The sequence below is a fragment of the Euleptes europaea genome, chromosome 9 (assembly GCF_029931775.1).
Source record: "Euleptes europaea isolate rEulEur1 chromosome 9, rEulEur1.hap1, whole genome shotgun sequence".
Classification (NCBI taxonomy): domain Eukaryota; kingdom Metazoa; phylum Chordata; class Lepidosauria; order Squamata; family Sphaerodactylidae; genus Euleptes; species Euleptes europaea.
In genome coordinates, this window is record NC_079320.1 from 15,493,186 (window position 1) to 15,564,927 (window position 71,742).

At 44.0% G+C, this 71,742-nt stretch overlaps 3 protein-coding genes across 3 annotated transcripts in view; 2 read left to right on the top strand and 1 right to left on the bottom strand.

Annotated features, from left to right (window-relative positions):
* Nucleotides 1-5,303: 5,303 nt before the first annotated feature.
* On the bottom strand, nt 5,304-35,100 carry SPARCL1 (SPARC like 1). The gene is made up of 12 exons (XM_056855014.1): nt 35,051-35,100; nt 26,474-26,538; nt 24,859-24,912; nt 22,012-22,194; nt 19,998-21,239; nt 17,574-17,643; nt 16,771-16,883; nt 14,925-15,045; nt 13,272-13,408; nt 10,474-10,622; nt 6,526-6,674; nt 5,304-5,380 (listed from the first exon to the last, which is right to left on the bottom strand). Exons 2-12 carry the CDS (start codon nt 26,525-26,527, stop codon nt 5,352-5,354), a joined length of 2,301 nt encoding a protein of 766 aa, XP_056710992.1. The 5' UTR covers nt 26,528-26,538; nt 35,051-35,100; the 3' UTR covers nt 5,304-5,351.
* Nucleotides 35,101-50,573: 15,473 nt separating this feature from the next.
* Nucleotides 50,574-59,805, top strand: DSPP (dentin sialophosphoprotein). Its single transcript, XM_056855015.1, has 6 exons — nt 50,574-50,633; nt 52,307-52,345; nt 55,044-55,471; nt 55,502-55,836; nt 55,876-56,018; nt 58,525-59,805. The coding sequence occupies exons 1-6, from the start codon at nt 50,574-50,576 to the stop codon at nt 59,803-59,805; spliced, it is 2,286 nt and encodes a 761-aa protein (XP_056710993.1).
* A 10,467-nt stretch (nt 59,806-70,272) lies between these two features.
* DMP1 (dentin matrix acidic phosphoprotein 1) overlaps nt 70,273-71,742 on the top strand; it is a 5,903-nt gene continuing 4,433 nt past the window's right edge. The window contains exons 1-2 of the mRNA XM_056855016.1: nt 70,273-70,335; nt 71,025-71,072. Coding sequence (XP_056710994.1) covers nt 70,273-70,335; nt 71,025-71,072 — 111 coding nt within the window. The remainder of the gene's footprint in view (nt 70,336-71,024; nt 71,073-71,742) is intronic.

A 71,742-nucleotide genomic window follows, 5' to 3' on the forward strand; every position in this document is an offset into this window, starting at 1 on the left:
AACACATAACCCCAATAAGAATCCAGTTACTTTGGACACATACATTAAATTGTACCAGGATCCTTCACTTACCTCTGCTTTGCGCTGTGATGAGCTGAAAACGAACCAAGAAGTCAGCTTAACCCAGTAAGATTGGTGAAAACAACTGACCTTTAAATACTGTCCTGATAATGTGGGTAATAATCATGAAAAAAATCCACAGCCCCTTCCTTGAGTCACACCTGGTTAATACCCATCAGATTAAGGTTCATTTTGTGCGTGTTACTCGGCAGAAATCTCCCAGACCAATCCTGACTAGTGCAAGAAACTGACTTGCATCTAGGTTGTGATGATGATGCATGAACTTTTCAGCAAGGGTCAAGTTATAGTCAGCATGTGTTGTCTTACAAGGGCACCTGCCAAATAACTTATGGGAGCAGGGGACATGATGCATGGATTCTAATTACAGGGTACAGGCCTGACCATTTCCTCTACTATCGCTAACCTCCTGAATGGGGTCAACACAGAGAGAGAACAATGCTTGCTCAGCAGCCATTAGAGGACCACAGGGGCCTGGGCTGTGTCTACACAATGTGTGGTTTCAGAATTAACATGCAAAAATAGCTTTTAATTTGCACACTTAGCCACACTGTTAAACCGAGACAAAAATGGATTATTCCTTGAATGGTCATTGGCGTTTTAATCACTCATTTTATATGTTTGGTGCTGATCTTTCTCTTCTTTTGATAGACGGCTCAAGAGACACCAGCTGGGCAATCAATGATTCCTCATAGTTGAAAACTTAACTATATCTTCATCGAGGGTTGCCAACCTCCAGGTGGGGCCTGGAGATCTCCCAAAATGACAGTTGATGCCTAGACTACAGAGATATGTTTCCTTGGAGAAAATGGCTGCCTTGGAAGGTTAGGTGGGCTCTATGGCATTATACCCCACTGAAGTCCCTCCCCTCCTCAAACCCAGCCCTCCCCAGGCTCTACCCCAAATCTCAGGTAATTTCCCATCCCTGAGCTGACAACGCATCCTGCATAGGCTGCTAAACAATCACTCCGTTGTGCATGTTGTATCTGGAAAGTGGTATGACCGTTTTAGTAGCAGGGAAGAAGTTGCCGTGGTCGAACAGCTCAATGAAGCTAATCTTGTTTCTGTCACACAGTAAAGTGTATGCTTCTTTGCTACGTCCTCGAACTCACAACAGATTCGTCCTCAAACTTTTTGAATGTGTATTGCTATGTATGTAAGGCTCTGGTGAGCTTGCTATTCCCTCCAGACCCCTTCACCCTCACTTCTAATTGGACCATGATCTCTAGCCACCCAAGCACGGACTTGGGGGCATGGCTCCGGGTGGTTGGGATTGGCATATAAGCAGGTTGTTGAGCATTGCCCGTTCAGTTCAGTTCCAGAGTGTTAAATAAATGGTTGTTGTTGGAACTCTGTCTCCGGTCTCGTGTATCACCCACTCGTATATAACATGTATCATTCCTTGCTAACCTTTAGTATGGCCCGTATGAGATGTCTGTAGCTTCAGCAAACTGTGAGCAAGTTGGTGATTTTTATCACTGAATCAAGTTTGCATTAAGACCAGAAGGGAGTGAAGGAGATAGAGCAGGGGTATCAAACAGAAGGCCCGCGGGCTAGATCCGCCCCCTTGAGAGCTCTTATGTAGCCTGCGAGCCAGTCAAGGCAGCCCCCCACCAGCATGGTGTAGTGGTTAAGAGCGGTAGTTTGGAGCGGTGGACTCTAATCTGGAGAACTGGGTTTGATTCCCCACTCTTCCACATGAGCGGCGGAGGCTAATATGGTCAACCGGATTTGTTTCCCCACTCCTACACATGAAGCCAGCTGGGTGACCTTAGGCTAATCACATTCTCTCAGCCCCGCCTACCTGACAGGGTGTCTGTTGTGGGAAGGGAAGGTGATTTTAAGCCGGTTTGAGTCTTCCTTAAGTGGTAGAGAAAGTTGGCATATAAAAACCAACTGTTCTTCTTCTTCTTCTTGATCTGGGCTTGTGAGGCATGGCCCAGCCCGACCAAGTGACATTTATGAGATATCCAGCCCTTGAAACAATTGAGTTTGACACCCCTGAGATAGAGAATCAATGGATGGGCAGTGGAACTAGGGTTGCCAGGTCTCTCTTCGCCATTGGTGGGAAATTTCTGGGGCGGAGCCTGAGGAGGGTGGGGCTTGGGGAGGGACTTCAATGCCATAGAGTCCAATTGCCAAAGCGGCCATTTTCTCCAGATGAACTGATCTCTATCCGCTGGAGATCAGTTGTAATAGAGGGAGATCTGCAGCTAGTACCTGGAGGTTGGCAACCCTAGTTATAGAGGTGGACAGCACCTCTGACAGGCATTGGACATAAGCAGAGCAAGATTTATGAAACAATAGGGTTGCTAGCTCTGGGTTGGGGAATACCTGGAGATTTTGGGGGTGAAGCCCAGAGAGGGTGGTGTTTGGGTATAGGATGGACCACAGCAGGGTGCAATGCCATACAGTCCACCCTCCAAAGTAGCTGTTTTCTCCAAAGTAACTAACTTCTGGGGATCAGTTATAAAAGTGAGAGATCTCCAGGCCCCACTTATAGATTCCCAACTCTAGAAATAGAGTGTAGCTTGCTCAAAACTAGACCAGGCAGATTGGACGAGGCTCTTACAGGCTGTACTAAGTCAAAGAAGCATCGGGTTGCCAAGCTGGCTTCCATCTCTGCTGCCCCCATGTCCCCATCCTCATGTCTCCTGCTGGTTGCGGGGCTGTACCTGGCAACCCTAGAGGTACCATGCCTCAGTAGATGACCTACACGGATAAACTGAGAAGCACTAATTACTAGGTCAGAATGACAGCCTTTCCTGACCTGAATATTCCTTCAGAGAATATCATAAATAATAAAATGTTCCTTGTTTCTCAAAAGGAGTAGAGTTGTATAATTGTACTCACACAACACAATAATGGCCACCTTTCCCTTTCTCCTTCTAGTATTTACATGGTATCTAGGATCAGGTGTGGTGCTAAAATGGCTGCTTATCTTCCTCTCAGCTCTGCTTGGGGAAGGACGAATGACCAGGCTTTGGTAGTGCAGAAAATGGAGGAGGGAACAGAAGGTACGCTTGGCTGGATCCAGAACAGCTCAGTTTTAAGCAACACCATAAGGGCGGGGGGGAAGGAAGCTAAATTCAGGCTGCCAACCTCCAGGTAGGGCCTGAAGATCTCCCAGAATTACAGTTGATCTCCAGACTACAGAGATCAGTTCCTCTGGAGAAAATGGCTGCTTTGGAGGGTAGACTTTATACCCTGCTGAGGTCCTTTCTCTGCCCAAACCCTGCCCTCCCCAAGACTCCACCCCCAAATTTCCAGGAATTTCTTTAACTGGAGCTGGCAACCATAGGTGAAAGGATTTTACAGCTAGGATTGCCACAGTGAGGCTGGGAACCAGGAGAGGGAAGGGGCTCACCAGCAGCATGCTTACATAACTTCTGGTCATGCCAGAAATGACAAGAGCATGTTGAGACACTGAGAATCAGTTGTAATAGAAGGAGATCTCCAGCTACGACCTGGGGGTTGGCAACCCTACCTAAGTCCCACCCCTACAGTGCTCTAGGAATTTCACCAGTCTCTGAGACTGGGGACCATAGAGCCTCCCCTGGTGTGATGTCTCCTATACCCACCTCCCAGCAGCTTCCACTGGTTGCCAGGAGGGACCTGGCAACCCTAGTGAGAGAGGTGGTGTTTTCCAGATTTATACCAAGGTGGAATTAAATATTCACAATTTCTCCCTATCAACAGAATATTTTAAAGCTTCTTACTTTGTGTGTGTGTAAAGGACCTTCAAGTCACAGCCGACTTATAGCAACCCCACAGGGTTTTCAAGGCAAGAGACATTCAGAGGTGGCTTGCCATTGTCTGCCTCTGCATAGCGACCCTGAACTTCCATGGTGGTCTCCCATCCTAATACTAACCAGGACTGACCCTGCTTAGCTTCTCAGATCTGATGAGATTGGGCTAGCCTGGGCCTTCTTATTTTACTTTGAGATAAATGTTCACCAGTTGTTGTTGTTCTCTGTCAAGATCTGGGAGTAAAGGATTTTTTCATAATGAAGTGCAAATTGGATATCCAGCTCATTGGCATTTGTTGATCTTTAACCGAACATGTAATTTTTATTAAGAAACCCCCCAAATAGGAACACTTGTCCTACATCAAAACAAACACACACCATCTGCCTTTATGATTACTTTAAAATATACATTTATCTTCAAACAAGTTTGGAGAAATTATTTCAGGAAGTAGTTAGCCTAAATAACAATATATTTTAAAAACGTTTTAGATGACTTCAGAAACAGGAATGGAGCAAATAAGCAAAGATAGCAGCCCTGATTCAACATTTTCTGCAATATGTATTATGATAATATCTTATGTATCTACATGATGAACTGTATTCTGAAGAATTTTATTGCATCTATTTTGTGTGAAGAACAATACACACCTGGACTATAGAATTTAAGCTCCAAGGAATTTCACACACCAGGCATATTTGTGTGTGTGTAGACATGATGTATGCAGGAAAATTCACCAGAGTCTCCAAGGAATCTTCTGAACTCTTTCAATTTCTGCAGCCAACAAACCACACAGTCAGAATAAATAATTCACAGATGCTTAAGGAACATACTTGAAGTTGGTTCCAAAACCAGACATTTGGAACTGTTTGCCATAGAATGTGGGACTAGTAAGTACCGTTTTCCAGTGTTTTAAACCCATTATTGCAATATGTAGAAAAATGATCTCATAAAGGTTAGATGAAAATGGTTCTTCTTGGAGTGAACTCATTCATGGATAGCCACTGCTCCATGACTTGCCTGGGCGAATGATTCACTGGAGATCAAACACCACAGAGTGACATTTCATGTCATCCCTTATCATCACAAACATTATACTTGTTCAAGGGAAGCAGCTTGCACATTTAATGGTGAGACACTAAGCGCACAGTTAGCAAGTGATGCATGCAATGTGCATGCATTGTGAACGAAGCTTTAGAATTTGGAAGATGCCAAGATTCTGTCAAGTAGATTCCTGGACAAACATAAGGAGAAAACAGGAAAAAAACCTTTCTTTTTATAGATAACACTTCAGACATTTTCTGATTTTACTACTGTTACTCCCCATCCCCCACATTTAATATACTTGCAATACTGTCCTAAACAGGGTGACACCCTTTGAAGCCAGTGGATTTAGAAGGGTGTCACCCTGTTTAAGATGGTGCTGTTAATTCATGAACTAAAATAACATTTCAACTACTGCTATCCTGGTCAGGCGTTGCCTTCGCGGATGCTGCTGCTGGGTGCTGCTCTGTCATTCAGCTCATTCAGAACAGAAGATTCTCATCTGTGTCTTCTGGAAAAGAGAGGAGAAAGACGTGTTACAATCCTTGAAGTGAAAGGGAATCGCAAGGCTTGTTGTGCAACCCATTGTTGGATTTGCTAAGCCCTCACAGCCTGTATCATTAACCCAATGGAGGAAGTCATATTGCTGATAGATTGCCTAATGATTTTAGGTCTCAGCCCCAACGAAACAAGTTTTAGGCCCCATCCCAAAGTTCAGTGCGACTTAGGGTTGGACTACATGTTACATGGTTGTTTTGCCTGCGAACTTTCTTTTATCGTGAAAATCAGTGGCAGCGAGGCTAATTGGTAATCTGGGGGGAGGGAGAAGGGGTCCCAATCCCTTCTTTATCCCTCAAGGAGAAGAACCGGATTTTCAACAGTTATTTTTGATGTTTTTAAGATGTGATTTTATTAGGTGGGCTTTAAAAAGGGAAAAAGGTGACAGGTGACATCTGTATTGTTTTGTAAAGCCTCTACACGTTTTTTTCTACAAACTTTGGCAGGGGGATCAGAGTTCCTTTGTGCTGACCCACTCCCTCAGCACAAAGGAACTCTGATCCCCCTGCCGAAGCTTGTACAGCGAAACGTGTTGAGGCTAGCCGTCACCTGTCACCTGGCATCTTTTTTCTTTTTTGGTTTGCTGGCACATTGCTGGGTTAGCCCTATTTTTCTTTCACTTTTTAATTTGTTAGCCAACTTTACTGGCCCTTATGAAGGCAGAGAGGCAGGGTATAGGTAAAATAAAGAAACAGATGTGTGAATATTCGAGCTGTTTGCACTGGAAATCTGCAGATGCTCATAACCGTATTCGTCTGACAGCATTTCGCCACGTATGGCTTTCGAAATAGTCTCCATGGTTAGCACACTCTGCTGTTTTTAAAGGCCAGGTATCACTGTTGCATTGTATTTTGCCAGCCAGGAGTACAAGCAGCACACAAGAAACATTTATTACCAAAGCCTGTAATGAAGCTGTGAGAGTCAAAACTCTCCTGATCCTACTGGGCACATGGGACCGGTTGTGCAACTCTTTGGATCCTGGCCACAATGAAGATGCTCCTATATAACCATGAGTTCGTTCCTAAATATATACTCTCCCCTCCCACCCTCTGTTGAGTTAGTTTGTGAGAAATTCTCCTTCAATGTACAGAGATTTACCTTCTTTAATTCCAAAGCAATGGCACCACTCCTGCAAAGAGATATGCTTGTCTTTGTCATTGTCGCACCCTTGGAAGAAGCGAGTTACGCAGTGCTCCATGGGAACAAGAGAGGCACGCAAAGGAGCAAGCTCGGAGTGTGTTAGCTTTCTGAAATTTTAAAGGACAGAGCTACACGTTAATGAGAAATATGGGGCTCCTACCTCAAATGGCATCTCCGGTTGATTTTCCCCCTTCTCATCTGTAATGTGTGCCCTGATAACCTATCCCTTTCCGTCATTAAAATCAATGGTGCATAAAGGGGGGTGAGACATGGGCTTGACATGTTGTGCGAACAGGGCAACATGCATATTTTCCTGTTTCATTATGCGCAATCAGCAACTCTGGATTTGTGAGGGTTCCCGTTCGCATATACTGAAGCTAGAAAAGGCATGTGTCGATCAGTTTACACCAAAAGGTTACAGCACAAATCAAGAGGATCATGCTATGTGCAGTGTCCCCTTATACACAGTGGATCATAATGCCTGAAAAGGGCTCATCATGTTGCATGTCCCTCCATTGTCACACCAGTGGCTGTTGAGGCCAGGTTTTTCTACCTGGGGATGAGAAACTACACAGTGTAAGGACATGAAGGCATGAAGTAGGTGTTACTAAACATCCCAGTGGAAAGAACTAAACACAAGGCTGCAGGTTTTGGCAGCAGCCCGCGTTGCACATAATGCCTAGTTTCATCAAAGTGGCAACATAACATCTTCATTGTAAGGAAATTCTTAAGACATTTAGACACATGTATGAAGGCAGCAGTAAAAGAGGAAGACCCAACATGAGATGGGTTGACTTCATAAAGGAAGCCATGGCCATCAGTTTGCAAAACCTGAGCAAGGCTGTTAATGATAGGACATTTTGAAGGTCATTAATTCATAGAGTCGCCCTGACCTAGCTGGCCCAGGCTGGCCTGCTCTCCTCAGATCTCAGAAGCTAAATAGAGTTAGCCCTGGTTAGTAATTGGATGGGAAACCACCAACGAATGCTAGGCTTGTTGTGCAGAGGAAGGCAATGGCAACCCATCTCAAAGTTCAAAGTTCAAATTTATTAATACAGTCAACTGACCAATCATGTGACAACACATCAAAATTTCCAGACACAATAGTTTTGCACCGCAGAATCACAGACTGCCCATACAAATAAAGGTGCAAGGTCAATAAAAGCAACCCCTGGTTAAAATTATTATCTTAAAATTGATAAAATTGTAAAATATTCTAACAATCATTCTCTAATAAAGCTCTGCGTATTTTAATAGCACAGCGCAGAACTTGGCAGTTTGGAGCATAAGCTGAGGGTCTTCTCCTAATAGGAGCTTCTTTGCCAAAAGCTCAACTGACTCTTCAAGGAATTTACCAAGTAGGGGGAAAATAAGCTTTGATCTAACTTTGTGGTGAAATGGGCAATATATCAGTGCATGTTCGATGGTTTCAATGTCCCCTGTTCCACACGGACATAACCTCTCTGATCTAGGAATCTTCTTATACTTCCCTTCTAAAACAGCCAATGGTAGGGCCTGGCATCTGGAGAGGGTAATGACAACCCATCTCTGTTAGTTTCTTGCCTTGAAACCCCTACAGGGTTGCCATAAGTCGGCTGTGACTTGACAGCACTTTACATACACAAATAAAGCCATCCAGTTCCTTTCCTTATACCACCCCACTTAAACCATACGTACTCAAAACCATCAGCTACTTCTTCTGGCCAGTAGATACCAACTGAGAAATTATACAATGGTAGAGATTCAAGTTACTTTTTGGAGCAATCCACCTTTTACAGCCAAACCAGACATGTGCTAAAAGTGCCACATCTAGAGCCCCAGTGATTTTCATGCACGTGGGATCTTTGTGTACCTGAGAACTCAGTTAAAATAACTGCTGTCCACTCCAAATGGAGAACTTCCAGTATGCATCTAGTTTGGCCTTCATGGTGCACAAAACAGAAATGAGCTCAAATGCCTGTAATCTAGGAAGAATGCCACATAGGGCGAAAATGCATGGTCACTTTAGCCTCCTTTATTCCCTGTTTCAGCCAGAATTCAGCCAGGATTGAACGCATGTTTGGCAAAATGCATGCGTTCGATCCTGGCTGAATCCTGGCTGAAACAGGGAATAAAGGAGGCTAAAGCAACCATGCGTTTTCGCCCATAGTCTGCCTTTTTAGTCTCCCCTCCTCCTCTTAAAAAAAATTGTCATCGAATGTTAATAACAGTTCACATACAGGTCACCTGTGTTTCATCAGGATGGGTAAGAGGATAATAAGAGGCTTGGACCGAAACCACAAATACGATGTACTCCGAGGAGGGAAAGATTTAGAAACATACTCCTGTACTAGCAGCTTAATCCCACATAACTACTGTGAGTATTATACAATCTCTGGAGTTATAAAGTGTTATGACCGGAATTAGCAGAAGTGTCATTCACAAAAGTGCTGTAGTCCATCATGCAAGATCCTTGGCAGGCACAGAAGTTAAAAAGCCGCACAGGCAGAAAAATGTGTTATAATGATGTAGAATGCAGGAGAATTCTTCCCAGTTGTGGCTATTGAAGAGGTATGGTAGCTATCTTTGCCAGTGGGTGCATTGACTAGGATGGCTTGCCCACCAATCAAATCTATTTTGACCAGCATAAAACACTCTAATTAACTTGTGAACGGATGCCAAATCTATGCTAATTGAAATTAAATTCTGAAATTATAAATAGGACCGGTCCAGGGGTTTTTAACTCCCTAGGTGATCTGTGACTTTGCCCCCCGCCCCCACTGACCCAGGCATACGTGGAGCCAGGCAGGCAATGAGGCCCACTACTCTGGCTATCTGGGTGGCATGAAGCTGGCAGCTGCCTGCTCTTTTTTCCTTCCTGCCTCCTGCCACTGGGGGTGGTGGGGGGGAAAGGCTATCCACTCCCTACTGGCCTCCAATGTCTGCCCCCTCTTTTTCTCCTTTTGTCCATTTCCCTTACCACTTTCTCTCCCTTTTCTCTTTTGGAATCTTTCTACACGCATGTTTTTCCTCCCAGGTTTGCAGAAACATCTCTCCTATCTGTATCTGACCCCATTGTGCTGGTTTTTTGAGCTACAGTCTGGGGATCAGGTTGGCCCAAGGGCAGGGAAAGGCAGGCCAGGTGAGCATGCCCCGGCCTCCAGTGCCATCGCTGTTCATGTCGTGCACCCGGATGGTGGTGCTGGGGCCATGGTGCTGCCCAGGGCTACTACTAGCTATAGCTGATCAGGACCCGACTGGAAACTGCCCCACGCCTTTGTGGTGCTCTCTTGCCCCAGTGCCCTAGGTAATTGCTTAGGCCTGTCTAGTGGACAGCCTGGGTCTGATGAGGCAGCTTACAAAATAAAACATTAAAAAACCATAAAGCATAATGAAAGTTATTAAAACACACCATTCACAACAGAAAAGAGCATAAAACAACATAAAAACGGAAGCAGCTTAAAATGGGTCTCTGGCTAATGATGTTAAAAAGATCAGCCCCTGAGAGCCAGCGTGGTGTAGGGGTTAGGAGTGGTGGACTCTAATCTGGAGAACCGGGTTTGATTCCCCACTCCTTCACATGAGCGGCGGAGGCTAATCTGGTGAACCGGGTTTTCCCACTCCTACACATGAAGCCAGCTGGGTGACCTTGGGCTAGTCACAGTTCTCTTTGAACTCTCTCAGCCCTCCTCACAAGGTGACTGTTGTGGGGAGAGGAAGGGAAGGTGATTGTAAGCTGCTTTGAGAGAAAAGCAGGATATAAAAACCAACTCTTCTTCGGAGTTAAAAGCCTGGGTAAACAGAAAGGTTTTGGGCTGGTGCCAAAAAGATCTAATATCTATTTGTTTGGGCATCCTCCTGAGTAGGAGAAAACACACACGAAAACAAGTCAGAGATAACACTCACAAAAACAAGGCTTGCTTTTACCTGTCAGTGGGATGCTGGTCCAGCCGGTTAAAGTGCCAGTGAATGGGATATGTGTACGTGCGGTAGTTTTTCTCAAAGTCACGTAGCAGAATTTCAGTGGGATGATCACCGGCCGGCAGCCGCTTTTCATCTAAGTAAATTTTTTTCACCTAGACGTGTGCATGAGTGAAATCAGTATTAGTGGACAGTTTCTTTCATTTCAATTCCCTGAGAAACATCCCTGTTGTGTAGCACTGATATCATCAAGCCTGTTGTGAGTTGAATCCAATCAGCTGTTCTGCTGGTAAAAAGGTGAAGAGGGGGTCCCCTTTGGCCTCAAAAAGGCTACGCTGGGTATCATGGGACTGCATGGACAAAAGCCGTGTCCAACAGCTTGCAGAGAGGCTGTGGCTCAGTGGAAGACCCTCTGCTTGCCATGCAGAAGGTCCCAGGTTCAATCCCTGGCACTTGCAGTTAAAAAGGACCAGGTAGTAAATCATGTGAAAGACCTCTACTCAGGACCCTGGAGAGTGGCTGCCAGTCTAAGGTTGTTTATGCATGGGTACTTTCACTCATGTTCACCCCCCATCTGTCTCGGTTGTTCCTTGGAGTTATGCATTAGTTTTCTCTCCATTAGACATGACTTCGGTGCCAGCCCTCACAAATCCCGGACCTTCCCATTCCTCTGTTAACCCGATTCTTCCCTCTTCCCTGAGCTCAGCCTGGGTGAAATCCCCATGCATAAAGCAAAGTGCGGGACACGCAAGCTTAGTTTCACTCACAGCCAATTACAAAGCAACATGTCCAGAGGCGGGAATTCAAATACTTCCTGTTTCCTTGGAGCTCTTTCAGAGCAGAAGAAAAGCTTTTTAAAACCAAGGCTTGGATTTCTTCCCCCACTTCTTTTCAGATTGCTCTGTTTTTTGTTTTATGTTCTTAAAATGCTTTTTATGCGGCAATTGGGTTGGGGGAGAGAACTTTTCTTTTACTACAGCCAATTACAAAGCAGCATTTCAAGGGGCAGGGATTCAAATACTTCCTGATTTGAGCTTGGAGATTGCTGGTGCATAGATTCTCAACAGGAAAGTGTGGGTCCAGCGATCAACAACCTCAGGTAAAACTCTTATGCATAAACGACCTCAGAGGTCAATACCGGCCTTGATGTACTGATGGTCTGATTCAGTATAAAGCAGCTTTATGTGTGTGTACAACAGGGTCTGTCATAAGGAGGGACTTGGGTAAGACTGAGCAGAAATGCTGGCTGGATCCAACCCTTCAGCTGGCCTCAGACTTTCCCTGGGAATCTCTCCAGTGACTCCAAACATGCAAGTCCTATCACATCCTGTGGGAAGCCTCCAGGACATACTAGGTCTACATGTGTCAAGGTGATTTTGCTCAATTTCAGAGCCTGGCTACATTGCAGATTGGATTGTACCTTGTAAACTGGAAAACTGGACTGGATGGTGGTTACTTTTTTTTCCAGAGACCGTCACAACTTTTTGGAAGAGAATTCAAAGGTTTATACAAAGATACAAACCCTCCCTGTTCTGGCAAGCCATCATCTAGCCTAGAATGGGCTCAGCAAGCATTTTTCCTAGCCCTACTACCCAACATCCCTGGAGATGCCAGAGACTGAATGTGGGAACTTACATGTGCAAAGGTGGGGCTCTGCTTCTGAGCTATTACTTGACACTTAAGAGTTCACCCCTCACTATGTAGAAATAATAGCAATTTTGTCCGACATCTAAACAGAACCTTAAGCTTGATTCTGTGAAGCACCAACTCAACACAGAAACTCATATCACTGTGCAATTCAGAAGAACTAATACTGAATAACCACTGGGATAATGTGACCCATATTGTGATAAGGCTTTTCTAACGGTAAGGCGACCAATAAAATGTAGGCATGCTCAAGCACCTGCTGGTTTGGCTTACATTCTGCTTGCCAGTGGTGAGAAGGGAGTCAATTGTTCATCGAGCTATTCGGATGTATCCAAATAAATTTGGATGCGTGCATGATAATTATGTTGCTTTCTCACATGATTACAGGGTTTCTTTGCAGAACCCCCTCTCTACTACTTGCCTTCCTCTGTCTCCAATTTTAAAAGGCATATAGATAAAAAGAAAAAAAAAACAGTTAAAGATTTTTGAATTGAGATTTACCACTTGGGTCCCTCTGTGTTGTTGGTGTCTGCCCATGAACCCAGCTATCATTTCTTGAAGTGATGACCTTGATTGTGCTGGTAAGCAAAGGCGGAAATGCAGTCTAGCCAATATCTGTCATTTAAAGGATGTATTTGGTTGCACAGATGGAAAGAGGGGATGAACTGCAAGTGATTCTGCTGACCAAGGGGAGTTATGTGCCTCAACCGTCAATCTAGAAAATTTAGTTCTCAAACCTGGCAAAAGCAGCTTCACATTGAATAACTTGGCCCTGTAAGTCCAAGCAGTTACCGCATAGCTGCAAAGCAGGTCAATATGAACTTTGGAACAAGATCAAGATGATCCTATCAGGAGCACACTTTGCAAACAGCCAAAGGAATCTAGCAGGGTAAGGTTGCCTGGTGATCATGTTCTTGGTTCCCAGGATGCCTAATAAAAATGTAAGCTAACCAATAGCATTAGGAGCAGTGATTATAGCCCACATTTTTGATTTGGCACAATATTCTGCACAGGACAACTTTTGATTTATAAATAATTTATAAGAAATTATTATAAGCAAGTTGTCATTATAAGAAGTGGGGGATCCCTACTGACGGGGATCTGGCGTTTTCTATTCATAACAAGGATTATTATTTTTCTGGTTAACAATGGCTCACTTTCTTCCTCTGCTTGTCTGTGAGAAATCCACCTTTGTCCAGGTCCTGTTTGTAGAACTGCATGAGGACATTCTTCAGCCAGTCTCTCATCCGGACAGGAAACTGTTCCACTTCATAATCAGTACAAGGAGGAATGTCTGTTCCAAAGCACAAAATGATATTCTGCTAAGTCCTAGGATCTCCAGTTCCAAAATGAAGGGATAAAACTTATTTAGGGTCAAATTCTCAGCCCAGCAGGACATTTCTTGCTGGTAGAATCATGGAATCATAGAATCATAGAGTTGGAAGGGACCACCAGGGTCATCCAGTCCAACCCCCTGCACAATGCAGGAAACTCACAACTACCCTCCCCGCCAAGCCCCCAGTGCCCAGAAAATGGCCAAGATGCCCCCTCCCATGAACTGCCCAAGTTCATAGAATCAGCATTGCTGACAGATGGCCATCTAGCCTCTGCTTAAAAATCTCCAGGGAAGGAGAGCTTACCACCTCCCGAGGAAGCCTGTTCCACTGAGGAACTGCTCTAACTGTTAGAAAATTCTTCCTAATGTCTAGAGTAGACGGAAACTCTTTTGATTTAATTTCAACCGGTTGATTCTGGTCCGACCTTCTGGGGCAACAGAAAACCACTCGGCACCCTCCTTTATATGGCAGCCCTTCAAGTATTTGAAGACGGTTATCATATCCCCTCTCAGCAACAGACAGCAAGCTATAGGTTCATTGGAAGTTCAGACATGTATTGATTGCTGAATTTCTGACTACAAACGTTAAATATATTTTTAAAATCTTCCATATTTGATGTTTGCATAAATGCAGCTCCACTTGGTGAATTCATCAATATCAAGTCTTTAACTTACATAGTCATGCATAAGAACATAAGAGCCCTGATGCATCAGAGCAATGATTAGGGTTGCCAACCTACAGGAAATAGCTGGAGATCTCCTGCTATTACAACTGATCTCCAGCCGATAGAGATCAGTTCACCTGGAGAAAATGGCCGCTTTGGCAATTAGGCCAGCTGAAGGGGGGCGATTAATGTCACTTCTGGGGTAAACCGGGGTAAACTGAGGCAGGGATTGGTATGGTCCAATACCTAATAAGACCCAAGGCTATGGTTGCCAGGTTCCTTCTCGCCAACGGCGGGAGGTGGGGTGATCAGTGCAATAACGTCACTTCTGGGGTAAACCCAGAAGTGATGGGGACACTGCAGCACATTCCTCTATGGAAACCATAGTTTTTGGAGGAATGTACTAGAGTGTCCCTGTCACTTCCGGGTTTACCCCAGAAGTGACGTTATTGCACTGATCACCCCACCCCCGCGCCCCACCACAATGAAGCTCCCGCTGTTGGCGAGAAGGGACCTGGCAACCATAGCCCTGGGTCTTATTAGGTGTTGGACCATACCAATCCCTGCCTCAGTTTCTCTGTAAGTTAAGAGGAGATACAGGAAGCATGCACAGCAGACAGATGGAAGAGTTTGGGTTTCTCTGCTGTATGAACGGGTCTTTTAGGAAGCATTTGTGTTTGTATGAGGGAAATTGCAAACACTCCTGAATTTCTATTGGGAAAGAATACATTGGAACTGAAGTGATGCAAAAAATAAACAAATGTGCAAGCTTTGTTCTCTAAGAGAACTACATTAAAGTAGACCCTTACATTTGCAGGCTCCCATGTAATCCAGGTGCAGCTGGTGTCCCACTTTGGTCCCTTCGAGTTTACACTTTGTGCCGAACAGCTGACACGTGTCCTCATACGTCTTATTATCCGTACCACAAACCTTTTTTTAAAAAAAATAGAAGCAATCCATGAAAAAGCTCTTTTTGTAGCATAGTTTGCACAATGACAAACATGCAGAGTAAGAACAGTGCTCTCTGCCAAAACAAAAACACATCTTATTATTTGCAAGGCGCTTTTAAATGCTCTGCTGTTCCAAAGAATGGGAAAAGGCATGGCCTTTACGGTCATGGAGGAACTGAGTGTCCCCAAATATCAAGGGTTTTTCTTTTGGCTAGGCTATATGTTTTTCCCTTTGCTGTTTTGGTGGAAAGTTTCCAAGGAGTACCCTGCTTGGATAGATTATGTGCATGTCGATCTAGGGCAATCAAAACATTATCCTGTATTTTCTTTGACTGTGTGTTGACTGACCAATTGAGATGCAGCTGGTGATAGTTTCCAAGGTTCTCCTTGTTTCTATGCCTTTCCTGCTCACTGATACTGAGTCTGGTATTACTTTGGCTGTGGCTAAATTTCTGGAAGCAGTGGCTTCTGTGCAAGGATGGAAATAGAGGGTGGCATTTGTGAGGCCGGTTCTGTTAGGGTTGCCAACCTCCAGGTGGTAGCTGGAGATCTCCTGCTATTACAACTGATCTCCAGGCAACAGAGATCAGCTCCCCTGGCGAAAATGGCCTCTTTGGCAATTGGACTCTATGGCATTGAAGTCCCTCCCCTCTCCAAACCTCACCCTCCTCAGGCTCCACCCCCAAAATCTCCACATATTTCCCAACCCAGACCTGGCAACCCTAGGTTCTGTCCAAGAGTGCTGGCTCATTGGATTGTTAAAGAAAGAAAGAAACACTGTCATGTAGGGGTTTCACAAGGCACATTTGATTCTGAACTCTGTGCCTGGTTGCTGACTTTTCAACCATCCCGTTATATTTGTGCATGTAATGGCATCTTGAAGTACAGGTGATAGGGATGGTTCCAGGTTTGGGGAGAACCATGGGCTGAAAATGCCTGAGACTCCCTCTCTTCTGTGCTGCTGCACTCCTACTCTCACCCTTTTCTCTTCTAATCAGCATGCCCCTCTCCCAACACCTGCCCATGAGTCCTCCTACTGCCAGGGTTGCCAACCTCCAGGTACCAGCTGGAGTTTTCCTGCTGTTACAACTGATCTCCAGCCGATAGAGATGAGTTCCCTTGGAGAAAATGGCTGCTTTGGCAATTGGACTCTATGGCATTGAAGTCCCTCCCCTCCCCAAACCACGCCCTCCTCAGACTCCGCCCCAAAAACCTTCTGCCAGTGGCCAAGAGGGAACTGGCAACCCTATCTACTGCCCACCACATACCACATGCTCAGTATTCCCTGATCGTGCTGGGTGGTGTATACAGTAGAAGTTGCCACTGGTGACTTGCAGTTGTAGTATGGCTGCCAGTCCCCACTGGCAACTTGCGTAAAGTGGATCATGTACTGTTGCGGCAAAACGGAGGTTCGCGGAGGAGAGAGACCCTTGCTGTCTCAGTACAATCTTCTAGGGTTGTTGTGAGGATAAAATCAAGGGATGGGAGATTCATGCACCCTGCCATGAACTCCTGGGAGGAAGTCTGGGATGGAAATGCATTACTGAAATTGACTAATCCCTAATCGGAATACTAATGTCCTTTATAGAGTTCTTCTGTTAATAAATGTGAAGTGCTTTGGACATAGTAAATCACTGTTTAAATAATGCATATTATTGTTAAATCTGCTTAAAAGCTTGGCAGTTTTAATTCCCGAATTACTTACATAACTATTTGTGGAAGGACAGGTCTCAGGATCTTGGCAAACACAGCTGAGTTTTCCTTCTTCATCTGCCTGGCAGACCTTCCCAGTCTTACAATAGAAATCTCTACAAGGATCTAGGAGGGGAAATTTTTTAAAAAATTATCAAATGGAATGGGCAGTATTTGAGCCAAGGTTAGAACCAAGGAGATGATACTAGAACAAAGATGTCAATAAACATTTGTCAATGATAGTCTGCCTAGTAAACGTCGGGATTTGACGTCACCCCATGGGTCAGGAATGACCCGGTGCTTGCACAGGGGTTCACCTTTACCTTTAATGAGATAAATAGTACAATGTGAGATCAGTACCAAAGGAGGATAGGATCCTATAAATTTCCAACTCAATCTTATACATGTTTGCTCAAAGCTATTTCCTGTTGAATTTAGGTACAGGATAACAGCATAGGGTTGCCAACCTCCAGGTGGGACCTGGAGAGATCCTGGAATTACAATTGAAGTTCAGACTATAGAGATCAGTCCCCCTAGACAAAATGGCTCCTTTGGCGAGTGGACTCTGTAGCAATTTACCCTATTGAGACCCCTCCCCTCCCCAAACCTCACCTTCCCCAGGCTTCCAGGAAACTGGAGCTCACCCATGCCAGATGCCCCTGGCTCTCATGGGACAATCCCCCATTTCTTGCTAGGAAATGGAAGATCACCCCAGGCAGATGGAAAAAGCATAAGTACAAATCTCATTCTGTAAGGAAATATGCAATTTCAGATTAATAATCCCCAAATTTAGTTACACTTTTGTATTTGACTCACCTGGAACGGGGTCCTTTGTACTTCCTTCATATGAATTCCAATCACTGTAGGGCTTGTCTGTAGTTTTTATCTTCCAAAGTATAAGTAAAAAGAAGCAGGTAAACATACTATTAAAGAAGTAGCCAGTATAGTTCATCCCACTCAAAGTCATTTCAATAGTTCACTTGAAGGGCAGAAATTGACCCCTTCCCGACACAGCTGACAGAGTTCAATCTTAATCAGAGTTGTGTGTGCGTTAAGTGCCGTCAAGTCGCTTCCGACTCATGGCGACCCTATGAATGAAAGTCCTCCAAAATGTTCTATCTTTGACAGCCTTGCTCAGATCTTGCCAATTGAAGGCTGTGGCTTCCTTTATTGAGTCAATCCATCTCTTGTTGGGTCTTCCTCTTTTCCTGCTGCCCTCAACTTTTCCTAGCATGACTGTCTTTTCCAGTGACTCTTGTCGTCTCATGACGTGACCAAAATACAATAGCCTCAGTTTAGTCATTTTAGCTTCTAGGGCCAGTTCAGGCTTGGTTTGACCTATAACCCACTGATTTGTTTTTTGTTGGCGGTCCACGGAATCCGTAACACTCTCCTCCAGAAAGTCACACCCTCCTGAATCCATGGAAGTCGATGGACTAAGAAGGGTGTGATTTAGGGCTGTCAAACTTCAGGTGGAGCCTAGAGTTCTCCCAGAATTAAAATTGATCCCCAGGCTAAGGTTGCCAACACTGGTTTGGGAAACTCTTGGAGATTTGGAGGTGGAGCCTGGAGAGGGTGGAGTCTGGGGAGGAGAGGGATCTCATCAGGATATAATGCCATAGTGTCCACCTCCAAAGCACCCATTTTCTTCAGCAGAACTGACCTTTGTTCTCAGGAAATTGTAATTCCTAGAGATCTCCTGGCCCCATCTGGAGGTTGCCAACCCTAGTTCCCTCCTCGACCTCCACCCTCCCCAGGCTATGTCCCCAAATTTCCAGGAATTTCCCAATCCAGAGTTGACAACCCTGTGACTCCTTTTGGGATTGCACTATTAGGGTGGAGCCACATGTTTGCTCAGCAAGTTTACATTTGCCAGGTAAAGAAAGAGTGGAGAAGGAGGACATTTGGGGGGAGGGATCAGCAAGAACGGTGTGTGTAATCCTCTACCCCCACTAATTCTCCCTGCTTCTCTGAGTTTATTTCCACCATTGGAGCCTGGCTAGAGGAAAATACATGGCAAAGCCTGTCAGGGAAGGGGCAGCAGAGGAGAACTGACTCATGGGGAATGAGTTACTCCCAATTCTTTCCCGAGTTAGCTGGTAAACATGTTCGGGAACATGAGGTTCCACCTTTTTCTTATTCAGCCTATACTGCAGATCTGGAATAATGCATCAGTTTTTAGAACTTAATTTCCCCATATTGCTGCCTGCTTTCAGACTTATTCTCTTTAACCCTGATTAAAGTTTTTGCAGTCATGGTATTTCAACTTTTTTTAACCTAAAAAGCAATATAATTAGAATTTCGTTAAGAAATGTTTTGGTGGTGATTAGGTGTTTTTATGCATGGTGTTCCCCTCACCATCATCCCTCTGACAACTTTGGGTTTTTGTGTTGATTATGCATGCTGTTTCGGACCGACAAAGGTTGCTGTGCTCTCCCCCTGCCTTTCCCTACGTTTTGCCCATGTTTTCAGGGACCTGTTTTATCTTGAATTTGAAAACACAGGGAAAATGCAGGGAATCGCAGGGGGAGAGCGAGGCGACCTCTGACAGCATGCATAATCAACACAAAGACCCGAAGTTGTCAGAGGGGTGAGTGCGAGGGAAACAGCCATACATAAAAGACCCACATGTTACCTAATCACACAGTTAAACTTGGATACACATTTCTTGTAGCACATTGATTATACTTCTTGGTGGTGGAAAGTGCCGTCAAGTCGCAGCTGAGTTAAGGTGACCCCGTAGGGTTTTCAAGGCAAGAGATGAACAAAGGTGGTTTGCTATTGCCTGCCTCTGCATAGCAACTCATAACTAAGAACACTTGCACTGTGATTTTGGGTAAACACAGCGAAAGCCCAGAATTGAGTATTCATTGTGGATTTCAGTATTCAAAGAATCTCAGGTGTTTTTTTTTTAAAGCAGCTTTCTATTCCTTATAAATGCAAAGGTAGGATTGAAAATGATATAAATAAGGGTGGGGTAGGGAACCTTAGCAGGATTTCCAGTGGTCAGGAAGGGGGACTTTAGCCTCTGCATAACTCCCTTCTCCTCTGCATCATTGGCAGAGGCAGAATAAACTATGTACACACACACACACAAAAAGAATCATATGCAAGTGTACTGAATTTGCATAGTCTTGGCTTTTGCATATCTTTGGAAAATAATCCTAGGTCACGCTACAGTGACCACAATGCAAATCAATAGGGCTCTTTCACAATGCCTATGATCTTGGAAGCACTTACACTGTTTTCCAGTTCAGCCATCTTCTCAATGTTGGGCTTAAGGCTTGTTGATCTGTTGGGCTCTTTGTAGTCAGAACCATCCAGCTCACCATCATTAGAATTGGGCTCAATGTGGATCAGTGCTTCAATGTTGACTTTTGGGTCCACAGTCCCACTCGGGGCAACATTTCCACCTCTTTTAATCTCTTCTCCTTGTTGCTCCTCCTGGTTTATACTTCCTTGTCCATTACTTTGTATTCTTTCACCCTCTTGGTAGATCGCTTCCTGCCGACGTCTGTAGGAGTCATCGTGTTCCTCGCTGCCGCCCATCTGAAAACGATTTTTTGACTCATCCTGTGTGTGAATTTGGCTACCACCTTCAACGGCCATCAAATGAGTAGCTTCTTGTGGGCTTTCCCTTCTCACCTGTTCCTTGTGATCACTAGAATTCTGGTTCCTGTTTTGGAAGCTACCTTTGCTACCCTTTCTCAGCCATTCAGCATCTGGATTATTTCCATTCAATGTTCTTGAATTATTCAACTGCTCTCTTTCTGCTGGAAGTTCTGCTGGAGCGCTTTTGTCATTCTCTTCGATTTGTTCATCATCCTTATCCTGCCTTGTGGTTAGGTGGAGGGGCTGATTGGAGTGCCTTGGGGTGTCCCCATATTTGTTCTCCTTGCGGTCGCTGCTGCGGAGATCTTCTGGAATGTTAAACTGGGCTGTTTGTCTTCTGTCTCGGTAGTTACTCCCGTCCCATACTTCTGCCTCTTCCCTCTCTTCTTCTTCCTCCTCCTCTTCTTCTGCTTCCTCCTCCATCACAATCTGTTCCATCATTTTACTTCTTGCAAACATCTCAACGGCATTTTTGTTGTACTTCCACCCGTCTTCCTCCCATCCCTTATGCAATTCCATGTCTGGATCATCCTGGCTGTCTTGGTAATAGCCAATGATGTCTCTTCGCTTAACCGGATAGTGCCCACGATTGGAGCGGTGTGGGCTTGCGTCCCCTCCAGCATCTGTCTCCATGCTGCTGGATGCCACAGCTGAACCACTGGGCTGAATCAAAATGTTACCGCTTTCCTGACTTCTGTTTCTCGAGCGATCCCTGCTGTTTATTTTTGAACTGGTAACAGAATTGGCTTCTTCAAGTGCTTCTTGGAGCTCGTCGTCCCCCAATGCATTAACCGGCTCCTCTCGATGGTCTCTGTGCTCTTCAAAGTCAGCATTTTCTGTCTTGAGATCTCCCAAGGAAGTATTGTGTTCCTTGTAAAGAACAATGCATACTTTCAAGACATGGTGATAGCAGGGACACCAACAGAATAATACTGGGGAGGGGAGAGGGGTGTAACATTTCATTGACCTTACTTCCCTGGTAGTGGACAGTCAGATAGACTTCTGGGAAATTTACAAGCAGAGTTTAATGAAGACAGAAGTTTGTCTCAAGTACCTAGTATACAGAGATATACTGCCTCTGAGTATGGAGTTTTCTCAATGAAAAAACCCCTATGAATTAGTTGAATCCTTTTTTAAAAGCCTTCTAAGCTTGTGGCTACCAGTCTTTGATTGCAAACAGTTCCTATCAGCCATACAAAAAGAGTGGAAGGCCCTACTCAACCTCTACCAGAGTTATGCATCGCATGGCCAGCATGGCCTCAGCAAATGCTAGAAAACTTTGAGGGTTGTGCCTAAGGAAGGTGGACTTTAGGAGGAATGTGATGGCACTTCTGAGTGATGCTCTAGGAATTTCCCCTAATCTCTATGGTAAAGACCACAGAGACATGGGGAAATCCCTAGATCATCACCATGGAGGCTATTTTCTGGGTTTTTCTTCTCCCATTCCTCAGTTTCTCAAGGGTAGGGGATTGTGGCCACAGACTGGGGTTTACCTGCTGCCAGTAGGCAAACTTGCAAGCCTAATTATGCAGCATCTTCAAATGGGTATGGAAGGAATGAGAAGTACATGGCCCAGAATGCTGTTTTCAGTTTGGGATCACATCTAAGTACAAAGATAGGATTACTTTAGCCAATGATTTACCTGTAGTTGGCTATAGTTGGGCTCCAGCTGGCCTCCTGAAAAGTTGCCAGCTATTTTTGGAAGCTGTATGCCATCCCACAGTTTGGAAGTCTTGTTCTGCTTCTCTGTCCATGTCTTTTCGGTATGTCGTAGCCGGGGAACAGCCGTCGGCTGGGAATGGTCTTGTAGGAACCTGAAACCTGACTGATGAACATAAACGTTCTTTGTTATCCCTTGTGTATTACAAGGGATAATACCTTGGCCGCTATCAGAGTTAGGAAGAATCTTTCATCTTTGGGCAGAACGGAATGTATTTTGCTTGAAAGAGAGACATTGGTACAGAGATACATTTTATTTGGCCTCCGTGTTGCACTAATACAACGCCATTGATTGGGAACTTCTCCAGTGTGGCATTTCAGCAATGAACCGAGCTTGTGCAAGAGGACACATGTGCTTGAACATATGTGCTGTTGCACAAATCTAGTTCTATATGAAAGCCAAATTCCTGGTGGAGCGTGACTATGGAAGATTATTTTCGCTGTGTCCCAAGTAGGGTTGCCAGCTCTGGTTTGGCAAATACCCGGAGATTTTTGGAGCCTGAGGAGGTCGGGGTTTGGAGAAGGGAGGGACTTCAGTGCTAAGAGTCCAATTGCCAAAGTGGCTATTTTCTCCTGGTGAACTGACCTCTATTGGCTGGAGATCAGTTGTAATAGCAGGAGACCTCCAGCCACCACCTGGAGGTTGGCAACCCTAGTTCCAAGAGAACAGAGGCATGTCCTCGTAACTGTTGGAGAAGCATGTTAATGCTAAACTGGAAACACCAGAAACGAAACACATGCCCCAATTTTTGCTTTTGTGATGGCCGCTGTTGTGGTTGCTGCAGCAAAATATCCCCTGTCTGACCTGCATTACTTGTACTGTCCCCGTGTTTTTCTGGTCTGCTGAGCAGACTAACAAATCCCAAATAATGGTCTGAAAGTGCCTGATGTGGTTCCCCTCTCTAAAGCTCAGCAGGTCTGGCCCTGGCTATTATTCAGCTGGGGTGGAGCTACAGGAGAGAGGGGGATGTGGCTCAGTGGGAAGAGGGTGTGCTTTGCATGCAGAAGGTCCCACATTCAGTTACCAGCATGTGCAATTCCCCAAGCAAAGCAGCATCCCCCCAGGGAGTGAATGGCAGCCGTCCACCTACATGGGAACCTGCTAGTGTTCTGTAGTGGAACAGATCTTTCCATTAAGGCAGAGATGTATTGAGAGAGGGGTGTATTGCAAAACAACCCTAATGACCTGTGAATCGCACACACTTTTTGGTGACCATTTGCAGGGAAAGGAAGCTTGTGAGGGGCCAAAAAAATGTTTGCATATTCCCCAGTTCTTTGCAGCTAGGTAAATTTCCTCCCCACCCCCCAAAGTACTTTGTTCACAGTTCCTTTGTTCCTGTCAGTGGCAGCGATCCCATCCTCTTGGGTGGCAGCAGCACTCTACGCAAAACCCTCTGTGTTGGCACTATTTTGTTTTCTTTGCAAGCCTCCCTGTTTGCAAAGCTTTAAGCGATGCCATAGCCACTATGGTTTGGTTATGCACTGATACTGCTGGGGGAAATGAAGCAGTAACTTAACTATGTGGACAAATATTATAACTTTTTTAATTGTTGGGGAAGGAACAGAAGAGAATTTAGGGCTGCCAACTCCAGCTTGGGAAATTCCTGGAGTTTTGGGGATGGTGCCTAGGGAGGGCAGAGTTTGGGGGAAGGGAGGGAGCTCAGGTGGGACATGATGCCAGAGTCCACCCTCTGAAGCTATTTTCTGTAGGGAAACGTATCTATATAGATGTGTGTGTGAGTGTGTGTGTGTGTCAATTCAGCCACTGATCAGGATTGTGAACTAAGGATGCCAGCCTCCAGGTGGGGCCTGTGGATCTCCCAGAATTACAGCTCATCTCCAGGCTACAGAAATTGGTTCCCACAGAAAAAAATGGATCCTTTGGAGGGTGGCCTCTAGGGCATTGTACCCCAGTGAGTTCTTTGACACCCAAATCTCTAGGAGTTTCCCAAATCTCTAGGAGTTTCCCAACATGGATCTGGCACCCCCTCACCCCTGCCACTGGCCAGGAAGGACCTGGGAACCCTATTGTGAAAAGAAGTGAACAAGCACAAATGGGGCAAGACTGCAGGGAGCTTTAGGGGTATTTTGTCTTCTCAATAACCCTTTGACACCCAAAAAGTTTACTCTTGACTATTTGGATCATCCTTAGTAACTAGTGGTGCAGTTAGCTAATTCTAAACTCTGGAATTAATGTTCATCTCCCCCCCTTTAAAGTTAGGCATTCTGGGAACTACAGTGTGATCTTCCTCACATGCCACGGGGAATCCTAAAGTGGTGGACTCTTACTTGAAGGGCAGTCACATTACACATGCAATCATATTTGGGCAGTAATTCCTAAATGAGCACTATTCATTCTTTCATTCTTACTCAGACTCTTGTGATACATGGATGCATTGGTGGATAATGAGTGCCCTCAGTCAGACTACCAGTTCCCCACAAACAACGCATGCCAGGGGATCAGTGCTCCAACTGCCTGACAACATGGACTAGCATGGAAGAAAGAGCTACTTTGTTATAACAGGGATAATAATGTCAATCAGTTGAATGAATGATTATGAATAAATTTATTTACAGCCAAAGCCAGAATAACATGACCAATCAAACAGCTGTGTTTCAGTTAGGTACTTCCTGTTATCCTTCCCTACCCCATTACTATTTGGGATGATGTGCAAAAACCCATTACATATACAAAAAGATTATTCTATTTAATATTCCCATAACATATTTTATATGTCATTTCTGCTTGGGAGAAGGTTACTAGAAATACCTTTTCTGCATTTTTGAGTCCTCGGATTCCAAGCTTGTACATTAAAGAATAGGACTATAAGAAAAAGAAAAAAAAGGATTAATTTGCACATGAATGAATTCTATGGCAGAGGTTCTCAACCATCTTACTAAAGAAGGCCAGGAATTTGATTTTGCCTTTATTCAGGATTAAGCTGTTTAGTCACTTTTTAATATGAAAGTCTCTTCCTTTTCATTCCTTACCACCAATTACCACCATAACCCACTTATATTTCCATTAATGAGTCATGTCCACAATTCACAAATCATTGATAGAATTCAGGTGCATGAATGTGTGGCGAGTCCCTAGAACTGACCCACACGATTACATGACCACCCGGTGCTATCCATGTACTCGAATGTGGACTGCAGTCTTAACCAGTAACCCATTCCACTGTCATTTCAGAAAGTAGCTATGTTGGTCTGTAGCAGAACAGCTAGATTTGAGTCCCATAGCACCTTAGAGACCAACAAGATTTTGGGGGTATGAATTTTTGAGATTTTGTCAAAAGCTCATACCCTGAAAATCTTGTTGGTCTCTAAGGTTCTACATAACTCGAATCTTATTATTCTACTGGAGAATCAATGAAAACCTATATTCTTCTGGAAGCATCAAAACTTGGGTAAGGTGTGTGTAGGACTGGGCATGTTTGGTGGTGTCTGGGGATGCCTTGGTGTGAAGTCTTACCACAGTCTCCCATCCCTGCTTTAAAAAGGCATTTCCTCTCTTGCTGCATCTCCTCCTGCTTAAAGCAGGAAGGAGCTAAGCTTTAAATAGAGGCTCTCTCGCTCTGCCTCACCTCCCAAATTGGAGTGGTTCTTTGGGGGGCTTCTGCAGGTTGTCGTCAAGCAGTTGTCCCCCTTCTAGGTTTCCCCCATCTCTGCTATGGGTTTTCCCAAACCTGTTTTGGTACCATCTTTCCTAAAGCACTCCATCCAAAGTGGATTTGGGGGATTTATGGATGGGACGATGCAGATTTCCACACCTCCCTGTCCACATCTGACACCACATCTGGTACTATTGCCGCTTGTGCTCGCCATTCCCCTCCCCCAATTTTTTCACCTTTTTAATTGTTAGTAGGTATATTACTATACTGGCATATAGCAATATTCCTTTTCCCAGTTAAAAGAGAAGGTTAAAAACCTGGCAAAGGCACATGGAGGAAAATGGCAGGCACAAGATGGAAGTATGGGAAGGGGTGCCCAGCCCTGTACCAGCAACTGCTGGGAGATTTGGGGGGCCGTGCCTGTGGAGGGTGAAGTTTCAGGAAGAATGATGTCATTTCTAGGTGTCGCTATAGGAGTTTCGCCCATCTTTATGGTAAAGACCATAGAGACTAGGGGAAATTCCTAGGGTGTCACCATCCCCCATTTTCTCTCCTCCTCAAATTATCACGGGTGGGAGATTGAGGGCGGAGGATTTCCTGCTGCCAGCAGGCAAATGACAAGCCTAGGAAAATGCCCCTGAGGAAACTTCATTTGTTGCTGCTAACATCTCTGGATTTACAGCAGCAATCAGGGCAAAATGGGGAATCACCCCTGTAATGGAGGCAGCCTCAGTCATAATGTACAGTGATGATAACCTGAAGAGAGCTCACCGGGATGGCAACTGCTGACCCCGTGAAATACAGGAGGAAGATCACAGTCTTCATTCTGACTGGGCCTGTAAGAAAGATCACTGTCATTGTCATATTCTATAATGTCAAGGGTTACAAGGTTTCCTTACCCCCCAAAATCACCAATTTTAACAACTTTTGTTAAGTAGCTGGGATGATTTGAGGGAAATGTCTCAAGCCTCCATCTGAAACATACATACTTTTGAATTTGCCCAGTCTGGAAGGGGAGGAAGTTGGAAAAATCTTTGCACTGACTTATGAAAGTTTGACAGAACTTCTGTTCCTCCTCTATTGCAGGTATTTGGTCTAGCCATGGCCAGCGGTTGTTGGAGATCAGTTGTAATAGTGGGAGATCTCCAGCTACCACTTGGAGATTGGCAACCCTACATCCCTGGAATACCAAACCTCTCCAGGGAGATGCGGCCAACCAATTGCCCTGGTGGTAGGATTGCCAGCTCTGGGTTGGGAAATACCTGGAGATTTCTGGGGCGGACGCTGAGGAGGGCAGGGTTTGGGGAGGGGAGGGACTTCAATGCCATAGAGTCCAATTGCCAAAGCGGCCGTTTTCTCCAGGTGAACTGATCTCTATCGCAATCAGTTGTAATAGCAGGAGATCTCCAGCTAGAACCTGGAAGTTTGGCAAACCTAGCTTTGAGAGTGAAATGAATCAAGGGGTCTGGGCCAGCCAAATGCCTGTAGATATGTCTAAGTGGAGGCTGAAGGGTATACTGCCTCTGAAGATGAAGGTTTTGTTTATCTATTAAAGGCAACTGCTGTCCATATTCCAGTGGGAGAGTCATGTGGGGGGGGCAGCGTCCTGGGAGAAAAATTAAAAAGAAAAATAAGGCCCCAACTACTTATCAGGGGTTCTGACAACAGTGTTCCTGGTGATTCCTAGAGTTACCCAGAAGTGACTATAGCTCTAGCAATCAGCAGAAACTCTATAGTAAAATTATCAAGGAGTTTTTTTTATGATTGCTAGAGTTACCTTTATCACTTATGGGTAGCTCTAGGAATTGCTAGAAACTCTATAGTCAGAATTCTGGTAAGCAGCCATGATCTCTTTTTCATTTTCCTCCCCAGGACCATCGCACACACACACCCCGCCTCAGTTTCCACCCACCAAGCAGCTGAGCATTGGCAGGCAAGGAGTACAATTGGCTGGAGGTTTCCTGTCATAAACGGGCAGATGGGAACCCTAGACTTATCCCTCCATACATTTTTCAAATACTTTAAAAAGCCTTCCAAGCTCATGACCATTGTTAAGTTAAATTAATTGTGCTAACAACCTGTGACGATCATGGCAAACCCCAGTAGTGTGGAAGCAGCCCAGATTTTCTTTTCCATAAAAATCCATAAATTCTTTATACACTTTTAAAGTTTCTCTTTGGCTTGGCTCCCCATTGTCATTATAAATAAAATCTTTGACTGCTCTGGTTTTTTTTTTTTTTTTAATTAAACTGAACAGCCCTTTCAGTTTGGTCAGCTGGAATTTGGCATTTCTACAAGGCAGTTTTGGTCATTTGGATCAGGAATGTCCATGACATTTTATTTTGCAAACTTGTGGAGTATGAGAATGTTATTCATCAACATTCTTGGGGGACAAAAACATCAGGAAACTATTTCACATAACTGGTGATAGAATGATAGTTCCTGATTGTATTTGATTTTATTAATAGGTACCACATACATAAGAGGACTGAGGCATAACACACAATTCTCATGTTTTATGCAATTCTTAGGCCCATAATACTGACCAGAGGTAGGAACAGTAGTGAAAGGGGCTTCCGGTCAACTTGGGGACTGTTAGGGTTGCCAGGTCCCTCTTCGCCACCAGTGGGAGGTTTTTGGGGTGGAGCCTGAGGAGGGCAGGGTTGGGGGGGGGACTTCAATGCCATAGAGTCCAATTGACAAGGCGGCCATTTTATCCAGGTGAACTGATCTCTATCAGCTGGAGATCTGTTGTAATGCCAGGAGATCTCCAGCTACTACCTGGAAATTGGCAACCCTAACCCTACCCTGAACTCCTTGGAGGAAGAATGGGCTGAAAACATGAGGAATGAAAACACAGCATACATACAGAGTACCAGTTATTATAGATACTTCTATTGTATCTATAATACAATAGATATTGTATTATACAATACAAGTCATACGGTTTGTTTCCCTATGGTTTTTGGTTGCACCTAGGGTTGCCAACTTCCAGGTGGCAAACCTATTTCTTCACCTTCCAGGTGGCGGCTGTCTTCCTGCTACTACAACCGATCTCCAGGCTAGAGATATCAGTTCACCTGGAGAAAATGGCCGCTTTGGAAGGTGGACTCTATAGCATTATACGCCACTGAAGTCCCTCCCCTCCCCAAACCCCGCCCTCCTCATGCTCCACCCCCAAAATCTCCTGGTATTTCCTAACCCAGAGCTGGCAACCCTAGTTGTGCCTGGGTGGTATAAAAGGGGGAACCCAGACAAAAATTTTGTCTGGAGGCTTGTGAGGACTCTCAGTGAAGGAGAATTGTGGACTTAGCCAGGTTCGACTTGAGCTGGCAGCCACACCAAACAAGCCGCAGAGAGAGATCCTCTTAGAAAAACTAGATTTTAATGTATCGATACATGGAGAAGTCAAAAGTCCCCCCCCAGATGACTGGGTGGGTATATTCTCAAATCATTTCAGTCCTTGTAACACTTATATAGACAGTTAAAGGTTACATGTCATTTCACAACAATCCTGATGACATATGACAAGCGACAATTTGGCAAAAATAATCATTTCTGTGCCTGTGAAATCAATATTTTCTAATGTTTAAACAAAAAGTTCTTATTTACCTAAATTCATGTTTGCTTAAAAGTTGATGTATCAAAGTACCCTCTAACTCTTTAATGATCAATACTTGTTTTCTAGGGTTGCCAGGTGGATGATTTCCCAGTTAAAAGAGATTGGCAATTGCCTGCCAATCCTCCTGGCTGCTCTGGAGTGGGAATTGCGTGCATGGCCATGCATGACGCAATTACATCACTTCCGGTTTTACCCCAAAGCGCTGCATCACCGCGGCCTCTTTAGCACTCAAAACCCCAAAACGATTGCCCCAGCCTCGCCCCCCAAAACCTCCTGCCAATAGAGAAGGGGGACCTGGCAACCCTATTGTTTTCAATATTCAAGCATTTTAGAAGCTACTGTGTACGTAGGGCAGAAGTAACTGACAGCTGATACCCTACTTTTAGAGAAAGACAGAGATTTCTTAAAACTTACACTAATTTTCCTTCATTTCTCCAACATCACCAGCACTGACCCCTACTTGTGTGCCCCCGCCCAGTGAATATGCTTCTCATAAAGGGTGGATTTTAGACCACAAGACAGAGTAATATGCTGTAAACCCTACAGAATGGCAGTATCAGCAGTAGGATTTCCAGCCAGCGGTGGAAGACTGTGGTGGGGACATTGGGGGGGGGGGGCACAGTCAGTACGGCACAGTTATGTGACTTCTGGTGGAAATCTCTGCAGTGGGGGTGCTGTTTCAGCACAAACAGGTGTGTGTGGGAAGGGGGAACAAAATCACCTGGAGTCCCCACAAATCCTGATTCAGCCTTCTTGGCCATTTTTAAACCGCTAAATTTCCCTCTAAAATAGCATTGGTGGCCATGGGTTGAACCCGTGGCTGCTGTAACATGTATTTTGACCCTGAGATAACTCTATCAGGGATAAATTGCTTGTTGAGTCTTGGCATTACACTCCCAACAGCTACAAACAAAGGTTTTGTTCGGGATGACTGCTTTGCATGGTTGGCCAGAGAGAGCAGTTTAGGTCAGGAATGTTATGCAACCCCTTTTCTGTCACTCCAGACAGCACAGTCACAACACTGGTCTAAAAAAGGAGTGATTTTAAGCTGCATACATTAAATGTCTTATGTCAAGCCAGTGAAAACCACTAGGAGAGGTTCCTCTGACATCAGGGCCCCACTGGATTAGGCACTAATGCTCAAATTCAGCCAAAATATTTGAGCACCTGCCCCATTGTCAACAATACTGTTGTGAAATTGCTGCCTGATTAGTATGGATAGGCATATTGCTATGGTTTGGCCTAAGGGGACAGGAATCACACGTCTGTGCTAAAGAACATTAATATCTCAATGGGTGGGCATTGAACACATGCAGTTGCCTTAGACTGAATCAAACCGTCAGTCTGTCGTAATCACCATTGCCTACTCAGTGGCTCTCCAGGGTCTCTGGTTGAAGTCTTTCACATCCTCTACCACCTGATCGTTTTAACTGGCGATGCCAGGAATTGAACCTGGGACCTTCTGCATGCCAAGCAGATGCTCTACCAGTGATCCACAGCCCTTGTTATTGTCGTGAGATGATCTCCTCCTAGCTTTTTGAAAACATACATCAGAATTTGGAGAAGGTGACTTCTCCTAGGTGAAGGAATCCCATGCAATCTAAGTGGCTGCTTGGGGTACTGAACATACAAAATATTGTTAGGCAGTTCTGATCTCTGCTACAAGCTTCTAATGGGGCCTTAGCTATGGTGCTCAGTCACTCATTTGCAATGGGGAGTGTGTGTGTGTGTGGGTAATGGTTCTGGCCTACCTTTCAGGGTTCTTAAAAGGATAACTTTCACTTCATTGCATCAGATGCGGGAAAATCTGAAAACTAGGAAACTCCTGAGCGTCTGTATGGTGGTGGAAGGGAAGAGGATTTTTTTTAAGGAAAGGAGGGACTCCTCCTCTTCCGGTCATGTTACTTCCAGTCATGCTGTTGGAATTCTGTGGTCCTGGGCTCCGTGGGCAGGGTTGCCAGGTCCCTCTTCGCAACCGGCAGGAGGTTTATGGGGCGGAGCCGGAGGAAGGCGGGGTTTGGGGATGGGAGGGACTTCAATGCCATAAAGCCCGATTGCCAAAGCAGCCCTTTTCTCCATTACCTTGAGACTGGCAACCCTATCAGTGGTATCCTATGCACTCACTCTCGTTCACACAAGCATGTGGTGACTGCAGCATAATGCGTCAACTTGCACGTACAAGTCAGTCATCATCGATTAATCGCCGCATTTTGTGCTAATCTGCTCACACAATTGCCAGAATCCAGAAGCTCATAAATACACAGCACTAACAAAAACACATTATAACAAGGAAAGGAGCTGTCCGTTGAGCTGCCTTGGGAGGTGTTTCATTCTATTAATTTGGTATCTGCTTTTGCTGCTTTTCATCCACTCAAAATCAGAGAGCTGAACATTTTAATGAGGCTAGGGGACGTTTGAACATGGGTCAGAGCCCGTCTGAACTATTGACAGAGATGGCGAAACTTACCGCTTTGATAAATCAGACTCATAATGCACAATTTTGGGGGGGAATGGGAGGCGTGGAGAATTTATTGTGAAAATTATTTTTTAATGGGATCGTTTAAGGGAGGTTCTTTGATTTAATCTCTATGGTCGTTTTGGTAGAGTGACTGCATAAAGTTTTAAAATTATCCTTCATCGTTAAGATAAGATAATCGTATTAATCATCTTAATTACCATATTTTAGGGATTAAAATGTGTAATCAAAAGTATATACAATCAATTACTGGATGGAAGAGAAGTAGGGGGAAGTCATTATTTTTTTAAATTATTACTTCTTTTTCTTTTCTTGTATTAAATGAATAAAACAATAAAAAAAATTATTTTAAAAAAAAGAATCCGTCTGAACTGATTCTGCTCCTGCTTTCTCGTATTCTGTTGCTTGGTAAGCCCTTTGCGTCCCTTTCTTGTCCTATCTCCCATCCCACACAGCGGGTTGAGAGAGCAGCCTTGCCTCGCATTGAAATGCTAAGTGCCAGGGACAAAGGGCATCGAGAGAAAATGGCAACCTCCGCTGGTCAAGAAAGGCTGGCATGACCTAGTTTGAATTCTGAGGAGGACAGAAAATGCCTCATCAGTTTCCATCGAGACTTTTCTCACAAAACAGAAACGGCCGTGCCTGTCTCTTTGAGCAGCTGTGTGGTCTAGCGACTTCCGAAAATGGACTACAGATGTGTCACGAAGGTTGTACACTTCAAAGCAAACGTTGTGAGGCATAGGAGTACCTCGCTCCATCACAATCCTAGCAGATGCAAACGATTTCACCAGGAACTGGAGAGTTGGTTCACATTTAATGGGGTTGCCAACCTCCAGGTGGGGCCTCGAGGTCTCTTGACTACAGCAGATCTCCAGACTGCGAAGATCAGTTCCCCAGGAGAAAGTGGCTGCTTTGGAGAATGGCTCGATGGCATTATACCCTGCTAATGTTCCTCCCCATCCCAAACACCTCCCTCCCTAGGTGCCACCCTCGAATCACCAGGAATTTCCCATCTTGGAGTTGGCAGCCCTGATTCACACATTGCATAGAATGAGGTGGTAGAATACTCGATGGTGCCTCATTTTTCCTTCTAACGTACTACTTTACTCCCGGTAAATGAGGTGCATCTCCAGTAAGAGAGCCAGTATGGTATAATAATTAGAGTGTTGAATTACCTGTGAGGAGACTGGAGTTCAAATCCCCAGTTACTATGAAAACTCACTGGGTAATCCGGGACGTTATTCTCCCCCTGCCTAATCTACCTCTTAGGGTTGTTGTGAGGATAAAATGGAGAAGGGTAGAATCATGTACACTGCCTAGAGTTCCTTCGAGGAACAGTGAGATAAAAATGTGCTAAATTTAAACACAATAATGCACCCCTTCATCAGAAGTGATGAGTGGAAGAGTGGAATACAGAAGAGGATATTATATATTTTTAATGTCCCCCACGTTTTTTTAAAAAAAACCAGCAAGTAAAAAATTGTAAGGTTAGGGATAAAGACTGGCCCAGCCTTCTCCTTGCTCTTTAAGTTTCTCCTTCCAGGGAGTGTTTGTTTTAAAAATAGGGGAACTTTTAAAAATGTGTTTCCCATTTGCAGCCTGAAGTGGGATAATCCATTCCACCACTTCAGGTCTTGATCGCCTCAATTTAAGTCCAGTTTGGTCTGTTTTTGAATCATCGGTTTGCAGCTGAAGTGATAAGGAAATGGAAAAGGAGAGGTGGAAGGAGTAGATGGGCAGGAATGGACAGCAATGGGAAGTGAGATAATCCATTGGCATCATATCCCAAAATCTGACTGAGGAAAATAACTGTACTTGGTTTGGATTGTCAAGGAGGGTCTCAACTGAACTTAATTATAATTACTTAATTTGAAGTCCAAATGAGCATACAATTTCCATGTGATCTCAGGGCATTGCTGCTCTAGATCATTTTAAAAATATTAATCACAACGTCTGTGTTTCACTATACTATCAACCAAAAGCACATACTATTCACACTAAGCAGCCCTAAAACATTTTATTTCCAAAACACTAACTTTTTCAGAATTTCAAAAATCATGTGAGCAAAGAGATGAATTTATTTCTACAAAGAGGTTTGAAGACATGGCATCCTAGGCTACTAAACGGCAACTGATAGAACTCATAAGCAACCTGTGCCATCCTATGAGAAAAGGATAAAATGGAGCATAAGTTGCATTTTTTTAAAAATCATACATGAATCACTTCACACATCTGTTTAAAAGATCTAGTTATTTCATAGCTAAATTATGATGACGACAGATTAATAAATAGCCATGTTCATTTGCAGTGGTAGTAGAAGAAAAGTTGGTTTTTATATGGTGATTTTCTCTACCTTTTAAGGAAGAGTCAAACCGGTTTACAATCTCCTTCCCTTCCTCTCCCCACAACTGACACCTTGTGAGGTAGGTGAGGCTGAGGGAGTTCGAAGAGAACTGTGACTAGCCCAAGGTCACCCAGCTGGCTTCATATGGAGGAGTGGGGAAACCAACCCGGTTCTCCAGATTAGAGTCCACCACTACACCACGCTGGCTCTAGAACAGCTAGATTTGAGTTCAGTAGCACCTTAGAGACCAATAAAAATTTAGGGTTTGAGCTTTTGAGAGTCAAAGCTTCCTTCTTCAGGTATATAATATCCTGAAAACAACCTATTTGCAACAGCATTTGAAAATCTCACAACAGTTGGCACTTTATGTGAACAGATGTTGTCAATGTGTTTTTTTATTACAGGCTTCTATCACATGCATCCTGGAGCAATTAAAGTCTTCTAGCCCAAACCATTTATCTACCACATTTGTACCACTATCTTCTTACAAGGACTGAAGATAGTATTCATGATTTTCTCCCATTTTTTTCCTCGCAACAGCCCTGTGAGTTTGGAAGGATGATGGTTCACCCAATACCACCTAGTTTATAGCTTTGAAAGGATTGTGAACCGGGCAGATGTACTATTCACTGGATTATCATTTTATAGACTTTTTTACAGGCATCGACTGAACACAGATTCAAGAAAAATGTAAAATGAAAGTAAAATGAAACTATTTTTCAAAAATAGTTTGGCGAGTACATATGTAAAAGCAAGGAAGGGAGAAATAAGAAAGAAAGATTTTTTTTTAAAAAAAGGAAGGAACATCTCTGCTCTTCTGGACATATTTGCATGCTAGAAGATCTAACGCACCATCACAAACCACTATAACAAGGAAGAGTAATTGTTAAATAGCCATAGATTTACCTGGATTTATTTGTCTGAGTCCGGAATGTATGCCTGAGCAACACGGCTTACATAACATTAGACGGCAAACGCATCTCTGATCTTTTTCTTGCAGGGACTGCCTGAGAAGGAAAGTTTGACAGACTCCCAAGGCCAGCTTTTTAAACCCCTTTCTCCTTTATTTCTGCTTCTTTGCCTGGAAACTGATTCAAGCCTATTGAAGCTGAAATTCCACTAGCCTGTCATCCAGGGTCTGAGGAGAGCATTCAGAGTTTTGCATGATTATTTCCACTTCAGCAAGGTTGGACTAATTAGTTTTTTGCAGCAAACTTCTACTGTTTTGATGGGGGTGCAGGGAGATTTGCCTTCAGCCCCTTTGGGGCGCTTTCACACATGCTGAATAATGCACTTTCAATGCACTTTACAGCTGAATTTTTGCTGTGTGAAATGGCAAAATCTACTTGCAAGTGATCACTAAAGTGCATTGAAAGTGGATTGAAAGTACATTATTCAGCATGTGTGAAAGTAATACCCAGTATTTTTCCTCCACTGTTTTCTTTTTTCTTTTATAATTTTTTATTATTTTTGATAAGAAAAAACAAAACAAATTATAAAAAGCATAAAATAAAAAAGACATAACAAGAAACAAAAAAAATACAAAAATACAAAAAGAGCACTTATACAATAATCAATATTACACCATATGATATGAATTATAAAATACACGGTGCTCAAATACCCACCACCCACCTTAAGAGTGAGTCCCACCCCCCATCGACTTCCGGAAAAGTGTTTTGACAGTATTTAAAATTACATTATACTATTATTATTATAAACATTACATTTTATCTATAATTCATTAACTATACTTGTAAAGTTCATTTTCGCCAGTTTATCCCAATAAGCGATGGCCTTTGACCATGTTTTTTTAAACTCTTCCATATCTTTACCATGTAAAGAATCTGTAAGTTTGGCCATTCACATGTACATCCACAATTTCTCTCTCCAGTCCTTAACTGAAGGTTTATTTACTTGCTTCCAGTTTTTGGCTATTATAATTCTTGCTGCCGCAAAACTATATTGACTTCTCCTAGGTGAAGGAATGCCATAGAGTCCAATTTCCAAAGTGGCCATTTTCTCCAGGTGAACTGATCTCTATTGGCTGGAGATCAGTTGTAATAGCAGGAGATCTCCAGCTAGTACCTGGAGGGTGGCAACCCTAGTCCCTGTCCTCCCCAGACTCCTTCTCCGAATCGCCAGGAGTTTCCCAACCTGGATCTGGCAATGCTACCCCCCCCCATTCCCCACCAATGACCCAGGGGGACCTGGCAACCCTAACCACTTGTCTCGGAGTCGGAATGCAGTTAACTATCCTGACCACAATGGAAATCAAGTGTTGTGCAATTTTGCATTCTCAATAAAGACAAGAGCACCAGGTGAAAACAATGCCTCTTCATTGCCATGGAGCCTCGTCCTCAGCCCATCCTGCTGCAGGTCTCTTCACTGCCGGTACCGTGCCTGTCCACTCCACCCCAAAATGCCATGCCAATGTGTCTATGGATGATTCCCTCGTACATCACGGGGTATATGGGAGTGCTTTGGAGAGAACACTTTATCACCCCACACATGTGGCACAGCTGCCCCAACTGTGATTTCCCCAGGCATCCATGTGGGGTGTAACGTTTCATTTTGGCAAATTGACATGTGATCTATTCCTAGATTGTACATAGGAAATTAACTATGGGACTATGCACATCAGATTGCCCATAGATAGGGCCTATTTGAATACTGCATCCTGCTTGGACATCTGTTGGTAGTAGACATTGGGCAGATACACTGGGTTGGTAGGAATTTCGTGGTTTTACCCCTGTTCCCCTTTGTGTACAAGGGAACAATACATTATGTGATCTAGCCCTTTGTTGACAAAATGTATACCAAAATAGTTCCACATAGTCTGTACAGCTCTGACTAATCTGAATTAGCTGAACATCAGATTCTTCACGTTCTGTTCCAAGAAATTTTGTTTCTTTGAACAGAATGCTGGTTTGAATTCATCTGAGTCTTCCAGATCCCAATCTGATACTATTAACATTACGCTCATCCTCACCAATCTGGCTAATGAAACCTCTTAATGTTATTAAATATTGCCATACAACGTATAACCGCTAGAGGGAAGTATAGAGCCAGAACAACGTACACGGAAGAACCATAATTAACTTTTTAAACTTTACCAATTTCTGACCTTATAGCTCCCTGTTGTGTTTATATAATTTGAACAAAATATAACCCTTAATTTGATTACAGACATAAACTTAAAGCAAAGATTTATACTTATAAAGAAATAAGACATCTCTCCCAAATAAGAATATTATCAGGGTTACCCATTTATACTGTAAAAAATTGCTGAGCCTCTTAATAAAGACCAGTTTTCTATGAGTACATTTTTATGTATCTCTGTGTGTGCAAACGTACACTTTAGATTATGCTGTATTTGTCTTCAAAGAATCTCTGAAAAAATGTTAATCGTAGAGTGTACTTCTGGGGTATAATTTGGAAAATTATATCATCTTTGGAGACATCCAAAATTAACAAAGGGAGGCAACAAAGATAGAAGTTTCCTCTGATTTTAAAATGGGTTGGGTTCACCAAAGTTCTCGATCAGCCGGCATCCTTGCTTGGGCCTCAGATAGTGGATGTATGTGGAAGAAACTGAAATCTAGCTTGAAGTTACTTCAAAAACACATAAAGCTGCCTTATCCTGACTCAGATCATCAATCCTTTCCACTGGAGATACTAAGAATTTTATTTATTTATGTTATTTATAGTACATCTTTCTCACTTGGACTCAAGGCAGAGTCAGTACAATTGATGGATGGGACATTAAATAATGCAATAGGATTAGGGTTGCAGAACCGACCAAGTTGAATGCATGAATGAATGAATGAATGATTACGGTCAAAGACCAGTACAAGATTAAATATATAATCAGAGATGTTACCTTAAAAAACCGTTACATATATTAAAACAAGCAAATATAATCCATTAAATTAATATAGAACTCTGACAGACACTAGCACCTGCAAAAACTCCGGCCACTTTATCCATGGTCCAAGGACCATGATCCAAGAGGAAAAAGGATCAGGATTAGTTTATAATTACAGCGATTGCCAGAAAAAGAGAACAAACATACCTTAAATACACTATAAATAGAAAATAAGCAATGACTAAAAATCCAGATAAAATATTCTCTCCCTAAAAAAGAAATTAAAAAATGGTGACCAACCAAGTTTAAAAACAGAACTGAAGCAAAGCATAAATATTAACACGACGCATTAAATGATGCAAAATTCCACAGCAGGATCCTAGATTCAGCAAGCTGTACACAATATTATAGACCACAGTCCCTAATAATTTTTCCAAGTAACTTGGTTAAGTGCTACGGATACCATGTTACGGATACCGTGGACTGCCAAAAAAAGAAATCAGTGGGTTATAGATCAAATCAAGCCTGAACTGACCCTAGAAGCTGAAATGACTAAACTGAGGCTATCGTATTTTGGCCACATCATGAGAAGACAAGAGACACTGGACAAGACAATCATACTAGGAAAAGTTGAGGGCAGCAGGAAAAGAGGAAGACCCAGCAAGAGATGGGTTGACTCAGAAAAGGAAGCCACAGCCCTTTAAATGGCCGCTTTGGCAATTGGATTCTATGGCATTCGTTCCTCCCCTCCCCAAACCCCACCCTCTTCAGGCTCCGTCCCAAAAAACCTCCCGCTGGTGGCAAAGAGGGACCTGACAACCCTAGGGACAAGACAAAAAGTATCCCTTATTATCTTCTTATGTGTAATCTTCTAATGTCTTGAACAGATTTGGAGTCAACTGCTCAAGAGATGAAAGAGCCTTAAGTTGGGCTACTGGCTCATCCAGCTCTCTGCTATTTGAAATGGTGGCAGTCATTCAAACAGAGAAAGGCTTAAGAACATAAGAACCTAGGAAGATCCCTATTGGATCACACCAGCAGACCAGCTCTACTGTAAATAGGGCTTTTTTTTTGGGGGGGGGTGCATGACAGAACCCACCGGCACTGACTACTGACACCATCTTTCAGGGCTCTCCTGAGTCCCGATCTTTGCATGAAGCCTGCCCCACAACCACCCAGAGAAAGAGAGAGGGGAACCACCTAGTGGGGATCTGCAGAGGGAGGGGGGAATTGGTGGACATTGGCACACCCTTATATCTGTCAGACTTCAGTACTTCGTTGCGTTTCTTTCATAAGGAACTTCACTCCAGACGTAGTCGTGAGTTTAAAAGTTTTATTAAGAAAGCCAGCGAGTTCAGTAAGTCCATAAAAACATAAGGCTAGAATACAGACGTGGGGAAACACCAGTACATTTATAGGGTACATAGAATAGGATTGATTATGTTCAGGATATAACACAAAAGGACGAGGTGCGGCAGAGCTGTCTTGATTGTTCAGATACAAGGAAACAATACAGAAGGTAACTGCCGGTAACTACTCATTGAAAACGCATACAAGGAATTAACGCGTGAAATAGCTAGACGATCTCCAGGTCTCCCCGGCATTGTTCTGCGGGACCTGGTATCATACTAGCGATTATCCCAGGCAGATATCCATTGTGGTGCAGATGCCGGGTGGGGGACAGAAGCCCTAGCTGACAATATCTGAGTAGTGGCACATTTTTAAATGAAAAAGCACTGCCTAAGAATTTGGAGCAGGATAGTTAAGCTGGAAGCAGGACAGAAATGGTCTCAGTTCGCTGTCTTGGGGAGAGGAGTGAATCACCCATATTAGTCAGAACATTCTGTTCCTGAGAGGACCCAAATTGATGTCCACACTTCTGGTTGCTGCCTTAAAAAATAGCTGTGGGGAGAGGAAAGGACTTGGTACCAAATTATAGTTTTACTATGGAATGTGGTGGTGGGAACAGGAACCAGCTTATGGAAAGATATGCTTCTCCCCCCCCCCCCATCCTGCATGGGTTATGCTTTTCATATCTATATGCCCTGAAAGAAGAAAGAACCCAAAAAAGAACTTGCTACATAAGCATCGTGCTGGAAAAGGCGTGCACATTATTTTCCCTTTGCACAGAAAATTAGATGTTTAGGATCTGCTGCCTGAAAATCCCAACCTAATGTAAATATGACGCGCTTAAAGAGAGGATCTCTCGGCTGTGTCAACAGGATGCCTGTGCAGAAAGTTCATTGCTCTGTTTGAGGCTGCACCAAGCTCACCCATCTGTTAACGAGGCTTCGCTAAAAATATCTCAAAATGTAGATGGAAATAAGGAACACAAGAGCCCCATTGGAAGCAAGCAACGGACTATCTAGTCCAGCATCCTGCTTTGTCACAGTGCCCTACCAGATGCCTCCAGGAAGCTCACAAGCAAGCAATGAAAGCAGTAGTCCACAGGTGTCAAACATAAGGCCCGCGGGCAGGATCTGGCCCCTTGAGAACTCTTATTCGGCCTGCAAACCAGCCGAGGCAGCCCCTCCACTGTCAATCTGGGCTGCCAAGCCATGGCTCGGCCCCACCAAGTGACATTGATGTAATATCTGGCCATTGTAACAAATGAGTTTGACACCCCTGCAGTAGCCCTTCTCTGATGTTGCTATTGAAACAGTGTTATTCAATTTCATAGTGTCTTTGTATTTGGAGGCTCAAGTTTAGTTATCATGGCGAATTCTGTGTGCGTGTGCATCTCAAAACACAACCCTGCGAGGTCACCAAAAGTTGGCTGTGACTTAGGGTTGCCGGGTCTTCCCTGGCCACGGGCAGGGGATGGGGAGGGTAAGGTTGCCAGATCCAGCTTGGGAAACTCCTGGGGATTTGAGGATGGAGCCTGGGGAGGGCAGGGACCTCAATGGGGCACAATGCCACAGAGTCTACCCTCCAAAGCATCCATTTTATCCAGGGGACTGGATCTCTCTAGTCTGGAGATGAGCTGCTGTAATTCCAGGGGATTCCCCATGTCCTACGTGGATGTTGGCTACCCTACTGTGACTTGATGACACTTTCCACCACCAACCTACCACCAACCTACTGGGAAGACTTGAACTGCTCATGAACAGTCGATTGCCAGGACCCTCTTTACCACCGGCAGGAGGTTTTTGGGGCAGAGCCTGAGGAGGGTGGGGTTTGGGGAGGGAGGGACTTCAATGCCATTGAGTCCAATTGCCAAAGCAGCCATTTTCTCCAGGCTGGAGACCAGCTGTAATAGCAGGAGATCGCCAGTTGGTACCTGGAAGTTGGCAACCCTAAGGTGAATGGCTTGACACAAAAAGGCCTCCTTGACTGTGACCATGGAGCAGAATCTGAACCAGTGGCTGTTTGAGTATCTCCACTAAAAAGCATACAATGGGAGGCTGATGTGGTTTGATAGCGGAAAATGAGAGTTATCCATTTTGTGCCAGTCTTTTCCCTGTACTGATGCTTTAGGCAGCTTAAGAGGGCCATTTTTTGCTAGGCAAACTGCAGGATGGAAGAGGTCACACCCCCTTTCATAACAACACAACCCTGTCCCAGATCAGGGCCCCACCGCTGCTGCTTTCAAGTGAAGATGCTTTCAAGTGAAGATGGAGCACGCCGTGAATGGACCTTCAGATGGCACCCTAAACACAACCCTCTCTCTACTCACCCGTCCCACCCCGTTCAATTCCGTCCTTCAAAAAGTGTAATTTTCTTTTCATCTATGCTCGTTGCATAGGGCATTCAGTCCTAGGGCATTCATCCACATAAGAAATGTTATCCGTTTCATTGCTTTGACATTTTGTGAATAGAGTTTTTTTTTTGCTATACTACTTCATGTGTGAAAAAAAGCTTTGGAGGTTGTACACTCCGTTCTTTTACGCTGGAGTGCTCATTCAACTGGGTTTTCCAAAAGGAAAGGAGACGGGAGTACAGATTTCCCCAGCCTGTAGGCTCTCATCTATCAGCTCCTGCACAGAATATTTCACACTTACCGTTTGAGCATAAAATGCCAATATTTTGTGCCAAAGGATGAAATGCCCTTTTCTCGATAGTGTGACAAGGCCCTCTAAATGAAGTTGGAACGGGCACTCAACTGTTTCCCTTTGAGTTGGTGGTTTGCCAGAAATCCCAATGAGAACATTGCATTTAAAATCTCTTTAAGATTGTGCAACGGAGGCCACAGTTTTCATGTAACTCCCAAGAGCAGATTTTATCAGCTCTATCTACATTGGTGGCTTCAGTTTGTGGCTCATTTTCATGTCCTGGTTCAAAGCAGCTAATTTCTTTGGGATAGCACCAGTTCCCTGAGTGAGTCAATCCTGGAGATGTCTAGAAATCTGACATGTATGCCTTGTGAAACCCCAAAGATCTTTTCCCCTAAAGATGTCATATTGCCTTGCCTCTCCTGTTGGAATCGATACAGATGTTCACACATACAGCTCAGTTTTCTTTTTCTTATATGAATGAAAAGGTGAGTTCCAGCTGCCACTCAGTGGCATGATATTAATACATAGGGTTTCCAACCTCCAGGTTGTGCCTGGAGATCTTCTGGATTTACAGTGGATCTCCAGACGACAGAAATCAGTTATCCTGCAGCAAATGGCTGCAGCAAAGATGCCCCACACCTTCCCCAGCATCCAACCCCAAATCTCCAGGAATTTCCCAGCCTGGAGTTCACAACCCTAAGGTTCCCACTTCTCAACCATCTGCCTTAGGGTTGCCAACCTCCAGTTGGCACCTGGAGATCTCCTGCTATTACAACTGGAGGATGGACTCTACTTCATCATACCCTGCTGAGGTCCCTCCCTTTCCCAAACCCTCCCCTCCCCAGGTGTATGTATTTGTCACATGAGGGTTTTACCCCATTTCTTACATTACAGTCTTGCAGGTGATGTTGGTTTTTATTACTGGAGCAAGGGGACCCAGGTTAAGACAGGAACGGAAGCCCTTATATGGGGCTGCATTCCCTAGTGTAATTGTCACTTAAGGAATGTCTCCAAAGAAAGTGGTATTTACTCAATTTCCTTAAAGACAACCACAGTCAGTAGGGTGTAATTACTTTCAAGCCCAGCACAGACAGCTCAAGCAGCTTGCAAAAGGTGGCACACAGACTTGCAAGCACAGTGAAAGGTGTGTGGCATTTTACTTATTCCATAGAAGAGGAACAAGGTTTGATTCTAAAGGAAGTATTTTATTTTTCCTGGGCTGAGGCACTAGGTTTGAATGAGGTATCAGGTGAGAGAGAGGTCTCAGCGCAGTTTTGCTTTCCATCATCTGATCTCAGTGCAGTTTTGATAATGGCCTTGAGATTGTGCTTTAGGGTTCTTGAAGCACTTCACACAAACACATGGGAGGAGGGTGGTCAAATGCTAAATTCTGGTACTTGGACAAGGAGGCAAAGCCTTCTGGGTCATGGGTACACCTTTGGGCAGTTTGGGTAGTGGAATTGGGGTAGCAGTTAGAGTTGCCAACCCCCAGGTGGTAGCTGGAGATCTCCTGCTATTACAACTGATCTCCAGCTGATAGAGAACAGTTCACCTGGAGAAAATAGCTGCTTTGGCAATTGGACTCTATGGGTGAAAACACATGGTCGCTTTAGCCTCCTTTATTCCCTGTTTCAGCCAAGTTTCAGCCAGGATCGAACGCATGCATTTCGCCGAACGTGCATTCAATCCTGGCTAAATCCTTGCTGAAACAGGGAATAAAGGAGGCTAAAGCGACCATGCGTTTTTGTCCTATGACATTGAAGTCCCTCCCCTTCCCAAACCCTGCCCTGCTCAGGCTCCACCCCAAAAACATCCCACCAGTGGCAAAGAGAGACTTGGCAACCCCAGTAGCAGTGAAATCTGGTGATTTTGTCAGGCCTGGATGTGCAGCCCAGAATAAAAAATGAATATAGTCACCTAAAATGTGTATCTAAAAAAACACAATCTGAGTATGTGTGTGTGGGAGGTGGTGATGGTCTAAAAGCAAATGTTTTGTGTTCATTTAATCATTGTGTCAGGGGTGTGTAAGATCAGATTAGTGGATGCTCAAAAACTCACCAATTCAGGTCATGCTCTGGTTACCAGCTGCAAATGGGAAGTCATTTTTTTTTTTACAGAACAAGCAGGGACCCACAAGAACTTGTGGGGGACATCTTGTGTGTGGGACTGGCTCAAAGTCTCCTAGTGAGCTTACACAGCATTGTAGGGATTCAGATCTTGGTCTCCCATATTCTAATCTGAAACTCTTACCACCACACTTCACTGGCTTTTATGGGGTGGCTGCTGTTGAACAGTAGCAAGCAGCCAGGCCTGGGTGAGTAATATCAGTCGGGTGGTAGCAATTCTCCCAACAGTTGCTGTTCTCCCTTGCCCCAATGAGTCCCCCCTCAATGACCAAAACAGGCCTACCCACTTGAGGTGTTTTTCAGGTTTGTCAAAAGATCCACTGCTCCAATCACTTGATTTAAATATCCTTAGATGGGGCCACAATTTGCTAGGCCAGATTAAATTACGGGTGGAAAGGTATCGGCTGGATATTAGGGGGAAAAAATTACAGTAAGAGTTGTTCAACAGTGGAATCGGCTACCTAGGGAGGTGGTGAGCTCCCCCTCTCTGGCAGTCTTCAAGCAGAGGCTGGACAAAGACTTGTCAGGGATGCTCTAGGCTGATCCTGCATTGAGCGGGGGGTTGGACTAGATGGCCTGTATGGTCCCTTCCAACTCTATGATTGTATGATGACGAGAGCTCTGGCTCTTGAGTACTAATACCCCCCCCCCCAAATTGTGTTGGTCTCTAAGGTGCTACTGGACTCAAATCTAGCTGTTCCTTCAGTTGAAGATTCGTGATTGATCCAATATAAGTGAGACACGTTTTGATTAAACTTTAGTCAAGACTTTAGCGACAAGTGAAAACAACTGCAATTCAAAAAGAATACATGAGATGTTAGGTGGGAGGATGAACTAAATCAGCCATTGTCTTCTAATGATTTGCTTTTAAAAAGAAAGACATAAAAAATTCCTCTGCGGTTAAGGCTGTTGTGTATCATTTCCTAAAGGACCTTTAGAAGAAACTTCCCCTTTTGTGTTTAATATACTGTGGTTTATCTATTTAAAGGCAGACATCCATACAGGCTCATCCCACAAGAATACTGTTTTCCCAGACAGATAATGACTAGGAACGACCACAGTTATTTAGACTACACACCTTCTTCGTCTTTGATGAGTGCCAAAAAGGTAACTTTATAAAACAACTCATTGTCTTCAGCTTTTCACTCTTTCTTTGCTTTGCCTCTGTGGCCTAGTTCATATCAGGAGTAGCTGAGGTGGTAAAACTATTCCTGGACTGTATTCAGATTGCAAGTGGTGGATTGTATGGTAGAATGCTCTGCCATTGAAAAAAAAAAGTGCCCTGACATGGAAAACTAGCTTATCAAGGTGAAAAATAGGCTAGGATTCTAACTCCTAGATCCAATTCCCCCCCCAGAAGATTGGAATTTTTATATGGAATATTCAGTCATGTGATGTATATCATAACACCTTATTTGTTGTTTGTGTAAACTTGATCCTAGTATAAAGCAGTATTCTGTAGGGTAATTTTGAGTGGCAATAGGGGTTAAGACCTTTGCCCCCAAGTTACCCATTCACAGTTTCTGCCACCACTTCCCCATTTCCCTCTGCACTGCCTGAAATGGCTTGGCGAATGTGAGGGAGAGAAAGGGATATCATAGATCTCAAAGGCCCCCAGCTGACGAGACCAACACAATATCTTGTCTATACCACTTGGGGCTGAAGATGGAAGGGCATTCATATCATGGGAAGAGGTGGGGACAATTTCTGCCAGTTCCCCTTGCCAGTGTGGATCCTCATTTTGTCCCCTATGCTATTCTTGGGAGCCTGCTGAGCCCCTCCCGGAACAAAATGTCAGGGGCTCAGTGGGCTGCAATGGAAGAAGAAGGTGGGAAGGCCTCATTCTGTAAAACCTGTTGCATTAGTGGATCTCATTGGCTGGAAGCCAGAACCCTCCCTACCTAAATTGGTAAGAAAAAAAGAGAGAGAATTACTTCAGGTAAATCTAGTCAGCTGGATATACAAAGGAGATCTGAGAACTGAACTAGATACATTCATGTTTCGCTGATGTACACACCATTTGCTCATTCTCTCATGTCCCATTTTCTCATATTAGTGATAATAGTACAGAAAGAAAGTTGTTTTGGAACAAAGGTTAAAACTCAGTTCCAGTGCAAAAAGCGCCCCTGATTGCAAATGAGCATTTAGGCATAACTTGATTATAACTTTCGGCATATCTTCAAAGAAGCTAGGTTAAAATCACAAGATCATGGTCAGTATATAAGTTATTGGCCTTCTAAAGACATTTGGAATGAAGCCGAAACGAATAGTCACAAACGTTTAACATTCTGCAAAATTTTCACTTGGGCTTCGAATGTGGAATTGCGAACTCAAGTTCGTATTTAGCATCTCTTGGTGTTTTTTTGGCAAACAAAAATTCTCATGATGGTCAGTTGTCGAATACTTGGGGCTGCTGCACTTCGCCTTGAGTACAATTTTTATAAATGGCTGTGCTATAACATTCTGTTGTTTTCAGAATTACTGCCATAAAATATTTCAAAGCACAAGGTGGGAGCATAAACTGAACTGCATCGTACCAAGCCCAAGCAAAGTAGCTTGAGAAAGTTATTGACTTTAGATGCACCGCTTCCCCAAGCTTTGAAGTGGTGTGCGGTATTACTTCCTGACCCACTACACGCAGGACGCATATATTTAGATAAATTAGAGATGTAATTATAGTCCACAAACCCACAAGGATATTGACTTCCTTTCATGGGAAAGCTTTGGGGCATCCTATATGATTGGTCCATACCTTCTGAAATCTCCCTTGTTTTTGTCTTTTCCTCCACTTTGGTCCGACATCTGCTTGATTTAAATTTTCCATATATTGTGGTCCATTTGTTGCTTCTCATTTGTCACAGCGGTTCTTTTGTCTGTGAGCTAGGCTAGACAAACAGGAGGTCACATAGTACAATGGTCTTGGACTGTACCTAGGGTTGCCAGGTCCCTCTTCGCCACCGGCGGGAGGTTTTTTGGGGCAGAGCCTGAGGAGGGCGAGTTTTGGAGAGGGGAGGGACTTCAATGCCATAGAGTCCAATTGCCAAAGCGGCCATTTTCTCCAAATGGATTGATGTCTATCGGCTGGAGATCAGTTGTAATAGCAGGAGATCTCCAACTAGTACCTGGAGGTTAGCAACCCTAACTGTACCACTTCATACCTCAGATGTGGGTTGCATAACCAACTGCCTCCCCATGTAAAGACATTCTTTGTGTGTTGAAAATGGGTGTGTCAGTGGAAAAGCTTCATGTGTAGTCTTTTCCTTGACATGATAAGGTTTTTTATACACAAAATGGATCTTTTGGGAGAGGGAACATTCAAACATGCAGTTTCTAGGAATGTTACTGTATTTTCCTGCCTCGCTGTTTCAAATAGAAAATGTTTTCATTTCTCCCTTGTATGAATTGAAGCCAAGTGTTTCGGCCTTCATTCCATTTTCTTTCTGACAGTGAATTTCTCTCATTAAATGTACAGGGTTTTTTTTTACATCAACTTCATACAAACAGAATGTAAACATACACAATATCTAGATGTAACATATAAATGATGTAAAAAAGGATTCAAAGGCTCTTACTGAGTATAACGTAACTTCATATGTACCCTTCAAATTGTACAGTCAAACATTCAAAGGTATATTTTTGACAACTTGATTTCCCCCCAGCTGTATTTACTTGTGGCAGTTGCCACACTGTTCTTAAGGTTTACAGATAACGGGCTGAATCCTGTGGTTCTCTTACATGGAGTGAATAGAAGATTCCTTGAATGTAGATGGAAACTTCTGAGCCAACACTGAGGCCCACAGTGTAAATGTCTACAGGGAATCTTGAGTACTTTTCTTTCTCACCTTGAAAAATGTCCTATGGGAACAAAACACGAACACAAGGATTCTCCTAGGTATCCTTCTGTTACTCAGCATCTTGGTTTCCAGCAGGAGAATGGTGTGGTCCAGTAATTGTTGAGCACTTGACCTCACTATGGCCATAGATTGTATGATAAACACATGTTTGATACCTGAGGTTTGGCCACACTGCTTTCTTTAATTAGGCTGCTGAAAAGAATACTGTGGTATAGGGTTTTGTGGAAATGAATGGCACACTTTCCATTTTCTGCTTTTTAGTAGGTATTGCTAGAGATGAAGGAGTCTGTTATTAAGGGTGGCTTCTCACATGTTTTGATAGGGATGCTAACCTCCAGGTGAGACCTGGGGATCCCCTGGAATTACAGCTCATCTCCAGACTACAGAGATCACTTCACCTGGAGAAAATGGATGCTTTGGAGGGTAGATTCTATGGCATTGTGCCTCACTGAGGTCCCTGTTCTCCACAGGCTCCACCCCCAAATCTCCAGGAGTTTCTCAACCTAGATCGGGCAACTCTACATCCCCATACCTTGCCTTGAACATCTCTTGCCTTGAAAACTCTACAGAGTTGCCATAAATTGACTACAATTTGACGGCAAAAAAAGGTAGTGCTACACTCTGGTAAACCCAATGGTTTTAGAAGGGTGTCCCTCCACTTAGGATGGCACTGATAATCACTAATCTAGAACCCCCCCCTTCCTGTATAAATAGGATTGCTGGATAAACCATTGGACGATAACTGCTCTTGCATTTTTATACATTTCAAAATGATATTTGGAAGGAAAATGTGGGTGTATCAGGGTCCCCTAAGGAGGTGATTCCTTATAATCTCAGTAATTAGCGCCTATCTCAAGCAAAGCATTGGTTTCACCAAGAAAGGCAACTCACTGGGAAGAGCTGCAGATTATAAAGTTGGAGTACCACAGTGGGAAAAGAAATGTCTGGATAACCATGTTCAGAGGCACTGCTGGTTACTTTAGCAAGCTGATTCTATATATTTAAGAGATGCTAAACTGGCTTCATGGGAGGTTTTTAATTAAGAGGGGGAAAAAAGTGGTCTAGTCACTCTGGAACCAAGTCGATTCTTCAGCCGATGAGGCTTGTTGTCCTGTTAAGGAAACGTGGGTGGTTAATATGTACTTCACCACCAATGTTCTGTCGTAAAGCACCCCAAGAGCAATGATTGGATAGTATATCATTCAAACAGAGTTTAAAGCTCAGCAGGTTCAAAGGTAACCAGCAGCGTTTCACCCAAAGCAGTTGCTGTGATATGGTGGAAAAATCCAAGATCCTGAAGGTCGTTCCTTCCCTGGAAGTAAAGGTAAGAGATAATTGAGCATGATCATCGGCTGTTTTGTTGATTGGCTATTTCGTTAGTTAAATGTATGTCCACTTTTCTTGCATGGATCTCAAGATGGCATAATGTAGGATTCTCATGCATTGACTAGGCACAGAACTACTTAACTTCTTCAATAAGATTGCTAGCTTATGCATGTTGCAACTGTATCCTGGAGACCACCAAGGAATGCCAGGGTTGTTGTGCAGAGGCAGGTAATGGCAAACCACCTCTGTTAGTCTCTTGCCTTGAAAACCTTGTGGGGTTGCCATAAGTTGGTGTGACTTGACGGTACTTACATGCAACTTTACCCTGGGAATTTTTTACACCATTCAAATCAGACTGAGCCAGCTGGCATCACTAGCATGGCTACAATTGAAAGAGTGTTTTTAGGAGTGAAGCATGTCTCCACTGTAGTCAGTGAGATTACTCATGAGTCAAGGAACTGCGAGAAACAGAAATCTTCATTTAGATGCATATTTTTTCCTCTTGAAAATTATTCCCGGATCATTTCCTGGTCAACATTTGTGACAAAATGGCAATTAGAAATACTGAGCAGGCTAGGAGTCTTTCAATGTGTTACCATTAAGGGTCTTGAATTACAATTTAGTTTTTCTAATTGTTTGGGAAAGGCAACATAGAAATTTAACTTTTGTAAATACAGTTCAGGCGCTCACTCAATCTGTGTATGGTTAAGCGACCAAACATTATCTGCAAAAGAGATCCCAGCAGCAAGAACCAGCAGCTAATGGGCGGCATGAGGGGTGGTTGATATGGAAATCTGGGAAATTTTATTGGTTTTACACTAGCCGTGATGTATACCAGACCATGGCTTCACAGGAACTAACCTCTGAATGTCTCTTGCCTTGCAAACCCTATGGGGTCTCCATAAGCCAGCTGTGTCTTGATGGTACTTTCCACCACCATTCCAAGATTTTAAACCAAAAACTGGTCATGAAAATTAAATACTTAAGAATCAAATAGTTACCAAATTTAAAGAAGATTTTTGGAGCATTTTTGGAGGTGTCTTGCAGAGCTATCCTATGCAGAGTTATTCCAGTCTAAGCTCATTGATTTCATTGGATTTAGAGTGAAATAACTGCATAGGATTTCACTGTCAGGATCTAATCTCCCGTTATATTACTCCTGCAGATTGCTTGGTTCTTGTGGTGTGGTATCATAGTGGTTGAATTTATAATTATATATTTACTTGCAGTCCCTTTATGTGATACGGACTGGGCCTGCTGATGAAGATGAACAGTACGGTGGTATTTCTTTTCTTCCTGGCAACAGCCTGGGCAGCCCCAGTAAGTTTTTCTTAATGGCTTGCTTTAGTAAATGTCAGAATTCATCCACTGATGCAAATTAGCAGTCAAGTCTGTGCATAGTAGGAAAAGGAGAGGTCCTCATGCAAAAGCAATGGCTCATGTGCAGGAACATCTCTCCGTGCTTTATAGTTTAAGGGTACACAGAATGCATGACCTGGATGGCCCAAGCTAGCTCATCTCATCAGATCTCAAAAGCTAAGTACGGTTGGTTCTGGTAAGTATTTGGATGGGAGACCACCAACAAAGACCATGGTCGCGACACAGAGGCAGGCAGTGGCAGTCCACCTCTGTTCGTCTCTTGGCTTGGAAACCCTACAGGGTCGCCATAAATCAGCTGTAACTTGATGGCATTTGACACACAAACATACACACAGAATGGCTCAGGGAGAAACTTCGGGGGTATGCACAGATACATCCAGTGTGCCACTTGGCAGATGATTTCATTGTCTTGATAGCATGTTTGAAAATTCTACACATGCGTAGTAAAGCACACTCCCAGGCTGCAGTGGGTGGGCCTAACCAAGCATGTGTAAAAGGCCCTACTACAGTATTGTGCATGAGTGTGCCACAAGCCATGTAACTTCAGAAGTCTTCTAGCTCATGTGCGGGAGAAGGTAACTTTTTGGTAATTCTACCATATATCCTTCACGTCCTTATTAGTGTGTTATTTATTGGATTCTAATTTTTATAAACTGTTACTTAGCACATGATGAAGAGGAGGACATAAACACCCCCAAATGCCAAACTATCAGGTATATTATTTAAAAAGTGGCAAAAAATAAATTTATAAATACAGATTAGAGTCAAATTAAACATGACAATGGGAACAGTGAGTAGGATTTTCTGCATTTTAAAAAGATGAAAGCATTCATGGAGGGATCAGGAATACTAAATGCTGGGTGAAGGGGAATTAATTCTTTACCCCATGCTGCTTTTCTGATTTAAATCTGTTATTTAAACCCCCTGGCGGGGAGGGGAATAGTATTTTTCAGGTGGAGAATTTACACTGGAAAAGTGGTGTGGGATAAGTGTTAACCCCTTTCATCCAGACCATGGCCTCAGTTGTATTCACCTGTGTCCACTTTGATTTAAAAAACAAAAATTCCTAATTGTGGATCTCCTGTATCATGTTTAGTTTGGCCTGTTTGGAAGAATAATCACCCAAATTAAAATTGGTGACTTTTATGTGGCCATTTAATGGCGTTTCTAGTATCTCCCCCACCCCTATTTTATAAATGCTTCCATTCCATTACGTTAATTCCCAGATGTAATGTTTAAAAAATCAGATGCAGTTGCTCTAGACCAGTGGTTCCCAAGCTTTTTTTGACCAGGGACCACTAGGACTTTTTTGTTCAGTGCCGGGACCCCAAGGTTCAAAATAAAAATTCTGAGAATTTGAAAATAAACTTTAATTATAACTGTTAGTTAAACATTAAACTTAGAATAATATTTGAATATATATATTTATAATAGAGAACTTTTAATTGAAAATATTAATTTATTATGGGTTTATAACTTTGTTTCGCGGACCTTAATTTAGTTCTCGCGGACCCCTGGGGGTCCACGGACCCCTGGTTGGGAACCAGTGCTGTAGACTATTACTGTGGGTTATTTCCAATTGCCATTTCAATTATTTTCCCTGATTTTAACAGGCCTCTCACAATGAACGTAGTAGCGCTGGAGACAATAAGGTGAGTTTATCTTGGCAAAGTTTCTTGGGGGTGTGACTTGGTTCTGTCGGATGCCCTGTGATCAGTTCAAGGGTCTCTGCTATTCGGGACATTTCAGCTGCGAGAGCCTCTTGCTCTAGATGCGTTCAAACTGCCATGAACGAAGCTGGCCTATGAAATGTAAGGGGAGAGGCAAAAAGGGTCAATGAACTCAGGCACGTGTCTCCAATGGAGTAAAAAGAAAAGGGCAGGTGATGCTGTCTTTACACCCAACTCTGTCGTTTTGATCATGCACGCCTTTGAAAACTGACCTTCGGCAATTCGGACTCCGCCCAGTCTTAATTTGGCTCTTCCTGAAAAACTAATATTTAAAGAACAGTGGTTTTCCTGTCTGTGCCAAATTAAACTCCCGTTTTAGCTCGTGTCGCAACTTCCAGCACATCGCACGAAGCCTGAAAACAGGCCACCCACCTGCTGTAGTCTTCGACACATCAGGTTTGGAGAAATCAACAGCCAGCCTCAGACAAATACTGGGTGGCCCTCAGGGTTGCCAGCCTCCAGGTACTAACTGGAGATCTCCTGCTATTACAACTGATTTCCAGCCGATCGAGATCAATTCACCTGAAGAAAATTGCCCCTTTGGCAACTGGACTCTATGGCATCGAAGTCCCTCCCTTCTCCAAGCCCTGCCCTCCTCAGGCCCCGCCCCCAAAATCTCCAGGTATTTCCCAACTCAAAGCTGGCATCCCTAAGCCTTAGACAAACACTGGCTGGCCCTGCTAGATTAGATCTGTGGGGAATGAATGGTTGCGTAATAAAAAGGTGTTAGCCCAGCAACTGGCGCCTGTTTATTGTGGTATGCCTGACACAAGAAACTATAGCTATACTGAGAGGCAACAGAATAAGGCAGACAGATCAATATGAGTGTTTGGTTTGTCAAAAGAAGTAATCAAATAAAAGATCAACAGTGTTTGTAAGCAGAGTTACACCTTTCTAAGCCCGTCAATTTCACCCTGTTGAGGATAGTCCTGTGAAACTCTGACCAGAAACACACTGAAAAGATTTTGCTGTTTTCTTCATTCCTAAAGCAACCATGAGCTTATAGTGCCATTATAAAGAATGAAACTGCAAAAATGCCACTGTACATCCACATATTGGCATTTGATGACATATAAAATAGTCAGTCAATGAAATAATAGGAAATCGCTTATGTTAGGATTTAATGCTGTCATCCTGCTCTGGTCAGATGTGGTTCCCGTGCTATGTTGGTGGTCAGGTAGAGGGAAAGGTGTAGATGAAGTTGCCTTCTGTTGACTCAGACCATTGACCCATCTAGCCGATAGGGTTTACTCTGACTGGCAGCAGCTCCCAGGCACAGAAGGGATTTGGGACTTGGGAGCCTTTATGAGGGTCTGGAGGTACCACGGAATATGTTGGCCTGCTGTTTTTAACATACCCTTTTGCTGTTACAGTTACAATGCAATCCTAAGATGACTTACACTCTTCTAGGTTCATTGACGTCAATGAATTTGGAAGGAAGTAACTCTGTTTGTTACGGATTCCGTGGACTGCCAAAAAAAAAAAAAAAGAAATCAGTGGGTTATAGATCAAACCAAACCTGAACTGACCCTAGAAGCTGAAATGACTAAACTGAGGCTGTCGTATTTTGGTCACGTCATGAGACAACAAGAGTCACTGGAAAATACTGTCATGCTAGGAAAAGTTGAGGGCAGCAGGAAAAGAGGAAGACCCAAAAATAGATGGATTGACTCAATAAAGGAAGCCACAGCCTTCAATTTGCAAGATCTGAGCAAGGCTGTCAAAGATAGGACATTTTGGAGGACTTTCATTCATAGGGTCGCCATGAGTTGGAAGCGACTTGACGGCACTTAACACACACACAACTCTGTTTGGGACTGTACTGTTAATCTTCTTGCAATTCCATGCTTTGGCTGGTTTTAGTGGAACACTAACTGATTGGAACACTAACTGATTGCCCTGACCTGGATGGCCTGATCTCATCAGATCTCAGAAGCTAAGCAGGGTCAGCCCTGGTTAGTATTTGGATGGGAGACCACCAAGGAATACCAGGGTTGCTGTGCAGAGGAAGGCACTGGCAAACCACCTCTGTTAATCTCTGGCCATGAAAACCCCAAAAGGGGTCGCCATAAGTCGGCTGTGACTTGAAGGCACTTTACACACAACTGATTGGGCAGATATTTCCCAAATGTAAGGATCAAGGCTTACTGCAAACCTGTTTTGTTTATGGCTTGCTTCTATGGCTTGATAATTTTAATGATAATTTTATGCCATTTTATAATTGCACTGCATTGTTTTACTTGCTTTGTTTCAGTTTGTTGTTTTACTTTAATGTATTGTTTTACTTTGTGAGCTGCCTCGAGCATCTCTCTGGAGATTATTTTCCAAATAAATAAGTTTTAATGACACTATCACTACACAAAGGAAGCAAAACTAAGGGCATCTACTCAGAAGTAAGACCCATTTTATTCAGTAGGGTTTACTCCCAGGAAAGTGTTCTTAAGATTGCAACCAGAGTAATTTAGAGTGGCTTCCACATAGAATCTAAAGCATGCAAAAGCATCTCTTAGGCAAGTGTAGCATAGTTCACACAGAGAATATTTTTTTTAAAGTCATACGTTGAGCTTTTTCTTTTTTTGTTTCTATTTGAAAGGTCTCATGATTGTGTATCTCTTTAAAGGATGTGTCAAATGCAAATAATGTCGGTGAACATGACGTTGTGAAGAATAACCAGGAATATTTTGAACACCAAAATGCAAGGAAAGCCAGTGGAAATACCAGTCCCATCAGTGAAGGACACAGTGGTGCTAAAAGTAAAGAAAGTGGAATAAAAGAATCCCACGCTAGTGTAATCCCATATAATGGTGCTGCTGATTTTGTTGATGCCAATGGAAACAGGGATGGAAAAGACAAGACCAACCTTAGTAATGTCGAAACACCTGGAAGTAATAAAAACAAAGCTACCAATGGACATGGTGCTGGAGGGGAAAGTATTAATGGTAACAAGGAAGATGGGGTCTTTAGCTTCTCACTCAGTGAGACTGGAGGAGGAAATGCTCATGATACAAGACAAACAGAGCTTTCTAGGCTTCATCAAAACAATCAGGGGTGCAGTGATGGGCAGAAAGCCAGTTTTAGAAATAAGGTGGGAGATACATTTAATGATACTGCAGGAAGCCATAGCAACCAGGTTCAAATCCTAACTAACACTTATATAGGTGTACCTGAAAGAAGAAAGCCTGCAGATAACACAAATCTGAAATCTAAGGGAAACAAGGTATATGGAGAAAGTATACAGTGGACAGGCATGAATGCAGGTGCCAGTGGTAATGGTGGAAATACAGCTGAAGAAGGGTCTTCTGACGGGTGGGTTGATGGAAACTCTGAAGACACGGAGGATCTTGGGGCACATGAGACTGAAAAGCATGGCGATGGAAGCAGAAGTCAAGCTGACGACGGTAAAGGAACAACCAGTCCTAGCAGGGGAGGAGATGGTGACAGAGGGAAACTAGATTATTCTCTCAGCACCAGCGAAGAAGACAGTTCCCAACAACATAATAACATAAGCTCTGAAAAGGATGAAACCGTGGAGTTGTGTCACAAAGCAAAGAAGAATGAACACACAGGCATTAAAAAGAAAGGGAATAGAGTTCTGGTAAGTTAGATATTGAATTATTATTCTGCATTTTGGTCTTTTTTGGTGCTGATTGCTAGCTTTGCACAGGAATTTGGGAGGGAGGAGGCAACTTGGTGACCTTTGTATCTCTGCCTATAAGTAGTACAAGCTTTATGTGACATAAGAATTCTGGGTTGGATCCAACAAGCTTTTCCATTGATAAAAAAAAGAGAGGAGGGGCTCTGCATTGACCACCAAAAAGGCTGTGTTGGGAGATCCAGGGATCTGTATGGACCAAAGGTGTGGAGGATGTAAAAAAGGAGTTGAGTGAGATTGAGTGAAAATGCTGACCCTCTGCCTGTGACAGCTACATTGTGCATATATGGTATTGTGTGGGAATCGTGGTCATGATTCCCCTCTTGACTATGGAAAGATGAGTCATTTACATTTCAGCATCAGAACATGATTTACAAGTACAGCTTGAGTATCCCTTATCCAGACTGCTTGGGACCAGAAGTGGTCCATATTTCAGATTGTTCCGTATATGGGAATATTTTGGAATTTTTGCATATACAATATGAAATATCTCATGAATGACTTAACTTCGTTTATGTTTTGTACATACTTTGTACACATAGCCTGAATGTAATTTTAAACAATATTTTAAATAATTTTGGGTACATTGAACTATCAGAAATCAATGGTTAACTATCTCACCAGAATACCTGTATCATCCGTTAAACAAGAGCAACAGCAAACAAACTAACAACGTCAGGCTTTCAGTCTCCAGCTACTATGCAGCATACACTGTATTTTATTCCTTTAGGTGAGAGGAAACATTGAAAGAAGGCAGCACAGATCTGCCTGCATGCCGGCTCAAAGGGTCTGGTTTTTGGATCAGTTTGGATATGGGATGTCCGGATAAGGGATACTCTACCTGTAATTTCATCCGATTCCAATACACCTTACTTCCCATAATGTTTAAGAATCAAGTTTTTTTTAAGTGTGAACCTAAAGAAGTTATACCAGAGATGTTGCATTTCGATGGAGTATCATCTTTATCCATCACATGCTATGTGGAAATGCCATTAATATGACTTGGGCCTACCACTACACAATGTGCATCATTCTTTGTTGGTAGAATCCTAAGCCTGTTTATTTGGTGAGTGGGTTACTGCTAAGGTCTATGGGGGAAAGGAGCAATACAAGATATTCATACAATGTCATATTTGAAGTTGAACTGGGCCCTCTATGTAGAAGCTGATATTAATGGTGATCTGATCTGTGCATTCTTTTCCCCTGTGTACCAGCCAGGCATTCATATATATGAACCACCGTATGGAGGACACACCTCAGCCATGACATATGGGTTCATTCCTCTTTCACCATGCCCACTGGGACACTTCTCAGGGGAGCTTATTTGTAGAGGGTGTGCTTATCTGTTATGGTGGTGCACCTGTTTATGAGAATGTGGTGACCATTTCAGTCATTACAACCATGCGTTCATGGAGCCCACTTATGACAGCATATGCTACCCACGGTGTTCCCGATACACATGGTTGCCATTTTGTCTGATGGGAAAGAAGAACAGTTGGTTTTTATATGCCGATTTTCTATACCTTTTTAAAGGAGAATTAAACTGGCATACAATCGCCTTCCCTTCTTCTTCCCCCAACAGACAAGGTAGACAAGGTGTGAGGTAGGTGAGGCTGAGAGAGTTCTGAGAACTGTGACTAGCCAAGGTCATCCAGCTGGCTTCATGTGTAGGAGTGGGGAAACCAACCTGGTTCTCCAGATTAGAGTCCACCGCTCATGTGGAGGAGTGGGGAATGAAACCTGATTCTGCAGATTAGAGTCCACCACTCCTAACCACTACACCACACATATTTTCTATGAGCATACTGCTTTGGTACACACTACACAACCCCCTGAAAATCCAGTGGTCAGTTCATAGGGACCGAAGCTGTATGCGCATGCAAAATGCAATCAGTGTCCCTGTACACACAACATGGAGACTGCATGTATCGTGTAGGGCTTTGCAAAGTTGCTTGTCTCCTGGTATGTATGAATGTAACATCTGAAAAGGCTGAGTGCCTCACCCAAATGCTGTAAAACTGCAGAGTACAGTAATTTCAAGCAGAGGAGCAGTGGATGGCAGGCTGACTCTTCTGTCACTTTATGCTCTCAGCCTGGCAAGGGGCCAGAAATAAAACCCACTGGGAAGAAAAACAATTTTAGTAGGAGAAGAAGAGTGCAGTGGACAGGGGAAGTGGGCAGAATCCCCTCCCACCTTCCAGTTCTTCGCTTAAAACCACCGATCCATGGCACTGTTTTATAATATTCTAACACAACCCATGTTATTTAGTGGCACCAAATCAAGCTGAATACAGATATAAGAGCTTCAGTCATTTTCTGCTTGCAGTCATAAACCTCCAAAACTGTCAGATATTTGGTTCGTAAGCTTTAGGTTTGCCATCACATCTGTGATTGCTTTGTGCTTCTTCGTTTGCTTTCATCTATGCCCTTCTTTCCTCTTCATCTTCAGGGCAATAATGGTCACAAGAAGAAAGGAGTGGCTGGGAACTATGGTGTCACAGATGGTAACTTGAATGGTGAAAGAAGGAATATCCTCCCTGGCACCCCTAGGAAATTCCTAGGAGGACTTACTAACACGAACAGCTCTCAAGATGCCAATGAACATAGGAGCAAGCCTAGAGATGACTCCAGCAGCACCAGCAAAGGAGATGAGAGCATTGATACTTATAGTTTTAGTGATGAAATCATGCAAGGAGATGATCCCGATGACATCCATGAGTCTGAAGGCTCTGAGAACAATGAAAAAGTTGAGGAAGAGAGTACCAGTGAGGACGCCAGCGATGAGCTGTCAGAGAGCAATGATGGAGACAGGGGCCGTCAACCACAGAGCAGTGAGGCTGAGAGTGTCCGTCAATCAGCAAGCAGTGAGAGCCAATCTGCTAGCGATTATACCAAATCTGACAGCGGCAGTGACAGCGAGAGCAAAACTGCTAGCAGTGAAAGCAAATCCGACAGTAGCAGCAACAGTGATGGCAAATTGGACAGCAGTGGTAGCAAATCTGATAGTAGCAGTGAAAGTGAGGGCAAATCTGACAGCAGCAGTGAGGGCAAATCTGACAGCAGTGGCAGCAAATCTGACAGCAGTGAGGGCAAATCTGACAGCAGTGAAGGCAAATCTGACAGCAGCAGCGAAAGCAAACCTGACAGCAGTGAGGGCAAATCTGAAAGCAGCAGCGAGAGCAAATCTGACAGCAGCAGTGAGGGCAAATCTGACAGCAGCAGCGAGAGCAAATCTGACAGCAGCGAGAGCAAATCTGACAGCAGCATTGAGAGCAAATCTGATAGCAGTGAGGGCAAATCTGACAGCAGTGACAGCAAATCTGACAGTGCCAATGAGAGTGAGAGCAACTCTGATAGCAGTGAGGGCAAATCTGATAGCAGCACCAAGGGCAATAGCAGTGATGAATCAGAGAGCCGTGAAAGCAGCCGTCAAGCAGCTAGCAGTGAAAATGGCAGCCAATCAGGCACTGGCAATGGTGCCAGTGACGAGTCAAAGAGCAATGACAGTGAGAGCCAGTCAGCAAACCATTCTGACAGTGGGATGGCATCTGTGAGTGATGAAAGTGATGGTGATGGCGGTGACATGGCCGATACAACAGAAAATACAAGTGACAGTGAATCTGCTGAGGACGAGGACAGAGAGAGTGACCCTCCTATGGGCCACGGGGACAGTGAAAGCGAATCCATAAGCGAAGGCAGTGAGAGCACCGACTCAACCAGTGATTATTAATCCAAAGTGAGGCAGAAGGAATGAACTCATGGGAAATGAAAATGGTTATGAAAGGAAGAATGAACAAATGGCCAAATCAGACGATTCATAGACCTACACGTAGTGGAGAGTGCACTTTATCTATCCCATAACTATTTGTGCTGGTCCAATGCCATTGGCCAGCCATGTGGTGGCATATAATGCACAGATTTTTGCAAATCCAATTTGTAGTCTACATGTGCGCGGTTGATCTCCTAGACAAAATCCAGGAGTTAACCATACATACGACATCGAAGCACATTGGATTTGGACCCGTTTGCATGTTAAATCACTGGCTGGCTGGCTTGATCTTCTGGTGCACCAGGTGGGAGGTAAAGGACATTCTTGACATTGCATCTGGGGCTGTGCATCATTGAAGCTGGAAGGGAGAGCAGTCCTAAACCCATTTATCTGGCGGCAGCAGCCTTGGAAGTAAATGGGGATTCCAAGCAAGTCAGGCTCCTAGTCATGTTGGAGTGATACTAGAACAAGAAGCACAATCCAATCCTATCACACGAAGAGAGAAGTAACTGTGTCCATGGAATGCTTTAAAATATTATGCTAATGTTACAATAAATTATACCTCATTTTCACACAATGAATTCCTGATTATTGATGAACAGCGAATGACATGTCCTGATATAAATGTTACTTCCTTGAAGGACTTAAGAGCAAGTTCACATGTTCTGCCCTTTATTACCACATGAAGCAATGGCTTGCATGTGTGTGCCAGAGTGGGAGCTAGCGTAGTTAAGAGTGGTGGACTCTAATTGGGTTTGATTCCCCACTCCTCCACATGAGTGGTGGACTCTAATCTGGTGAACTGGGTTGGTTTCCCTACTCCTACACATGAAACCTGCTGGGTGACTTTGGGCTAGTCACAGTTCTCTTCAAGCTCTCTCAGCCTCACCTACCTCACAAGGTGTCTGTTGCGGGGAGGGGAAGGGAAGGTAATTGTAAGCCGGTTTGAGACTCCTTAAAGGTAGAGAAAATCAGGGTATAAAAACCAACCCCCTTCTTCTGAAGGAGCCATTACAGCTAGAACTCCCCAGGAAAATGCACATTGGTCTGATCTTCTTGGCTTACTAGGCTTACTAGATCAGTATTATGAACCCAGAACTGCACTGGTAGAAATTACACCTGCCTTGTGTGAAAACTGTAAAATAAACACTATTTTCCATGTTGTTCAATGTATTTTTCTTGGGAATGCCCTTCCCAGTATTTGCTACTGTTTCAAAAGAAAATCCCTGAAAAGGATGGTATGAAGACAGAAAATGTACTAGTGGGGAGGAAGTAATGCTGTTGGTATTGAATCCAGTGGTTGGGATCCAAAAGTAACTTCTAATTGATATAAAAGGCACAAATGGGGTGGATCCACTGAATCCCATAAGAACATAAGAAAAGCCATGCTGGATCAGATCAAGGCCCATAAAGTCCAGCAGTCTGTTCACACATTGGCCAACCCGGTGCCTCTAGGAAGCCCACAAACAAGACGACTGAAGCCGCATTGTCCTGCCTGTGTTCCACAGCACCTAATATAATAGGCACACTCCTCTGATACCCTCCACTAAGACCTAGATTTGAGTCCAGTAGCACCTCAGAAACCAACAAAATTTCTAGGGTATAAGCTTTCGGAAGTCATAGCTCCCTTCATCAGCTTTGACTCTCAAAATCTTATACCTTGAAAATTTTGTTGGTCTCTAAGGTGCTACTGGACTCAAATCTAGCTCTTCTACTGCAGACCAACATGGCTATTCTCCTGAAACCCCCTTCTACTAAGTCCTCTTTTAATGTAGGAAGACTTCTTCTGTCAGAGGAAGGCTTTCTCTGTTGGAGGAAGCCCTAGCAGAAGGCACTCATGGCATTTTCCAAAGTGGAACCAGTATTGGCCTGTTTTCACAGGTGCCTCCATTGACCAAGTCAGAATTCTGCAGCTCTGTGACATTTCTTCAGCTGTGGGGAGCAGCAGAGGCTGCGGCTCCTGGTCTACTTCCCCTGCTCACATGTAGAGCTGCCTCCTTCAGTTCTCTTGGCAGGCCAATGGAGTCACGTAGTCACTTGTGCAAATAACCCTTGTCCCGAGAAGCAAAACCGACCTTGATGGGCCAAGGGTTTGACTCAGTATAAGGCAGCTTCATGTGTTCATTTGGGAGGAATTGTAGACCCCCCTCAATTTTTGCAACTTTGCAATTATTATTTTTTTGCAAACCTGGGGGGTCCCCGAAATGTGCTGGAAAAATCTCCCTTCTGTCTACGTGGCTCCAATTCACAGATTTAAGTATCTGCAGATGTAGCCATGTTGATTATTAAGTATATTGATAACATGGTAGAAAATGTTATGGGCTCCCAATTTAGCACCTTTAGCAAAGGCCAGAAAAGCCACCTGAGGTAGGGTTGCCAGGTCCCTCAGTTTGCAAGTTATGCTTTATTATTTATGAGCCTCCGTGCTGCCATTCTCTCAAGTTATCTTAACTCTGGCACAGGTTTTGTTCTTACTTGTAACTACCTGGCAGTTGGCAACCCTAAGTGGAGGGCAGTGGTTAGAGTGTTGCACCATGATCTGGAAATAGGGTTGCCAGGTCCCTCTTTGCCACCGGCAGGGTTTTTTTTTGGTGGAGCCTGAGGATGGCAGGGTTTGGAGACGGGAGGGACTTTAATGCCATAGATTCTAATTGTCAAAGTGGCCATTTTCGCCAGGTGAACTGATCTCTATTGGCTGGAGATCAGTTGTAATAGCAGGAGATATCCAGCTAGTACCAGGAGGTTGGCAACCCTGTCTGAAAAACTTCAGTTACCCACTCTGACATTAAGCTCACTGACTGGGTAACTTAGGGCTAGTCATACACTCTCAGTGTAACCTGCCTGGCAGGGTTGTTAAGAGGATAAAATTGATTCTGCCCTCAGCTTTTTAGTGGAAGGATGGCATAAAAATTCAATAGATAGATAGGCTGGCCCTATGTTAGGCCACATCTGTCACCAATTTGCATGTGTGCCCGTGCTAGGATAGTCAGAGTCTGCTGGGATTGACCGCAGAAGCCAAGGGCACACTGTCAGCAGGTATCGATACGATCCACCCAACCAGCACCACAGTTTTGCCGGAGAGATTTTTTAGGGTTAGATTATTTATTTATTTGTTTGCCAAAATACCAAAAGGACTTTAAAGGTACCTATGGTTTCCAGGACTAGCACGGCAACCAGCAGAAGACAGGGACAGAGATATTTCAGGTAACCATCAATGACAGTGTGACATCTGGGGGAAACCTGAGAGTGACTTCACGCCTCTACAGGAATTGATGGTTTGACCATAGAGTTCCCACAAATTCCTAGAGAGGCACGATATCATTTCCAGGTTTTCTCTGAAGTGACCTCATGCCATAGGCCTGACAGCCATTTTTTTTAAATTTCTCCTGCCACCGCTTTGAGCAATGGTACAATGGAGCTGGGAAGAGGAGAATCCCTGATAGCATTTCAACCACAACCCTCAGATTCTTATGTACCTTCTGCCCTGATGCCTTGGCAGGCAATGGCTTCTCTTGTCTGTTTCATCCTTCTTGGCTAGTTGTTTGCCTCCCTCCCCTGCTTGCTGTGTGGCACAACCGGAGTCCTTCTCCTTATAGCAGGTGGAGGAGTAGGGTTGACATCTTCCAGGTACTAGCTGGAGATCTCCTGCTATTACAACTGATCTCCAGCCGATAGAGATCAGTTCACCTGGAGAAAATGGCTGCTTTGGCAATTGGACTCTATGGCATTGAAATCCCTCCCCAAACCTTGCCCTCCTCAGGCTTCAACCCAAAAAGCTCCCGCTGGTTGTGAAGAGGGACCTGGCAACCCTATGGAGGAGAGTGTGGCTGCCAGCCTGAAGGAGGAATGGGTGGAAGAAGTTGTGAGGAAGCTAAAGATGCCTTGGGGATCTTAGGTTGCCCTCAAGTGACCTATCTAACTCTGAGAGACATGCCACTTCCAGGCACTGAGCTAGAAGGAACCCTTTTTGGGAACTAATGTATGTGCTCTGTTTATGTTGGAGAAATGGTTGTGTCAGGTTTTTTTAAAAAGAAAAAAGTACTTCTCAGTACTTCATAACACTTGGTTTTTTCCAGTGTGGCTCGGAGAAGCCCTTCTGAGCAGCTATTCCTAACATTTCTTGTGGGTGTCAGGAGGAAGTGACAGAGCTCTGTGTGGGGAAGCAGGGAAGTTACTGTTACTATCATGGTGGTTCTTCTCCTTGGATAAGCTTTCCCTGCCTCCACTTCCTCATGTCTCACCAACAGGATGTGGTTAGGTTTTATTTTCAGTCCCAAGCTGGATACAGCAGACAATGTGAGCCCTCCACTTCAGCTGCGAGGGTGTATTTATTAAAGCAAGACCAGATTTTTCAGGAACTGAGGGGACCAACGTGAAGAAAGCCACTAAAATGGCAGGCGCTAATCTGGTAAACAGGCTTGGTTTCCCCACTCCTACCCATGAAGCCAGCTGGGTGACCTTGGGCTAGTCACAGTTCTCTCTGAACTCTCTCAGCCCCACCTACCTCACAGGGTGTCTGTTGTGGGGAGGGGAAGGGAAGGTGATTGTAAGCTGGTTTGATTCTTCTTTAAGTGGTAGAGAAAGTCAGCATATAAAAACCAACTCTTCTTCTTCTTCTTTTTCTTCTTTTTCTTCTTTTTCTTCTTTTTCTTCTTCTTCTTCTTCTTCTTCTTCTTCTTCTTCTTCTTCTTCTTCCACAGTTTGTGTCATCTTAGTTTACTGTTTAGGTCACTGGTGCTTAAACCGTGGTCCAGATTTCAGGTGTCACCCAAAGATATCCTGAATATAACAAGGAAAAAGCTGAAGGGTTCTTTGAGGTTTTCACTCTTTGTTGAAAAGGCAACTAAGGCTGTCGATTTGGTTCGTCCAAACCGAAAAAAAACAGCCGAATTTTCCGCAATTCGGGGGTTTTCAGTTCGGATGGAACCGAACTGAAAAAAGGTGGGAAAACGACTCCCCGAATTCAGCAAATTCGGGGCGATCACCGAATAAATTTGGCAGGTTCGGCTTCCCAAACCTGCCTTTTCCCGCCTTAAAGACCCACCGCCCACTTTCCCGGGACTCCCGGGAAACCGGGCGGGGGGGTCTTTAAACTCCCCACTTAGGCTCCAGGGACTCTTGCCTTCCAGCAAGGCGCTTTAAACAGATCTGCGCCTTCCAGCTGAGAGGCGCAGATCTGTTCCCCCCCCCCCGCGCCTTCACTGGGCTTCCCTGAAGCCGGGTGGGGGGCGCTTTAAACAGATCTGCGCCTCCCAGCTGGAAGGCGCAGATCTGTTTAAAGAGCCCCCCGTGCGCCTTCACGGGGCTTCCCTGAAGGCGCACGGGGGGCGCCTTAATCAGATCTGCACCTTCCAGCAGGGAGGCGCAAATCTGTTCCCCCCCCCCGCACCTTCACGGGGCTTCCCTGAAGGCACACGGGGGGCGCTTTAAACAGATCTGCACCTTCCAGCAGGGAGGCGCAGATCTGTTTCCCCCCCCCCCCCGCGCGCCTTCACGGGGCTTCCCTGAAGGCGCGCGGGGGGCGCTTTAAACAGATCTGTGCCTTCCAGCTGAAGGCCCACGGGGGGGGGTCTTTAAAGATCCCGCCCCCTTCCTGACTCTCGGTTTAAAGTGGTGGGCGCCGCCTGGGCAGGCGGCGCCCAGCACTTCAAAGACCCGGCCGAATTTTCCCCCGAACTCCGGATCTTGCACCGAATTTCACGGATCCGAAGCGGGGGAGTTCGGACTTCGGCACGTCCTGAATTAAAAATGGCTGAATTTTGCCGAAGCCGAACTTTAGCAAAAAAAAATTCCAACAGCCCTAAAGGCAACCCACTTTCCAACTGCAACAGAAAAGCAGCTTGGCTCTTTGGCGCACATGTGCCACAAAGGAAATGCCCATGAAGGAGCTGGGTATGTTTACCCTTGAAAGGAGACGACTGAGAGGTGATATGATAACCATCTTCAAGTATTTGAAGGGTTGTCATAGAGAGGGATGGTACTGAGTTGTTTTCTGTTGCCTGAGAAGGTCGGACTAGAGCCAATGGATTCAAATTAAATCAAAAGTGTTTTCGGCTAAACGTTAGGAAGAACTTCCTGACAGTTAGAGCGGTTCCTCAGTGGAACAGGCTTCCTCAGGAGGTGGTGGGCTCTCCTTCCCTGGAGGTTTTTAAGCAGAGGCTAGATGGCCATCGCTCAGCAATGCTGATTCTATGACCTTAAGCAGATCATGAGAGGGAGGGCAGGAAGGTTTGCATCAGTGTTTGGTTGTCATGGCCCTTTCTTGCATGCCCAGGGTAGTGCCGATCGCCACTTTGGGGTAGGGTTGCCAGGTCCCTCTTCACCACCGGTGGGAGGTTTTGGGGCCAAAGCCTGAAGAGGGCAGGGTTTGGGGAGGGGAGGGACTTCAATGGCATAGAGTGCAGTTGCCATTTTGCAGCCATTTTCTCCAGGTGAACTGATCTCTATCAGCTGGAGATCAGTTGTAATAGCAGGAGATCTCCAGATAGTACCTGGAGGTTAGCAATCCTACTTTGGGGTCAGGAAGCAATTTTTCCTACAGGCCAGATTGGCCAGGGATCCTGGAGGGTTTTTTTTTTTTGGCCATCTTCTGGGCATGGAGTAGGGGTCACTGTGTGTGTGTGTGGGGGAGGTAATTGTGAATTTCCTGTATTGTACAGGGGGTTGGTCTAGATGACCCTGGTGGTCACTTCCAACTCCACGATTATATGATCTATCTGTGTGCATGTTTGTTCTCCATGTCTTTACCGCTTCAGCTAGGTTGCATTCACAAAGGGCAAATTCAGCAGTTTCTCATTCACAAGCCATTCCAAGCATCCTCCCAGTGTGTGTATTTCAAGGCAAGAAAAGACGAGAAAAGCCCACAAAGAATGTTGCTGAAGACACCATTTTTGGAGCATCTCAGGACCATCTGTCTGTTTGTATAATCTGAAAATACATATATTAGCTGGAAACAATCCCCCACTTGGGAATGACAGCCTGTTGCATAGGTTTATGTGGGTGACATGGCAATTGTTTATGCTCATAAACCTGCATGCATGTGAAATGGCATAAATTTAGAAATCCAAATGAACCCTTAGCGAGAACTCTCATTAAATGTAAACTCGTCTAGTCATTTGAGAACCACAGCTTATTTTTAGGGAAAACATCCATCTGGAGGCCGAAAGGGAAGCGTGGGAGAGCTCTGTGCTTGGTGACACCTGATGACATCATCGTCTTCCTCGAGGCTGGTGATTGGTCCGCTTATCACCGGAGCAGAGTTTAAATTCATGCACTTTATAACAAGATAAACCCAAATCAGTGAAACCTGAGAAACATAACACTTCTCTGCTGCGGCGAAGCCATTTTAAAAATTCCTGGAGCAGCTCTCTTGAGACACGCACAAAAGGTAAATACTTCCAAAGTTTTTCCTTGTTCTAACATTGTTAGGAATGCAAGCCTACACCTGTTGTCATGGGGTTAATGATGCATCTTAGAATATAACAGAGACTAAGAGATAAGCACATGAAATCAGAAGAAGGGAAATGTTAAAGGATCTTGTTACCTGATCCTGCACATGTTTATAGGTAAAAAATAAGAATAAAAGAGCTTATTTAAAAAATAAGAATAAAAGGATGTTTCTAGGATGTTTTGATAGTTAGAGCATGGAAATGCTGGAACAAATTTAAAGAAATATACAATGGATGTTTTGTTTTTGTTTTTTTGCAAAGAAAAGAACTGAGTAAAGAAAGTTTAACTCCCAAATTAATTTCGGCTCTGAATATGTGTGAGTGTGTCATGTGTGTTATATATAATAAACTGTAATTTATTGTTACAGCCATTGGCCAGCATAAATTAACACAGCAATACAGGTACCTATATAACATTAATTAAAAATAGAAGGAAAAAGGAAAAATAAAAAGTAAAATAACATGGCCTAAAATTGATTAAATACATTATCAGCATAATAAGGTACATATATAATAAACATATAAATGTGCCTTACACTGAATCAGACCATTGGTCCACTTATCTCAATGCGTCTACTCTGGCTAGTAGCAGATCTTCAGGGTCACAGTATTTTCCAACAATGGTTATCTGAGGGGGAGACACTGGGGCTTGAACCTAAGAGCCTGTGCACGCCATTCAAGTATTTTAACATGGATAAGATATGTGTTGGCTCTCTTTGCTTTTTTGCTTTTTCTTGAATTGTGTGTTATACCAATAGCTGAATAGACTGATGGACTCACTGCTGAATCATCTGTGTGTGTGTGTGTGTGTGTGTGTGTGTGTGTGTGTGTAAAGTGCCGTCAAGTCGCAGCCGACTTATGGCGACCCCTTTTGAGGTTTTGATTAATCATTGATTAATGTGTCACTTGATGTTTCTCAGCCATACATCTTTGCTGAAAGGTATTGTGTTTCAGTAGTCAGCAGATGATGCAAAAGCTTTAGTTGTGAAGGTTAATCTTTGTTGACACATTCACATCTGCAACTCATCCATTGATGCTACAGTCAATGAATGACTGATATGTAGATGTTTATAAAGAAGATGCCAAATGTAGCCTTCTTTGGAGAGCCCTTGATTTCTTAAGCACTCTGACGTATTTCCATGTGGCTGTTGGGAGCTACTTATGGCAGCCGGGCCTGGCATTGTGGAGCAGGAGAGAAATGCCTCGATTGGTTTATTACATTGTTCAGCAACCTTTGACTGGAGGGAATTCTGAAAGAATTGCCTGAAACTTACTATTTGTGGACCTCATAAGAGGTTCAATGATAGAATATCTGCTTGGCTTGCAGAAGGTCCCAGGCATCTCTAGTTAAAAGCATCAGGTATTCGTAGATGTGAAAGACCTCTGGCTGAGACCCTGGAGAGCCACTGCTAGTCAGAGTAGACCATGCTGACCACCTGATTCAATATAAGGCAGCTTCATGTGCTCCTGAGACAAGGCTGGCTCATCCGTGAACTGAAGTGATGTCTCTGGCACCAGATTATGTGAGGAGCAGCAACCTCCCTCAATCTCTACCAACCTACCTCTTTCCCCCTACTTCACTGCCACCACCTGGGAGCAAGAGGAAGTAATGCTTCTCATCTCTTTGTGCCCCCCAAGCCTCTCTAAACCCATATATGTAGGGTTGCCAGCTCCCTCTTCGCCATCGGCAGGAGGTTTTTGGGGCAGAGCCTGAGGAGGGCGGGGTTTGGGGAGGGGAGGGACTTCAATGCCATAGGGACCAATTGCCAAAGCGGCCATTTTCTCCAGGTGAACTGATCTCTATTGGCTGGAGATCAGTTGTAATAGCAGGAGAGCTCCAGCTAGTACCTGGAGGTTGGCAACCCTACATATATGCCCTACAGGGTTTCCCAAATGCTTGTGAGATTTCTTCCTCTCATGAGAGTTCAGGAAGCCGTATAGGGCATACACAACATGCCATATGGGTTTTAGAGAAATGTGGTAGAGAGAAGAGGTGAGAAGCATTGCCTCCCGTGGGTCCCAGAAGGGGGCAGTGATGATGGAGGGGTACGGGCAGAGGGTGGCAGCCTCAGCCAGCAAATCACCTTGAGCCATCACCGCAGGAGAAGCACCAAACCATACTGCAAGAATGTATGGAAGCTCCCCCCAAATAATGAACTCCTAATTTATTTTGAACTGACTGTGTACAAATGATCAATCTGTGTAATTTATGTGTAATCTGACCTGGATGGCCCAGGCTAGACCGATCTTGTCAGATCTCAGAAGCTAAGCAGGGTCAGCCCTGGTTCGTACTTGGATGGGAGACCACCAAGGAAGAGCAGGGTCACTATGCAGAGGCAGGCAATGGCAAAGCACCCCGGAACATCTCTTGCCTTGAAAGCCCTATGGGGTTGCCATAAGTCGGCTGCGTCTTGACAGCAAAAAAAAAAAAAAAAAGGAAGTGTGATCTGCCTTGAGTCACATGAACACATGAAGCTGCCTTATACTGAATCAGACTCTCGATCCATCAAAGTCAGTATTGTCTACTCAGACCAGCAGCGGTCCTCCAGGGTCTCAGGCAGAGAAAGGCCTTTCACATCACCTACTTGTCTAGTCCCTTTAACTGCCGGGAATCAACTTGGGAGGACCTTTTGCATCTCCCACTGAGCCACAGCCCCTCCCCATAAAGTCCAAGTGAGAAAGGCAGATTATAAATAATGTAAATACTAAATTTATCTTGAGCAGTACCAGTCTATCACACTAGCCCTGATCAATGCATTATTAAATTGATTAATGAAGAAATGCACAATCAGGAGAAAATGAGGCCATAGGGGGTAAAGGAAATCCTGTTTTTCCGTTTCTCCAATTGCCTGGTCCCCATACTATTAAGTGGAAAAACTTACTAGCTGCCCTAAAATGGCCATTTGGTTGTTGGTCTCTCGTGCAAATTCTATTTTAACTCAGTTATTTTGATGATGTTGTTTTTTTAACAGATTGTTGAATGAACATGCAGAGGACTGCACTCTTACTGATCTTCCTGTGGGCTCTATCATGTTCTTATCCTGTAAGTATTTTTTAAAAATAGCATTGCAAGCTACAATATATTAATCATTTTGGGATTTCAGTATATGCTTAACTTTCACACTGAAATCCGTGGGGTTTAAAAGTGCTTAGCTTTTGGTGCTTTTCAAGAGTTTCCATTTATTTATTTAGAAAAATTATATGCCGCCTCCATAGACACCTGCTCAAGGAGGCTCATAAAGTAAAATAAATGAAATAAAATCATAAAAAACAACAGCAACAAACTTTTCTATAAAGCACTAAAGGGGAGAGGCTGTGGCTCAGTTGGTTGAGCATCTGCTTGGCATGCAGAAGATCCCAGGTTCAATCTCCGGCATCTCCGGTTAAAGGGACTAGACAAATAGGTGATGTGAAAGACCCCTGCCTGAGACCCTGGAGAGCCACTGTCGGTCTGAGGAGACTTTGATGGACCAAGGGTCTGATTCAGTATAAGGCAGCTTCATGTGTTCACGTGGTCATGTGCACCATAAAACAAAACACATAACAATAATTTTATTTCTTTTTTTCTTAATTTTTAATGTTTTGCATTTGCCTTTTTGGTTTTTTCCCTTGTCAGTTATGTTTTGATAAGAAATGGCTATGTGTATTTTTTGTGTAATTCTGTAATAAAATATAATGGGGGGGAGTTTTAATAAAGTATTCATCCATGGTTTCTTCTTTCAATAAATCCAGGTAGCCAGACACCAAAGAGCACATCACAGAAGCTCAGAAGAGCCCTGGGTAAGCAAATCTTCTTGTTATTGTTTTCACTGAATGTAGACTTTTCCTATCAAATTACCCTATTTAGCAATTATTTTTACCTCACTCTTCCTCTAAGTAGCTAAAGCTAGTTTATGTGGTCGCCTCCCTTCAGATTGTTTTTAATCCTTAAAAATATTCTATATGTTAGGCTGACTGGTCCAAGATTGGGATGTGGTACAGGGGGGATGTGAACACGGATCTCCCTTCTCCTAGTCAGACATAGGCTGCAACCTTAAGCACACTTTCTGGGGAGTAAGTCTTGTTGAACTCAATGGGGTTTACTTCTGAGTACATGTGTTTAGTAGGGTTGCCAACCTCCAGATACTAGCTGCAGATCTCCTGCTATTACAACTGATCTCCACCAAGCCAACACAGATTGCCCTTCATTTGGCTTGCTGCAAGTTGTAACATCTCCCTCTTCCCTCATCCTATTGGGATGAAATTCTCAGGAGTTATTTACCTTCACCTGAGAGATCTTCCCTTCCCATAGAACATCTTCTTTTATATTTAAAACAAACAAACAAACAAATCCGCCTTTTATTGAGCATCAGTTCAGCTCTGAGTATTCACAGTAATATACATATGCATGTACATGCACACACACACACACAACATATACCCTTTCTCTCTCTCTCACACACACACATAT

Excerpts from the sequence above, each read along its gene's own strand:
- SPARCL1 (XM_056855014.1), bottom strand. The coding sequence starts at position 26,527 with ATGAAGACTGTGATCTTCCTCCTGTATTTCACGGGGTCAGCAGTTGCC. Across the intron at positions 22,195-24,858 it reads GACTCAAAAATGCAGAAAAG|TCAGGTTTCAGGTTCCTACA; the intron begins GTATTTCTAGTA and ends TATGTTCATCAG. Across the intron at positions 10,623-13,271 it reads CAGACAAGCAGAGGAAGAAA|GTGAAAAAAATTTACTTAGA; the intron begins GTGAGCCATTGT and ends GCACACGTCTAG.
- DSPP (XM_056855015.1), top strand. The coding sequence starts at position 50,574 with ATGAAGATGAACAGTACGGTGGTATTTCTTTTCTTCCTGGCAACAGCC. Across the intron at positions 52,346-55,043 it reads GTAGCGCTGGAGACAATAAG|GATGTGTCAAATGCAAATAA; the intron begins GTGAGTTTATCT and ends ATCTCTTTAAAG. Across the intron at positions 55,472-55,501 it reads CTTCATCAAAACAATCAGGG|AAATAAGGTGGGAGATACAT; the intron begins GTGCAGTGATGG and ends AGCCAGTTTTAG.